General features: G+C 45.9%; 2 protein-coding genes across 2 annotated transcripts; one reads left to right on the forward strand and one right to left on the reverse strand.

Moving 5' to 3' along the window:
• Positions 1-2,418: 2,418 nt before the first annotated feature.
• On the reverse strand, positions 2,419-8,895 carry TIMM21 (translocase of inner mitochondrial membrane 21). Its single transcript, XM_059140581.1, has 6 exons — positions 7,879-8,895; positions 5,184-5,246; positions 4,988-5,085; positions 3,108-3,181; positions 2,919-3,024; positions 2,419-2,839 (listed from the first exon to the last, which is right to left on the reverse strand). The coding sequence occupies exons 1-6, from the start codon at positions 8,177-8,179 to the stop codon at positions 2,747-2,749; spliced, it is 735 nt and encodes a 244-aa protein (XP_058996564.1). The 5' UTR covers positions 8,180-8,895; the 3' UTR covers positions 2,419-2,746.
• Positions 8,896-8,932: 37 nt separating this feature from the next.
• FBXO15 (F-box protein 15) lies at positions 8,933-53,450 on the forward strand. The gene is made up of 13 exons (XM_059140562.1): positions 8,933-9,179; positions 9,264-9,334; positions 9,400-9,616; positions 10,023-10,121; positions 15,742-15,849; positions 18,378-18,482; positions 21,567-21,809; positions 22,370-22,579; positions 26,130-26,256; positions 27,731-27,813; positions 28,801-28,943; positions 47,497-47,621; positions 53,079-53,450. The coding sequence occupies exons 1-13, from the start codon at positions 9,052-9,054 to the stop codon at positions 53,343-53,345; spliced, it is 1,926 nt and encodes a 641-aa protein (XP_058996545.1). The 5' UTR covers positions 8,933-9,051; the 3' UTR covers positions 53,346-53,450.
• The last annotated feature ends 17,492 nt before the right edge of the window (positions 53,451-70,942 follow it).

Below are 70,942 nucleotides of genomic sequence, written 5' to 3' on the forward strand. Positions count from 1 at the left end.
ACTGTTGCTAAGGAAAATTAACAGCACTTACTGGCGACCCGTCAAAACAGCAGCCTGCCACTTCCAGGAAAAGCGGCTGATTTTCATCATCTGTGCCAAAGACCAGGGGTCCTGTTTGGTTCATCAAGAAATCAATATATTCCTTCAGAGTCTCCTCTACAGACAGAAAGCCATATGCTTCCTCAGCATTTAGTTGTTGCTAGTGTTTACTTATCTCCAAAACAATACTGACAATTGTGGTTAAATAAATGAACATTCCCACCGCTGCCTTCTCGTGTGGCGGGAACAGTAAGTGAACAGGAACAATGAGTTCACATAAATGAGACCCCTCTTGGGACTAGAGCGTCATTCCTGACAAAGCTCATTATGACACTTCTCTTCCCTCGTGCTGCCACCCCTCCCACGACCCGATGCCGCGGCTCCTGCCAAGTCACCGTCCATGTGCAGCCAGCGTGGGCTGGATATCCAGGGCAAGGAATGCAGTCTGGGTTCTCTATTTGATGAATCTGACCTTTTGAGATTTACTTCTTTTTTACTTTTGTTTTTTTTTTTTAAAGGATTTTATTTATTTATTCAAGCGAGAGAGCGTGCATATGTGGAAACCACCAGCAGTTGTACTGCTGTCTGCGTCGGAGGGATGAGGAAGCTGAATGGCAGCAGTAAGGCGAATCCCCGGTGTCAAGGTCACCCAAGCGGATGGCTCTGGCCGATGCTTTCATTTGCCTCAGAATGGTGGGTCCCAAAGAGATGTCCATGTTCTAATCCCCAGAACCTGGGAGTGTCGTATTAGACAAAGTCGTGATTAAGTTAGGGGTCTTGAGGCAGTGGGTTATTCGGTTCAGCCTTGAACAGGCGGCGCTGAGGACTCTCCCGTGCTGGGTCCCCGGGAGGGAGCACCGCCAGCCCTGGCCTCGTGTCTGCTCTGGAGGTTTCATCGTAATGTCTAGCACACGGGGGCCCCGTGCTGCCTGGCTACAAGGAGATCACATGGAGCAGGAAGGGAAGCTTATTTCCTTAAGCAGTTCTCCCTCAGCCTGTCACCAGGCCGTTTTTCAGGCATATTGTCTCTCTGTTGCGTGTGTACGGGGTGAGGGCTGGGAGGTGAACCACGATGGGAATTCCTGGAGGCTGGTTCCCAACCCCCGAGGGTAGCAACCACTCCGCCTTGCCCCACACACGTGGGCCCGGGAGGGTGGGAAGAGTGAGTGCCTGCGCGAGGGGTCCAGGCTCCGGCTCCTGGGACTAATGAGGCCCTGCGCTCCCCCGAGTTGCAGGGGAGCCCCGGTCAGCCCCTGTGACTGTAAGGCCCACATGAAGGAACACAGGCAGGAGGTGCTTTCCCTGAAACAAGCTTATGGCTGGAGGCTGTGGCGATGGGGGAGCCTTTTCTGCTCTGCTCAGAGCTCCAGACCCGACCCTTCTGTTGCTTCTGGACCAGCCGCCCGGCTGACGCAGCTTCTCCTTATGCGGACGCACAACTTACCATTTTTGCTCTCTTCCCGAATTCTTACTGTGGCCACTCCAGGCGGACAGAGAGCTATGCTACACCCACTTGGCTACAGAATCCTGTCCTCCTAGCCCCCAACCATGTCTCCACGGTAGCACCTTCTCCAGCTTCATCGTCTAACTGTCCTAATACCCTCGGTGCTGGCCTCCTTCCCGGCTCTCGCTCTTCACACAGCTACCAGCTCTTTCTAGAGACCAGGGGGCTTCCACTCCTGCTCGTTTCTGATGTTCTCCATCGCTACTGGAGAAAAGCCTCAACCCTGCTGTCACATGACGTGCCAGCCCTCTGCACCCCGTGCCCCACGGATAAGGGCATTTCTAGATCTCTCCTGGTGCAGGATGCTTTCCAGTCATGTGACTACACTCTTGTGAGGGACATTTTTCTCCGCTCGCCCGTAAATGCTTGCGGTAAAGCAGAGCTGCCATCTCCCAGAAAGACATTCTAACATCACTCACACTGGGCTCAGTGGGGTCCACGCCCCTCTGGCCGTTGGGAGGGGTGCCCATTCTAAAGGGTGTGGGGACACTCCATGATGCCACCTGTGGTCGGATGCTGGCATCTGTCCTCTCCCTGTCGTCCTAACTAGCCGGGACATCGAGGACTTATGCACACCTGAGGGCCCAGACCCCCCCACCCGCCCCAACCAGCAGGCGTGCGCTCCTCCCACTGCACACAAAGTCCCCACTCACTGAGGAGGAAGGACGAGATACCCGCCGTGACCGCAGCCTTGCCACAAGCCTTGTGGAGTTTGCTTATATGCCCTTGCCCGTGAACTTCCTGCAGTCCTCCAATGTTCTCACGTGTTCAAGTCAGATTCTGGTCTATGGAAGCAAGCTGCTTCTGACATCTGTTTGTTAGTTTTGACTCTATTTCACAGATTTTATACAGTTATGCCACATAAAAGCACAGAGTACTCACAACTCTTTTATTTACACGGTGTAAACTTTAATAACAAAGTTTTCTTATCTTGAAAGAGGATATTAACTAGAGCAGAAATACTGTCCATGACCGAGTCAGAGACAGCACAGACTACGTTCCATTTCGGGATTTTGCCCTCTACGAGAACCTCCAGGCAGCGTGTCTAAATGCGACGTGACCCACTTCCGGGCGCTTCTCTGTGCTACACACCGTCGTGTCTTACCCCGCAGACGCGGGGGGGAGTCGGGGAGAGCAGAGCTGGGGGTCCGCCCTCCGCCCCCTCCGCCCAGAAGCCGTGCTTGCCGGGGTCCTGCAACCGCCTCAGGATCGATTATCTTCGATGATGATAGTTCTGGGGAAGGGCTCGAGTTCGACAAATATGTACCGAAATTCATACTCGCCACTCTCTGGGTTCTGAAAAACAAACACATTTCCAGCTGTGACTTCTGTCGCCAGGGCTTCCGCCCCGCCCGCCGCGCCCGGGGCCGCGCACCTCCTTCACTTCCAGGTGCACGGTTCCTTGCTTCCCAGGCTCCGAGCCCTGGATGTGGAACTTCACGCGCATGTGCTTCCGCCCGTCCTTCACGTATTCCATGAAACTGTCGGGAGCCCAAGAACACGGCTGCAGGCCCCGTCGCTCAGAAACGACCCCAGCTCCCCGGATGCCCGCCACGCGCACTACCTGACGTGCTGCCTCCGCCCGCGGCGCGTCACCTCCCCGTAGCCCTTCACCGGCTCGCCCAAGGCGCTGATGACCTGTGGGACAGACGCGGCGCGGGCGCGGTAAGGCCTCCACCTGTCAGCCTTCCCAGGGAAATGTTTTCTGAGAAACCAAGTGATTTTTTAAGGAAACCGAGAACCTCGGACCCTCTCTAGAGGACAAGTCCAACGATGGAGAAACCGCCCCGACAACTATGTCTTTCCCGTAGACACTGAAGTCCGTGAGGCTGTGGTGTGACCCCCGGCTTTGCCGCAGGTTCCTACTTCCCACAGAAACCGAGCACAAGAGGCGGGCAAGGGTTTAAACACATATCGGAACATTTTTCATGAAATGATTCTCATGGCTCTAATGCTCAAAGCTACAAGAACAAGACAATTCTCTGAGTCACTAAAGACGGTCAAAGAAAACAAGTGCAGGCTTCCCCAGCTCTCCAAACAAGTTTGCTTTACCGCCTCTCTTCAAAGAAGAACCTACACGAGTACGTGTCTTTGCTAACTGAACAAAACCCAAAGGCTTCTCGCTTTCCAGAACTGGTGGCTGGGCCTCACTTCACGCCCCCGGCTCAGGAGCACTTCCACGGGAGCACATCACCTTCAGATGCCGGAGGAGCCTCCAATGACCCAACAACAAGCCAGATCTGAAGCATAAAACCATGATTCCTAATGGGAAAATGGACAATGATGTGGAAATGTAGCTCTTCTTGAATTTAAAGGGCACATACTTTGGAGTCTTTCCAAAAACCTAACTGGAGCCTTCCTTAGTCCCTGCTCAGTCCCCCTTACTCAGAGGTGTGTTTCCCTGACGGCCCAGAGTCTGATGATAAGAATCAACAGACTGAGAGAGCAAGAAGCCGGACCCCGACAGCCTGGGGTCTCCTCCCAGACAGGACTAGAAAATGGGGGGAGCGAGCGGGGGCAGGGCCCCAGGGACACCAGTCAGGCACCTGCGCATCATTCGTCTCCCGTCCCAGGGTGACGTGAGTTGTTTCTCACACACCTCGCTCTCTGAGAAGGTGCCAGAGTTTTTGGTGCTATCTGCGGTTTTCCTCCGAGGTATACAGACCGATATTTCAATGAGTCACATTTGTCCCTGCTGAAGCTTTCCAGCCAGAGAGCAGGAACTCTGGCGTACAACGGCTGTGCTGGCTGTCTGTGAGGGAAAGCAGCACGGAAAGTCCTCCTTCCGGCAAAACCCCTAAGAGCATGTGGGCGACTTTTCCCGACGCCAGCCTGCCCCTGGGTAGTGCTCTGGGCCCGCTGCGCTGAGGAGCGTAAGTTTTGGAGTCACACAGACGTGCGCTTGGGTCCTGGCTGTCCCGCTTACAGCGCAGCAATCTTGGTCAAGTTAGCTCATCTCTGGAGCATGAGCCTCCCCTTCTGCTGATGGGACAGTCGTAGTATGTGACACCAGCGGCTTCCGTGAGAGCCAAGAACCACGAGGCACTGAGTGTGGTGCCTGGTGCATAATGTGCCTTCAGTGAGTGTCAGTAATTACTGCTATGATCACATGGTCATGAATCAGGTTTTTTACAGGCCTAGGAACTTACCACAGGAGTTTAATACTCTGGCAAGGTCTACGGGTTTAGTATCTCTGACAAGTGACCGTCTGTAATCTTGGGATGAAAACACTGCTACACAGACTTCTGGGTGGTGCTAAAGCACTTCCAGTACAGACAGCTAATACTCTAATCACAATCCAACTGTGTGACTCGTATGACTTTATTACCATATAAATACCACTAGTCTCAGAACCAGTATGTGTGTTCTGCTCCCCGCCCCCACCTCGGCCCCGGGATTTTTCCTGATCTTCAGTATGTGCGGGACTCCACCTGGAAAACTAACCTCAGGGTGTGATCTGCACTTTTCTAAGGCTTTCCCGTAGACCTTATTAGGACTCCATGGAGAGAAAAGTTCTTTGAAAACTGCGTAAAACAAGCCACCTGCAAATCACAGAAAAAGAAGATCAAGCAAAGCAGGAACGAGACAAATGTGAAGTCACAAAGGCTTTAGGGTAGTTATTGTACTTGCTGTGATCAACCTGTGATACTGATTCCAAAGAGCACCACCATCAAGTAGGTGAAGTCTCTTCCGGCTTCTTTCACTGTGGAGAGAGAGCACGGCGGAGTCAGACGTGGGCCCGACGGGGGCAGCGCGCGGCTTCGGCGTTCTTAGCATGAATCGGGGCATGTGGATCGGGGACCCATGGCGGGTCTGCATGTGCTCTAGGGCGGCTGCTCCCAAGACTCCCTGTGAATCATGAACCACCTGAAGAAAGTTTTCAAAAGAACCTCAGCAGAGTTCTGGGCTGTGGAATCATACTTTATTTGGTATTATTATTTTAATATTCTTTACTTTCTAAGATGAAGAAACACCTGAACAAGTGATCCAGGCCCCCAGCAGGAAAACACGCTACAGTCTGGGCAGCGCTGGACACATTCTGCTGCTCCCAGATCAAGTGTTTGCTTTGTCAGCTGTGGCCCAAGGGCTGGAAACAGGCCTCGACTCTGCAGTCAAATGCTCTACCACTGAGCTATACCCCCCAGGCCTCGACTCTGAAAGTCACTTCACTTCTCACACCACCTCGCCCCCACTGGGCGCACACACAGCACTAACAGAACAAACTCAGAGCGCTGGGAATGAACGAACTTAGAACACGAGGAGCCTGCAGAGACATGGCGTCTCTATTGAGAAGGAGCAGCAGCAATGATGTGTAGGAACGGGGCACAGGCAACAGCGTATGTGTACGGTCTCACTTAGGATTTGTGAGCTCTCCTACTTGTTAGCACCTTGTTTTAAGGGACCCAGACCTTCTGGATTTGGGCTGTCTCATACAGTAACCATACACTATGCATGGCTATTTAAGTTTAATTTTACAATTAAGTTAACTTAAAATTAAATAAACACTCAGCTTCTCAATCACACCAGCAACACTTCAAGTGCCGAACAGCCGCATGTGGCTAATGGCTACCATAGAGACCACATAAAGGTAGAACATTTCTATCCCCGTGCTAAGTTTTATTTGGACAATGCTGCTGGACATTCTGCAAAACAGCACATCTGTCCTTTCTATTCATGCCATATTAGTCAGAGCCCAGAGTAACAAGGAGCATGTGTGTCAGGAAGCTTGATGGACACATGCACTCTAAGTGTGTATGTGTGGGGGGGGCGTGAGCCCAGAACACAAATCCAGGGCTCACTGACCACATAAATACAACTCTTAGGGGTACGCTGCATGGGGCATGCTAAGACACCCGACCCCAAATGAAAGAAACTACTGCATCCCATACCACGATGTGTGGTAGGTGCCCCTGGACTCTGTGGGCAACATATCCCACATTTGGGAACACTGCTCCCCCTCGTTCACGGAGTCATCAGGGAGGCTGTTGCCTTTGAGTGGCGGTACCGAGGAGGACAGGACCCTGCGCCAGGACCCATCTGTGGTGGAAGCAGTAGCCCAGCTGGAACCAGATGACTTGACACATGCTGTTTGACAGTTTGTGCCTCTGCCTCTGCATATAGGCTGCTCATTCGTGCTGCACTTTCAATCATCCCCCCAACCCTGTTCAGGCTATCACGGACGAAAGATTATGTACATGTTCTCCATGTTCAGCAGATTACAAAACCATTGATGGGATACAGTTTTGTTTTGTTTTGGTTAATGTTGTCAAAAACTATATGTATCGAAATGACATAGAGCAAAATATTCGTAAAAGTCATCTTTGCACGGTATAATCATGGATGTCTCAACCGTTTGCTTCCTTTGTACTTTTTTTTTTTTTTACAGATTATTTGTGAAATAAAATAATAAACATTAAATTCATTAGCTCATTTGTGAAAACTCTAACTTTTCCTGACAGAATTACATTTTGTCTTTCCTATTATCTATGTTCTTTCTATTGCTGCCCATGTCATCCAGGGTAAATGCTGTTTTGAACACATTTAATTCTGTAGCATGACGAGTCTATCCCAACATCTGGGCTCAGAAGTCATTCAAGGGCAGTGCTGAGTTGACCTGCCTGAGCTGATCCCTATGGATTATGCCTCATAATCCATATTCATTCCACCCAATTACTCCATATCTATCGTACGCTCCCTGGTGCTCTGTAGCACAGTTACTGTGTTTTCACTGTTTCGCACTCTGTATCTACCTTTCTCTTCACTAAGTGCTCATCCATTTGTGTACAGGAATTCCCTGGCACAACCATTAGCATCCGTTCAAGTGTCAAGCATTGAGAAAATGGAAACTCAAGAAATACTCGTGAGTGGTTCGTTGTTCTAAAGAGTACTGACGTGACTATTAGGAAATTAAGATTGGGAAAATGTGGTTTTAACTTTCATTTTATGAAACTGGGGAAGTGTGCCTCATATATAGAGTTTTAATGTCCCTCGATGAAGTGAACAGGAAACTCAACGGAGATGAGATGGCATCTGTGAAATCTACTAACTTATTATAAACTTCTAAATAATGGTTAAGTTTGACACAGCTCCACACTAAAACTAACCAAAGTTGAGAAAATGTTTCTAGACATAATTCAACAAAGTTATGTAAAAACCAACTTTGAAATCTAAGTCTGTGAAGAAAGCTGCAGGTCTACATTCTCAAATTCTGAACCGTGTGGCACGGTCCTACCTTCCCATTTGTGTGACTTGTTTTTCTATTTTTAGCACCGAACCTGTGTCAAAGGACACTGGCAGCTCCCGCCACGCTGCGACAGACTGATCACTCCCGTTACCTTTCTGTGACGTGGAGACGACGGTTTCCCCTCTCTCACTGTGCACAGACACCTGTTTGCTGCCGTCGTCCCCTACCCTCTGGGCACTCTGCCCCTGCGTCCAGAGGGTCTTCTGGGCGACTCCAAGGAGACACTTCGGTTGCCCCGTTCTCTTTCGCTCCTGCAGACCCCAGCTCAAGCTGGGCGCAGTCTTCAAGCAAGCTTTGTTAAGCACTACGGGCGGCGGGAACAGGCGCTTCCCCGACGACCTGCGCATCCTCTCCGCACACTGTGCAGCTCGTAACCAAGTACAAATCATCATCACAGGAAAGGGCTCCGCTTTGGGAAGATGCCAAGTACGTCCAGCGAAGCTTCACTACCCAATACACACAGAGCCACACATTCACGCCGGCGGTTCTGCACGGCGCGTTCGGCAAAAACGTTAGTTCACGAAAGAGGCTCGTCCACCTCCTCTTCCCTTCCGCGCTCTTTTTACTCGAATTAAAGTGTTTTAATTACCTTCCGTACGGACATTCACACACTACCCGCCATGCCTCTGCAAAGTAACCTGGGAAGCCGCGAGGAGTCCTGGGAATAGTAGTTCCAGGCCTTCACTCTTCACAGAGCTACCGCCGGGGGAAAGGCATCAGGACTACAACTCCCACAGTGCAAGGCGGCCAGAACGCGCTTGGCCCCTCCGCCACCTTCCGGGTTCCCTATGCTTGCGCCGCAGGTACTTGGCGCCGGCGGGTGGGCGGCGTGATCCCGCAACTGACGAAAATCAGATTAGCGATTACAGGCTGGGTGTTCTCGTGACCCTCTGAGACGGCTTTAAACTGGGAAATCCTCGGTCTGATTGCGGCTTTGCTGTTCCTCACGGGCAAATGATGTAGCGGAACACAAACTTCCCCAGAGCCAGCACGTGGGGAGGGGCGAGGCCGTCGCAGTGCCCAACGCCAGTGGCCAAAACTCAGAGGCCCGCTTGCCGGGCGGCGTCCTCAGCATCAGGCCGTGGGACGTGCGAAGAAGCACGGCTCTCGAAGTTTCTAGAACAGCTTCTGGGGCCGAAGGAGAGGTGGTGGTCCCCTTCGCCCCGCCCCTACGTGCACGGGGCGGAGTCGAGTGGGCGTGGCGCCGGGCAGCGCGCTCCTCCCCCCGACCGCCGCTCCGCCTCCGGCGCGCCGCTGGGTCTCCATGGCGACGGGACGCGGCCGGCTGCTGCAGCTGTACTGGCGCGGCCTCCAGGCGCTGCGTTTGCCGCCTGGAGGCGTCGGCGCGGCCACGGGGCCCGACGGGGAGGCTGCCGGGCCCGCCGGGTTCAGGTGACTGTCCCGGGGCCGCGGGTCGGGTCACTACCCCGCCGCCCTTCCCCCTACTTTCCTCCGTGGGCCCCGCGCGGCGTGTAGCTCGCGGCTGGTCGTGGTGAGGGAGCGGTCTGAAGCCGCGGGCGGAAGTTCCCTCGGGCCGGAGACGTGCGGTTTCCGCCAGTCCTGGTCCCAGCAGCCGACCTCCCCGACGGCCTCCCTCCTCCCCTCCGGTCAGTTCTCGGCCCTGTGGGGACCTGGGAGCCGCGGCGCAGCGCCTCGCGCCCCGCCGCGCGGATGCGCTGCGCCTGTGGGCCGGTGCGGTCCCGCGAGGGGCGGGGAGGGGCCCGGGCAGAGCGCGTCCTCCGAGCCGCGCGCTCCTTCTGGGGCCGGAAGGCCCTTTTCTCCGTCTCCCGAGTGTGTAAGGTGGGGAAGCGGACTCCCCTCAGGAGAAGGTACCAGTTTTCGCTCCCGCGCCGCCCGCAGCACGGAATGTCGGGGCGGGTCGGCGAGCGCGCGTTCCCGGGGCAGCCCCTGCGCTTCCACCCCCGGGAGGCCTGCCTGGCGCTTCCCTGCCTTCGCTCCTCCTCCGGAGAGAGCTGCGGCGGGCCGAGGCCGAGGGCGAGAGTCTTCGGCAGCCGCCCCGCCCGGGCCGGAGTCCCGCCGCGGAGCTCCAGCTCGGCCGAAACCCCGTCGCAGACCCCGCAGGCAGGCCCCTCGACAGCCCGTCGTGGGTGTCCAGCCCCCCGTGCCCTCTGCCCGTCTTTGGGACCGAGCGCCGGGCGGGTGCGCTTGTCCCGACGTCCAGAGCCCGTGTCCTTTCTCGTGGGCACCCTGGTTCTGAGGGGTCTTCTTCCGCAGGGAGAGAAGGTCCGGTTGCGGAGAAGGTCCCGAGGCGGAGGGGCGGGGAGCAGGAGGCTGCAGGCGCGCCCCCAGGGGATGTTCGGCTTTACTCCACGGGTAATGGTTCGTTTCTCGGCGGAAGGTCTCCGGCGAGGCGCCCGTGCGCGCGCGCTGCCTTCGTGCTGCCCGTGCGGGGGTGCGCGGTTCCGCGCGATACCGCGCGTCCCAGCGCCGGCCAGGCGGAGGGACCGCGCAACAGCAGCTTGCATTCGCGCCATTCCTTTGCGTGCAAGCCCTGATGATTTGTAAGATACAAAAACACATGCGTATTCTGCCTTGTAATAGACCCAGTCTCTCTGTTTACCTGTAAGAACGGTTCTGTTCTTGAACAGTTCAGTAACTTAAGTTGCTTCTGGTTTTCCCGAATCTTCAGGCTATGGCCCCATGGTCGTCCTCGAACCCATTACCCACTCACCCTGGTTTCGGGAGCGGCGCTCTGCCCCTCGGTATTATGGTGATGGTTGGTTCTGGAGAATCGTGCTGGGCATCCCACAAGCCTCGGGACGACTAAAACGGGGACAGGGCCTCCAGAACTTCCGTAGGACAGAAACGGTGGCATTTAACCCGGAACCTTGACCTTTAAATCAATTGGCGACGATTACTAAAATTAGTCCTTATAGAGAAAGCTCCATCAGTGGGGAGCAGGAGGATTTTTATGTGATGAATCTTCTGTTACTTTGTAAGTTGAGAGAACTACCTGGTAATGACTTAGAGTGCCTGGCATGGGAGCTCGCATGTCCGCCTGTAATTTGGTGAGGTCTCCATTATTATTATTATTATTTTTTAAAGATTTTGTTTATTTATTTGACAGAGATCACAAGTAGGCAGAGACACAGGCAGAGAGAGAGAGGGGGAAGCAGGCTCCCTGCTGAGCAGAGAGCCCGATGTGGGGCTTGATCCCCGGACCCTGAGATCATGACCTGAGCTGAAGGCAGAAGCTTAACCCAATGAGCCACCCAGGTGCACCTCAAGTAGGAGATTTCAAAGGACTTTTGAGCTTTCTGCAGCTGTGTGCCCAGATTTCAGGGCCACTGGTAATCCAGAATGGCGTGAATGCCTTTGGAATCACTGCTCCTGCCTAAAGGATTGTGCTATCACACTGTGAGTCCAAACTTTCTTGTGTATGGGATTCTTAGTTTTGAAATTAAAACTGCTAATGTCCCACAGTTTATTGCATAATCAACATATTAAGAAATATTAGAAAATATGTGGAATTCTGTCACTTCAATTCTCCAGCCCCCATTTAAAAACAACCACCACCCCAAAACCTTGTAACCTTGTAATTCTGTGAATCAGGCGTATCACTGGTTAATACCTTGTCTTTCCTTCCAGACCTTTTTCCTTTGTGCATGTTTAGTTTTTCTCTTAAGAGCCAAATTCAAAAATATGATTATGTAGTCTATCCTGATATAACCTGCTTTTTTCAACTGATCTGTTATTAATGTAGCAGGTTGTTTATTAACTGTCTCTGTGCACCAGGCATGTTGTGGGTGAAGAATGAGGAGTGAACAAAACTTACGCAAAAGACCTGCGGATGTGGAGCTTGCAGTTCCAGTGATGTGAACCAAGTAGATAAGATGTGTAGTGACAGATGGTGATAAGTGCTAAGCAAAACACGAAAGAGGGGGCCTAAAGTGTGTGCGCGTGTATGTGGCGTGTGCTTGTGTGTGTGTGTGTGTGTGTGTGTGTAGTATGGGTTGGAGTTTGAGAGGGAACAGCCAAAGGAGTTGTCAGTGGGATGGTGGCATTTGCACGCATACCTGAAGGAGGTGAGGGACCCGCCGTGCTGACATCTGGAAGACGCCGTGAGCTCGTGTCCAGTGCAGACACTTCCACTGTGCTGAAATGTCCATTTCCTGGCTGAGCACTGCACATGGTATGGAGCCAGGCCGCTTCATCAGTCCGCGTCCTGCTCTGGAAGTTCGTCAGTGTAGACAGATCTGAGATGGACTTTCTTGAGTCACATATTTGCGCTTATTTTCTCGCTTTGGGATATATCTTGTACAAGTGAAATTCCTGGCTTAAAAGAATACACGTGCCTTTTAAGGCTCTTGACAAACACTACCAGATTGGGCTTCTGTATTGTTGATACCAGTTTGTGCTCCCAGCAGTGAAGGGGTGTTCTTTATTTGGTTCTCGCCAGTTTGCTAGACTGAAACGGATCAATACAGCATGTTAATTTACTTTTCTTCGACTCCCTTGGAAAAGACTTAGGGTGTAATAGATTTTATTTATTTATTTATTTATTTATTTATTTATAAAATTTTATTTATTTATTTGACAGAGCGAAATCACAAGTAGGCAGACAGGCAAGCAGAGAGAGAGAGAGAGAGAGGAAGCAGGCTTCCTGCGGAGCAGAGAGCCAGATACAGGACTCGATCCCAGGACCCTGAGATCATGACCCGAGCTGAAGGCAGAGGCTTAGCCCACTGAGCCACCCAGGCGCCCCTAGATTTTATTTTTTTGACACTTTTTGATTGCATAAATATGTATGGGAAAAAGCTGTTATCAATTTACTAATGCTTTTTTTTTTTTTAAGATTTTATTTGTTAGAGACAGAGAGCACAAGCAGAGGGAGTAGCAGGCAGAGGGAGAAGCAGACTCCCTGCTGAGCAGGGAGGCTGAGGCAGGGCTCATTCCAGGACCCTGAGATCATGACTTAAGCCGAAGGTAGATGCTTAACCAACTGAGCCGCCCAGACATCCCAATTTACTAATGCTTTTAAACAAATTTATATTTGAGGACTCCAGCAGTATTCATGTAAGTTAAGGAAGATTTCCCCAGTCTCTGTGTACAGCTTATAGATACAGACCTCCAGGCTTCTTGGCATGACCGTTCATACTGCCAGGGCTCTAAGGGTCACTGGCTGGGAAGTCCCGACAGGTAGTATTATTTGATGAAGAAGTAATAGAAATGCCTTTTACTTAAAGCTTATATGTTAGAGTCCTTTGTCAAGTAAAGGTATTTATTTGATCTTGGAATATGTAATACAGATTGGCACAGAATTTACAAGAAGTTGACCACTTAAAATAAGGAGTGCTTTTAAATCACTTAAAATGCATATGTTTAAAGATTGTGTACTGTGTTGAATGGTGTCCCTCAAATTCATGCTCACCCAGAACCCTAGGATGTGATTTTATTTGGAAATGGGGTCTTTGCAGACATAATTAGTTAAGATGAGGTCACACGGGGTTAGGATGTGACTGGCGTCCTGATAAGAAGAGCCAGAGACACACAGGGAAGATGGTTGGGTGAAGACGGAGGTTAGAGCTGGTCATCCTAGTGGCCATGAGCTGAGGAACACCAAGGATTGTTACCAACCACCAGAAGCTGGAAGAGGCAGGGGAGGATTCTTCTCTGGAGGAGACTTTGTGGAAGGAGCATGGCCCTCCCAACACCTTGACTTTGGACTTTTGGCCTCTAGGACTGAGACAATAAATTTCCGTCGTTTTAAGCCAGCTAGTTTGAGTCAGTTTGTTAAGGCCGCCCTAGGACACTAACACAATTAGGAAATTGTATTTTACTTCTTATTATTGTGTTAGAGCCAGGTCCGTGGAGTTGAAGCTTTTCTTTTGTGGAAAGCTTTGCTTAAGTAGTACTTTCCACAGGAATACAAAGATCGAGTGCATAGGCGGAGATCTCTGAATAAAGAGGGAGGGCATGGCAGAGCTTTCCGAAGGAGGGCCTCTTCCGCCTGCTCTCCTTCCCTTCCTGTTCTGCTGGGCCCAGATTGGGTACCAGCGGTTCTGCCTAGCTTCTTTGTGTTCCCAGGAACTCACTGGCAGGTTGAGTGTCTTTCGTAGAAGCTGGCATGGAGAGGCCTGGGGAGCCAGTGTTTTTTACCTTGGTGAATTTGTTACCTTCGAGGATCTGGAGAGATTCCCCATGTCCCTCCTGTCCCAGGTGGAGGTGCCAGTGTGCAGATGCTAGCTCGTCTTCATCCAGGGCTGATCACGACCAGCACGATGGCTGGCGTGATACAGACAAACCTCTAAAGGGAGGACAGACTCATTCTCTGGCTGCTCAGAAGCCCGTGGGGAATCCTCAGATGTCTGAATGCTTGCGGGTGTGCACGTGGCGGCGTGCCCATTTCCACGTGGGTTTCAGGTTGTGCTGGGTTGTGGGCTGTATGATCCCTGTGCCTCTGAGGGGTGGGCCACACTTGGGATCTCGGACCGTCCTCTGTTCAGATCCATCCCTGGGGCATTTGTTCTTCCACTTCCAGAGATTACTGCCGTTCCTTCCAACATCTCATGGCCCTCATTGTGCCTCCAGTTATTGCCCATATCCTTCCTGATTGTTAGTCCAAATATACACAGGGAATCGGCTTGGTAGGATAAATGGGGGCGGGGGCTAAACTCTTGGTGAACAGAGTACGTACTCGGAGCACGTGCATGTTGGTGAACTGGGTAAGTGGAACCTATCCCCTAGGTTTTAGTCACATGCCGGGTGGGAGGCGGGCCAGTAATTGATGTATGTGTGTTTGTGTGTGTGGTCAAGAAGCATCTCCCAAAGCTTTCCAAGATAACTAGTGTCCGCACCAGTAGCTCTGTCTGGGGGCTGCTGCCTGGAAACTGAAGGCTGCGGGCCCCGTGCCTTCCTGGGTTTCTGGCCGGGTTTCAGATCTCTGCGGAGCCGCGGTGGAGCAGAGCTGGTTTGGAGAGCTGTGTTTGTTTTTTTTTTTTTTTTTTAAGAGTTTATTTATTTATTTGACAGAGAGAGATCACAGGTAGGTAGAGAGACTGGCAGAGAGAGAGAAAGAGAGAGCGGGAAACAGGCTCCCCGCTGAGCAGAGAGCCCGATGTGGGGCTCCATCCCAGGACCCTGGGATCATGACCTGAGCTGAAGGCAGCGGCTTAACCCACTGAGCCACCCAGGCGCCCTGGAGGGCTGTTTTTAATAAAAATGTATTTCAGGAACTTCTGAAAAGAACTAACTGCATAAAATAGTATACCTTATTTCATTGAATCTTAAAAGCTGTTGATTGTAAGATTTACTATTTTTTTTGTACCACTAAAATAAAAAAATAGATGGCCAGTTAAAGTATATTCCATTGAATGTGAGATACTTAAAATGTGAAAAAAAATTGGAGCAGAGTACTTAGTGTTTCCGCGGCAATGGTCGCCAGAGCTAGGGTTGGAGCGTTACCATCCCTCCAAGACCTGAAAAGCTGCAGATTATGTGGGCAGTTCTGGTTCACAAATCTGAGGTTTTTCTTACTTGACTGAGGCTGTTCTTTGTTAGGTTCCTGCTGTTGCACTGTTGAAGCTGACCACTGCTGAAGATTTCCTTTTGTTCCATTAAATGAGTTTTACAGCACCTCTCTGATATGTTGACAGACTATAAAAGCAAATATTTAATCTTCTTGTTTACTACACTTGATCTTAGCCAAAGGGCCAGAAGCGATTAATTTTTTGTTCAAAACACATCAGAGTGAGTCCAGGTTTCAGACTGACTTACTCAGGACACATGGAATGTTTTCTAGTCCCTCTCCTGTCCCACCCCACTCCCCACTTCCTTCTTTCTTTCTCTCCTTCCTTCCTCCTTTCCTTTCCCTTTCCCGAGATGAACTTTCACAGTGAGTCATTCTTGGAGTTTATGAACTCTTTACGGTTTTGTAGAGGGGACTGGACAGGTCATCTGTCATTCTAATTTGATTTTTCTATCTTACTTTCAGGAAGGGGCCAGGCGCCAGGAGTGCAAGCAGGGCTGTCCTGAACCAGTGTGCCCGGCGGGGAAAGCACTGTGAGCAGCGCCCCAAAGACCGGCTGGTGTCTCTGGAGCGGTGAGTCCTCGTAGATGGCGCTCTTCTGGGGGGCTCTGGGGTGGAGTTCTTAGACAAAGTTCCAATGCTGTGCATACCAAGCTGCTGTTCTGAGCTGAGAATAGAATTGCGTAGGAAGAAAGTACAACATGGAGAGTGTGCTGTGAGTCATCAGCCTGTCACCACTGTCATTATTAGACTAGGTTTATGAAGTGAACTTCTAAAACTGACAAGTAAATTTTCCTTTTTAAAAAATGTTCTTCAAAATTATTCACGTTCTAGTTGATCAAAATGCTTGAAACCGTGGAAAGGAGATTAAAGTGTGTTCTAAAAGCTCCAGGGGCCTTTGGGTCTGTTAGTTTCCTGAGCTTTGCAAGCCCATTTTGCCCTGGTAAGGTTCTGCAGGATTTTTTTTTTTTTGTTTTGTTTTGTTTGTTTTTTTAAAACTAATTGTTTGAACTTGATCCTGAGATGCCTGTGGATTTGTGCTGTACCGAGGATTCTGGAGCACCACCTCTCTGCTAAGCATTGTCTGGCACCCTGAACACGTGTGGACACTGCAGATGTTTCCAGTGGGGGGAGTAGGGCTCACATAGCCTGCGTATCGCAAAATCCAGATTCAAACGTAAGATGCCTGATCTCAGGTTTTGGGCTACCAGTGTTTTTAAAAAGAAATGAGAACTAAAAAAGAATTAAGGACAGCAATTTAACCTTTAAACACTATACTCTGAGAACACTATCTGTCATACAATAATATGATACAAGAAATAGAACGAATATTCATGTGGTTTATCTGTTTGTCAGATATCCGAGGACCTTCTCTGGACTAGATACTGTGCTCTGACACTTTGTGAGTTTCTAGGATTGTCCTGCTTCTCACTTTCCTGACTCCTTCCCCATCCTCCCCCACCTCCATCCTCTGCAGTATGAAACAATTAGAATCCCACACACAGTGACCCAGTATGGTGTAGATAGTGATTTTTCCAGCTTTGAGGATACCTCATGAACCGTAGTTAAGAATGTCTTTGATCTCTACCGTTCTAAGTGTAAAGTGGGGGTTTTCTGCTTTTGCTAGAAGTACAGGGAGAAGCTTCCTCCCTTCAGCATCTTAGTCTGCTGGGCAGGAAGGTGAACCTCTCTAATGGCCTTTGAATAGGGTTTTAGTCTAATTAAGTGATTCTTCCTCGGTAAGATTTGCCAGATACTATTCTGAAACGTTTTCTTTAAGCCCAGCTCTACATTTTTTTACGATTACATTTGCTTATAAAATAGTAACTATGAGTTTTTGTGAAACAGTTGAATCAAGATGTGAAAACTGTGCAACGGGTAATCCAAATGGTCACAAAGTGTATTTTCTTGCAACTTTGCCATCTCTGCGTTAGCAACATTTTGCCGCTTGAAGTGTCTAATTTATTGACTCTGAATGTAAGGAATTTCATTTGGCAGGAGGGATTTAATTAATCCCTAAGCAAAACTGCTTGTTTAACGAATCAGGGAGTCTCTGGTTGAATATCCTCAAAGCTGCTGAGTGGGCGGAGCTCAGCCTGGTGGCACAGACCAGGCACGTCTTGCATTCATCATCTTTCTCTGAGGGTCCATTTCATTCTTTCTCACTATTGTCGCAATCTTTGGACCGATTATTTCCCTATGAAACATTTGATAACCTGACTTTCATTATAATTTATAAAAGTAAAGTCGTTGAAATCATAAGTGGAGATAGGGGCAAGCCATTTTAAATTGGCCAAAGGGTTTTACTGCCCCAGTTCTCTGTCCCCAGGCCCCCTGCCCCTTGCCCCACAGTCTTCTGTGGCTTGCTTTCTTCCAGCCTCAGGTCCAGAGGTGCCCGTTCCTGACTTCCTAACGTTGGCAAGTCTTTCTGGACATGCTTAGGTTCTGATAGTTGTTTTGTAAAAGTGCAAGATCATAGAAATACATGGGGTATTGAGAATTCAGCTCAATGTCATTTATTTAGGTAATAAATGAGAAAGGAGAAGAGAGTTCAGAAAATCTTATGGGGCTTGGAGTTTCCTTAAAGTGCTGGAGGAAGGCTTCAAGTGTGAGGATGTGTTGGAAGGGGGCGCATGAGGGGTGGCATGGGTTAGGTGGAAGGTAAGTGGATATTTCCTATCCCAGCTTCCTCCTCCTCCTCCTCCTCATCTTCTCTTTTCTGAGGAGGAAGATTCTGTGTTATTTTTTAATGAATAGCTAAGAATCCATTCTTTTTCTCTTACTTCCTTTTATCTCATCAAAGAATTGATGGGTACTTTCATGAGGGAGATGGGAAATCCTGCCTGCGGACTCACAGTGTGTGAATATGGGTAACGTGCCAAGGGAGTTAGCTTGCCGTGACCTTGGGTCTCTGGATTCGTTTAGGTCATGAGGACTGTGGTAGCAGGACATTTCACTTGAGAAACCAGTGGAGGATAAGGATGCCTCTCATACAGGAGGGGTGCTGGTTGCTCTCTGTTTGGTGGTGAACAGCCAGTTGTTTTCTGGGTAACTTTTAGCTCAGATGCTTGCCTGCCTCTCTGATTTTTTCCCCCTCCCAGGATGCCCCCAGAAATCTTACTGAAGATCTTTTCCTACTTGGATGCTGTGACCCTGCTGTGTGCTGGATGTGTGAACAGGCGCTTTTATCACCTGGCCAATGACAAGTAAGGAGAAAACCAAATCTCTCTGTCCTCTTTTGATGGTGTTTTGATAGAAGTCATGAAAACTAGTAACACTGTTTTGACTAATTTTTTTAAATTTAAAAGAATTAATTTTGAAAGTGTTTCTAGACACAGATGTAGTATGTCTAATGCTTTAAGTGGTCAAATGGATATTCCCAATGATTTGCATTTATACACTCAAAAAAAAAAAAAAGGAGTATCTTTGCATGAACTGAAAAAGATCAAACTTGTTATTGTTGTGCTCTTGTCTCCTGTATGGAAGACTGTATCTTCAGTGTCAGTATGTGTCAGTGTGTGTCAGTATGCACACAAGTGGGTTCAGTGTGGGTTCAGGGGAAATAAGCCTGTTCTTGACAATAACTCTAGAATGGATGTGAAGCAATTTTTGTGTCTCTTTCTTAATGACTTCTAATAAGAGGTGAAGACATTCACTAAAGCAAAGTGCAGTAAGGCATTTTCATGAAAGAGATCAATTAAAAATCCCAAACTAGCTTTTTGGGGGGGTTCTTACATTGTTAAAGGATAGAGTTCCGATTGCTCAATAAGTTGATAAACTATAAATAGCTTTGTTTCTCTAAACATCACCTCTCCCCACTGACCTTCACGGGCTCAGATGGTGTAGGCACTGGGCCTTCCAGTGGATTTGGGGCCATACCTCTAGTGATGTTCCTTGCATATTTTCCTTATTAATTATATGCCTATCCCACTTTCTTGGGAGTTGTCCTTTAAAAATCTGAGCTTCTGATGCAATTATCTGTATGTTTGTTTTCTTATTATAAGAAATATCTTAATTGCATACATTGCATTTTATTTTTTTATTTTTTTTAAAGATTTTATTTGTTTACTTTAAAGAGCTAACGTGTGCACAAACATGAGCAGGGGAGTGGGGGAGAAGGAGAGAATCTCCAGCAGACTGTACCCTGAACGTGGAGCCTAAACAAGGGGCTCAATCCCACGGCTCCGAGACCATGACTGGAGTCGAAACAGCGAGTCAGGTGCTCTTGCCACTCCTGCTTGTGCTCTCTCTGTCTTTCAAGTAAATAAATAAAATCTTAAAAAAAAAAAATCAGGTGCTCAACCGACTGAGCCACCTAGGCACCCCCCGCACATATTGAATTTTATTTTTAAGAGTCACTGTCTGATATTATAGTCAGTCTTCAAAAAGGGCACGTTAACACTGTTCATTAGAACAATAAATGGGGCCCATTTTGTCAACAACTTGTTTGATTGAAGTTTGTGTGTGCCTGACTGGTAGTCAGAACAGCTAAATACGCTCTTGTCCTCAGATCCACCTCAGTCTTCCAACAGGATGGGGATCAACAAATGAATGTGTCTGGGTTTTAAGTACTTGTTGAAGCGTCTTATACTTGACATTTGTATTTTATAAATAATTACGTGGAACAATCCACACAGGATTTTAATTCTATAAAGAGCGGCACAGGCGGCACAGATGGCAGGTGTGGCGGTGCCCGAGGCTGCGCGGGCCCCGGGCGCGCGCTCACGGGTCGGGAGCCGGCGCGTGCCCGGGAGCAGAGTCGGCTCGGCTGCGGGCGGTGCGGGTGTTTGCCGTGCGGAGGACGAGGGACGCCGGTCCGCGGAGCCGGGGACCAGCTTCTCCGTCCAGGGAGTCGATGAAACTGCCCGCTCAAGGGCTTTTGGCGAAACCGCGTCAGCTTTACCTCGCCGGACCTCGGTCGTCGTCATTTTGCAGCCCTTAGCTCAGGTGGCAAAGGCCAGATGTTCCGGAACGAGACGACGGATCCCCGAGGGCAGAAGACTTGGTGTCGCGGTGGGGTCCGGTCGGGCGTGACTGCGGGGCGCCTCGCGGCTGCGGCGGGGCCGGGCTGCGCCGTTCCGGGGGGCACAGGCCTGCCCCCGGGGCGCGGGGGTCCCCAGCGCGGGGCCGCTTTCTCCTCGCTGCCCCTGGGCCGCGGCCACGTCGTCCCCCGGGCCACGACGCCGAGTGCGGAGACGGCGGTCAGCGTGTCGTTGCGTTTTTCCAGGTGAAGCGCACTTTTCACCGTAGGAAACTGAGTTTAGCCCCGGCTCCGTGCCCCGCAAGAGGCTGCCCCCCAGTTTCTGCCCTTCCCTGAAGGCGACCGTTGGCTGGGAGAGGCCTGCCTGGCGCTGGCGTCGCCCCCGCTGGCTGCCCCCGCTCCGAGCCCCCGGCGCGGGAGGCTCTGAGCTGAATTTGGACCCAGGCTTGTGGCCGACGGGCTCTTGGCAGTCGGGTACATTACTTGGTTCCCTCACGTCGGTTCGCTGCTGCTGAAGAGGCCGAGCGCCCCGCGGGCAGGTGTGTGAGCGCTGGCGGCGGCTGCGGGGCGACCCCGGGGCTTCCGCCTCCTCATACGCGGACGCGCCTCGGCCGCAGCTTCGCACGCGGGCTCCGGTACAGGGTCTGCTCCGTGGGGTCAGTAATAGTAGCTCCTCTCTGGGTTCGTTGATGATCAAACTGGTTAACCTTTACAAAGTCCTCAAAGTGAGGACTCAACACAGTGCTCAAAAAATACTGTGATTTTTTTTTTTTTTCGCGCAATATGCAGCGAATTTTTTCTTTCTTCTCTTTGTGCAAGCATAATGTGTTCCTTGTGGAAAAATTAAAACATAGAAATCAAAAATAACATCCAATTCCATTGCTGCTGACATTTGTCGGTGTGTGTATGTGTATATGGTTCTCTTCTGATCTTTTAAAAAGGTACATATTTAAAAGTACACAATAGGAATCACCAGGTGTATTTCTTGTTATCTCTCTGCAATCTGTTATTCCATTATTGCTGTAGAAAGGTGGTGGTTTGGAGATGCCAAGGACCATGAGATCACTCATTTCAACTTGACCCTGGGAAACAAGCTTTTCCTTTTAGGGTGTGTTTCTGGGGTTGGTGAATCTGAAACACTTGCCTCAAACTGCTGTTCACTGTAACACACAAACGACTGTAAATGTTCGGTTTGATTTATTCGTGGACTCGGACTGTTTAAAAACAATTGTGCATCTCTGAGGTAATCTGTTGCTACTGCAGGGCATGCCAGTGTCTCTTAGTTAATGTAGCTGCTCTTCTCCCCCAGTTTTATTTGGTTCAGAATCTATACAACTGCATTTTCACGTAAAAGATGTAACTGGAAAGTTAACTCAGCAGAGAAGACCGCTGTATCTATGAAGTCACTGTCGGTTGAGGATAAAGAAGCTGGATATTGGAAGAAAGAATTTATTACAAAGCAAAGAGCGTCTGTAAAAGCCGTGCTCGCTCAGGTTCTCCAGCCTGTCAACCCTGACACAGGCCTTCCCGTCAAAACCAAAGAGGCCCTCAGGTACAAGCGCCCTCTTGAGCCATGCGCGGCGGTTACTTGAGGGCCCCGTTTAACATTTATGTGCCCGTCTCTGTGGGAAGGATGACAGAACCCAGGGGACCCTGTGTGTGAGCACATAGGTGCAGCTTAGCCTGTAAGGGACTGTCTTTTGATAGATTCGTATGTTCCTGTGCACTTGTTAGCCGTATTGTATTTCCCAATTCTGTATACATGGCCCGAAGTTTTTATGCGAAGCAGAAATAACCTAGGAATCTGCTGTAGTCAAGCAGGAGCACCCAGAGCACCCTTCCTTCTGGGAAGAACTTGTGTATCGCCAGTTCCGAGAACATGGGAGGCGTTCAGTGACTGATGGGTGAGGAGAAAAGCTCTGTAGAGAGAACCATTGATGAACTGATCATTTATGTGGGGTGCTTTTGGAGAACTTCAGCTTCAGCTTTCAGGAATTAGATACTTTAGAGATGATATGTGTAGTCAACTTTAACGGTTTTTTTTTTGTTGTTGTTGTTTCATTTTTTTTCCTCCTGCAACAAGGCAATCATTTTTAGCTTTTCTTTCTCCAGAATATCTGGTTTATGTTGGGTAATTATATTGAAAGCAAAAAATGGACAAGAGTACGTCATGGAACACACTGACCTTTCCGTACATGATTCGTCAGTGACGATTCTGTGGTATGGCAAAAACTGGCCACAGCTGGCCATGCTGGCAGCCTTAGATTTGTGTGGTGTGACGCCAGTTTTTATGGACCGGTCTAAAGCCCCCTCCAAAAATGGGTAAGTACTAATTCAACAAAACCTTTGGGTGAGAACATCTTAGGTATAAATACTTGTACGTTAAAAATACCATTAGCAGGGGCGCCTGGGTGGCTCAGTGGGTTGAGCCTCTGCCTTCGGCTCAGGTCATGATCTCAGGGTCCTGGGATTGAGCCCCACATTGGGCTCTCTGCTCAGCAGGGGGCCTGCTTTCTTCTCTCTCTCTGTGATCTCTGTCAAATAAATAAATTAAAAAAATACCATCAGCATATTTTAATTTGATTTCATCTTAAAGACTTCTCGTGCATTGCAGATCACTATAGAATAGAAAAAGAATGGATTTTTAACATTTATGATTAGATCTAAATTTAGTGTCCTCATATGTTAGTTGTCTGTAACAGAGAGTAGTATTCTCGTTAACAGAGAATAGTATTCTCAGTAGCAAAATTCCTAGGTGACTGATGGCTAACCTTTTGAGTCCTTAGTTTTAACCATTTTAACACAAAGATATACAAAGCTATTATATCTATTTTTAGTAAATGATATGGTAATCATAGTTTAAACATTAGGTCCTAAGGTAATGATTCTTACTTTTATGTGCCTTTCTGTTGGATTGACTAGATGTGTGACCTTGGGCAAGTGGCTTAGCCTCTCTGTGCCTCAGCTTTCCCATGTGTGGAAGGGGTTAGTGATGATGGTGAGGAATGCTGAGCACCTGTGGCTGTTGTGAAGAGGACCAGAAGGTTTCACTGTCAAGTGCATTAGTCAGATCCGTGGGTGTCCCTTGCTGATGTGCACCGAGTCCTCACTTAGGGCTCTGTGCTGCGTCCACATGCATTCCAAGTCTCTCCCACTCACTCTGCTGGTCATTAGTCTCTTTTTCTTAAAAGCCAGATGCTGTCTTCTCTACCGTCCTGACCTCCGAGTGTGAGCACAGCTACATAGAAGGCACGGCGAAGGTAGAGGTACACAGGTCATAGCTGCCTTCTCCAGGGTTGGTTTCCTGCCCTCAACTGCCTCCTTCACTGCCCGGCATCCATTGACGTTGCCATGGCATTTACCAGGGGTTGTTCCTACCAGCCTGCGTGCTGGGGTTCCACCCCAGGTTTCTCTCATGTGTCCTTGGGATGGAAGGTATTATTGTGGTGCGAGAGCATTCTTTCATAGCTTCCCTGGACACAGACACATTTTTACAACTTTATAACCCGGGACCTTGTTTTAGCTTCAGCTCTCTGGTGCTGATACTTTGAGGATGTTTCAGGATTAGGTTTCTCCTTGTGCTGGGAATGTGAGCGTTGGGCTTCTCAGTGGTGATAAAGCTGGTCTCATTGTATTCTGAAAATAAACTTAATGCTACTAAAAATAACACACGAATGATTTTCCCTGATTACATTACTGAAGATATTTCGGAAGCATGTTCACTTTTATAATTGGTACCTGTATTTGGATAAATCTCTGAAATTTCGTATGGTGTCATGATAGACACCAGATTTTTCTAAGATAGTGTTTAGTTTCATGCACTAGGAAATGGTGTTTGGAGACTCAGTCCACTGTCTCTGTACTAATACAAACAATATGTTACTTGGCATATCACAAAATATTATTTAAAGTATTAGGACAACACTATTAACATCAATTAAGATGGTCATGGAAGACACAGTGGATAGGCTTGAACTGTAAAGCTGAGTTAAAGCTATTTTGCTCCTGAAAACTGCCATATGAGTCAGGAATCCTAGATACCGTGCAGTGGGGGAAGTGCTAGAATTCATTGGGAAAATTGATTTAGTGTAATTTATTTCCATTAAAACTCAGTGGACTTCAGAAAGTGTTTGATAAGCTGTGGGGAACAGACATTGAAAGTATTTTTTAGGAATCTGTTTTGAGGGGCTCTTTGTTGCAAGTGGGAGAGTGAATGCTTTTATCATGTAGAAATTCTCACATGCATCTGTGTGACAGCAAAGGAGAAACTTGGTGATTGTTATTTGAGTCTTTTTTGTTTCCTCTGTGAGAAGATTTTCAAGAATAGTGAAAGCCTTATTTATGTAATTTGCAATTTGAATTTTCCTGTATTTGAAACCTTTCTAGTCAGACTCATTAAATTTTCTTTTCTGCAAGTATTCTCCATGCTGTGATTTATGCTATATGTCTCCAAGGTATTAGCCTTCATTTCTCCTCTCTGTGTGGCCTGGGAGGCCGAGGCACATAGGGACTTCGCCTGTTCTCTCTGGAGTCTGTTTAAACTGCTGTGCAGCTGTGGTCTGACTAGTCTCCTTTTGGGCCCACTGAAGAGTGTGAGAGGAGGGTTTTCATGCCCTGCTCAGCCTCATTTGTCCACACTGATAACCACAGAGGCAGTGACTACCGTTTCTAAGCACCTTGGGGTTGGATCTAAGGTTTTCTTGACGTCGGACTTAGGTTCCTAACCCTGTGTTTGGCTTTCTCCCTGTGTATTCTGCCTAACTGGGGTATATTTTTAGGTCACACATCACACACACACTTGGCGACCACCACTCCCTAACTGGTTTTCAGCCCAAAAAGTCCTTTGAAGATTGAGGGAGAGACCAGGTTAGTCTGGAAGCTGCCGATTTGGTTCTGATGCTTAAAGCCTCCCCCTCTCACGCTTCCACTTGGAAACAGTGCCACCGCAGAACTCCTTAGTTTCTGATTCTTTTACTAAGTGAACATTTGAATACCTTTCTCCCGCCAGCTGGTGTCTTAGGTGCTGGAGAAGAATGCTGGAAGGCCACATGGCCCCAGTTCCATAGGGACTTGCCTCAAATGGTAGGCTATGTTAATTGGCCACTGAGAGCTCATCTGCCTTTAATTTCTACATCTATATGATTTCTATATATCTATATATTTTATATAGATATATCTATATTTATCATTGTAGCACTTTAGAAGTTTCATTCTGTTATTTTTACCTCTTATGATGAATAGCAGAGTTGTGTTTCCTTACACATCTGAGTTGTTACTTCCTCTTGGACATTAATTCAATGCGCAGTTCACGGTGGATCTCCTTCATGACAGCAGTCAGGAGATTTTGGTTTAAATTCATTTTCCAATATTAAAATGTTTACCCTCTCTGAATTATCCTTGATAAAACTTTAAAAGGTATATATATCTGCTTTCAGACAGCACCTTGAGACCACCTCCTTTTTGTCATTTAAAATATTTCATCTTTGCTTATGCATTATATCCCTTGATTAGGAGTACATATGGGAATCTACTTTTGATGATAGCATTGTGCTGGGCTCTGAGGGGAAGAGGAGAGAAGATGGTTCTTTTTCACCCTCATGACTCTTCGACTTCTGACTGAGCTGTTGAGTTGATAGTAAGAGCGAGGAGGAAGGGAAGGAAACCGGTTGGGTGGGAAACTTGGGTGTGTCCATTTTCCTGCTATTTATAGGAGTTGTTTATGTCCCGACCCTCCCCACACCGTTCATTAACGGGGTGCACATTATTAGCGTGCTCTTCTAAAGTCTTCTTGGGTACACTAGACAGAACTGATAATGCTCCAGATGTGAAAACTCATTTCTCTCTTTCCTTCCTTTGGCATGGATGTACAAAGACCTCGGTGGCATTCTTTAATTGCAAAGTACAATCTAAGTAACTTAACTGAATCCACCATGATTGGCTGGGACAGCCTGATTCGGATCTTCTGTCTACACCCAGGCCTCCTGGTGGGGCTGTGGAAGGTAAGGTTCCGTGCCTGCCTGCACTATGCCGTCTCCCTCCCGCTCCATGTTGACTCACCGTCATGCATGACCCCAAATGTGAGGTCCCTCCAACCTTCCAATAACCACAGTCTGTTTTATGCTCCAGCAACTTCATTTTCCTAGCTAAACGACCCCCGGTTCAGTGGAGGACCCTCTACTGTTCTGCTGTCACCAGTGATAGGTGACCTGCTCCTCTCGCATGGTTCTGTTCATGTTCTCCCTCCCATGTCATGGGAGCCTCCCCCTTCCTCCTTCCCAGCAGTCCCTGCTCCCTCCTCCTCTCACATCCCGTGTCTGCCAGAGGGTCTCTTACTGTGTATTTTCCCAGTCTCCACATGTGTTTCTGAGCCGGTACCTGTGGCCTTACATGTAATCTGCCTTTCAGGAGACAGTGTCTAAAGAGTTCTCCTCTCCCACTAGATGAGGTTTCTTTTTTCCTGGGGTGAGACTGTTGACTGGCTCCTTCCTTTGGGGTTACTTTCTGGGAAGTCACTTCGGCCACGAGCATAACAGTGTGATGTTCCCTGTGCACCACATGTGGATGGAGATCCGTGGCCTCAGTTTGTGGGGGCTCTAAGATGGAAGTTCACAAATGAGAATAGCAGTCCACAAGTCTGAGTGAGGCTCGACAGAACTAAGATCTATGGCATCGACCTCTTGTCATACTTTGTCTTTCTCAACCTGCTGGGGCCATCAGTTTTCCTAAACCTCCCTCGCTCTCTGTGTGAGGGTGACTTGTAGCCCACACAGCAGTTGGCTTGTTGGGCACCTCCTTGACTTGAATTCATCTGTGTGTTGGCGTACATAGTTATGAGGACCCTGGTTGGGCCGGTCGTCCTCTGGCTGGCTACTGGAGAGCGGTGCCTCAGATTGACCATTCTGGGTTATCTCCACCAGTCAGTGTCAGCTGTGAATTTGGGCAGGAATGGATGTCTGTTCCTCTACAGTCACATTTTCTACTACTCAACCTGGTGGCTGAATCTGTTCATTCCCACTGGCTTTGCCAAGTTAAGCAGGTACTCAAGAGAGGAACCTGTGCCACTAATGTTAAGTATTTGTGGAATTAATCTTGTATATGTGAAGGTCTTACCAGTATTGTCTTATCTTGGGAAAGATTTTGAAAGAACCTGGAACTAACCATGTGTATTTTCACGATGCACGTATAATAGAGTATTTTGATATTTCACAAGTGCTGGTGATGTGATTGACATCACAGGATGTTAATCCTTTTGGTACCACCTGCTCTGTGTATTTGGGTGAATCGTGGTCCTGCTGTCAATATACCATGGAAATCTTCCTGGATGGTAATAGTGTATTAGCAGGAATAATGCTTTAGGACTGTGGTGATCTTGCAGTGGTAAGAAATTGCATCTATCCATAAGATGAATGTGCTGCGACCTTGTGAAAGATTAAATTTCAGTTGAAAATGTATTCTTTCTAATTAACTTTTCAGAGGGAGGAAGAACTGGCTTTTGTAATGGCAAATCTTCATTTCCATCACCTTGTGGAGAAGAGCACGTTAGGCTCAGCCACTGTGTATGTATTTATATGTGGGTGTGTTAAATTTTTATATAGTCAATGTAAAGGATTAGAAGTTGATACCATCTTAATATCCTGAGAATAGCTACAAGATCTTCTGTTTTCAATCAGTAGACACAAGCCAACAGGTGTAATTACTTAGCTGTTGTTAGAATAATTGGATTATTCATGAGCACACATTTGCTTTATTTGTTCTGGGTTCAGGATTATGTCCCCAGTAGAACAGTATTATGGGGGCAGGATAGCGTGTCATGAGCTTGTTATACAGGACAGTGTGTCGTTACCACAAGATGCCGGTGCCTCAAGATGCTTCCCATTCTTTGCACTAACGTGCGTTTCCATATCTTGCAAGGCACGCAGACTTCTGGCCAAGTCAGGTCTGCAGATGCATTTTGCTTGGTCCACACAATGTGTGTCTTTCAATGAACTTGAAGGTCTTTAGTTGGAGAATATGCTTTTCATCTCATGACTGCTCTCATACTCAATTTTTAAAAAAAAATTATCTGAAAAGTTCCTGGATGCTTTTGAGTTTGCTGCCTTACCCAGTAAGGTTTTTCTTACTGAACAGAAGTGTTCATCACAGCTGTGGCTCTTCAGCCAGGGTTCCTGCTCTGTAGGTCTGTTGTTTGGTGCCTTCTCCTGCCGGGCAGCTCCATCGTCTGGCCCCTGAGACTCCGGATGAGCAGAGCTGTCTTTGCAGAGCTGCTGGCCTAGGCACATCCCAGAAACACGCTCCTCCATGGTCATCTGGGGAATACTTGTGGAACTCATTCCTTTGCCCATTTTTATAGAAGTTGGTGAAGGGAACACAAGGCGGTTCTTTCAAGTTCCTGGTGTGGAAGACTATTGGGAACCCTGTAGACGATTGATAGGAGCTGGTGTTTGGATGGATGCTAATTTTTTTTTTTTTAAGAGTATTTTCAGCTTAAACATTTTATCTGTGTTGTTGACAAACTTGTGTGTATGTTTTGTTTTGCTTTTTAGCCCCTACGAGCTACCTCCTCATACCCCTCTTTTGGATGACCACCCAGAGTACGGACTGCATGGCTACCAGCTCCATGTTGATATGCACAGCGGTGGAATTTTCTACCTGTGTGGCACATTTCGCAATCTCTTTACCAAGAAAGGTGAAACTAATTGATTTTTTGTTTCAGTATGAAATTAAAAGGTTGGAGACAACAGGGGACCAGTTTTTATATCTGAGTTAAGAATTGTCTCTTCACTGATCATCTGTTGGCACTCTGTATTCCCATACCCATACCTCATCCTAGGACTTATGAAATCCCGTGGCTAGATCTAGTCTCTTTAGTCTTGGGCTCTGTCTCCTTCATTACAATCTCTCTGCCTTCTGGAATATTCTCTACTCATCTTTTCTGCTGATACTTTCCTTACTGTTTAGCCCTGCTGTGCCTCCCCCGCCCACCCCAAATTTCTTCCCTTCTTTCTTGAAGGAATTCGAGAAAGTGTAGCATCTGTCCAGGATAAGAATAAAGAGAAACCACCCTTCTGTATATACTGCATCCATGTTTGTCATGCTCACCAAAGCCGAGACAAAGACTGGAGAAGGCTGAGAGGGACAGACCTCAGTTGAGTGAAACGAAAGAGGAATGTAGAAGGCCCCCTGTTCTGCTTTGTCTTGTTGTTTCCTCCTTTTTTTTTTCTTAAAGATTTTTTAAATTTTACTTGAGAGAGAGAGAGGGAGAGGGCACAAGCGCGGGCCAGCAAAAGTAGAGGGAGAACCAAGTTCCCCACTAAGCAGGGAACACGAAACCAAGCTCAATCCCAAGACCCTGGAATATGACCTGAGCTGAAGGCAGATGCTTAACTGACTGAGCCACCCAGGTGCCCCTCAAGTTAAACATTTTTGGAAACAATATTTTATAGGGGAAATTTTATACTTCATTTCTGAATATCCTGCTTCCCAGAATTCTTTCATTTAATAGATTTGATATCCATTACTAATCCTTGCCTGAATCAATTTAATTTAGAGTTTAGAAAATGGTAATTTTCTAATTTTTGGTGATTTTTCTTATGAATAGTGATTTTCTAATACTTATACATTTATTACCTGAGATTTTCTAAAGAAATTCCCCACATTAACTGGTGGGCTCCTGTAGTGGCAGGGTTAATGAGCTTTCTCTTTGACCACCAATGCTCAGATGAAGGACTTGATGTTATCATCACTCCATGTGGTGGGGATTATTTTGAGTGCACTCTCTCTCTTCTTTGCTGTTTAGTGTCATTGTGGACTCTTGTTTTTTTTATTTAGTCATTAATGTATAGACATCTATAGACATCATTCTTTTTGAAGCTAAAATTGTCCTTGGTTTGGTCAGTGGGTCTACTTCAAGCCAGCTCCTGTGCCCTTTTAATACACCCTCATTAGTCTTTAAGTCTTTGTTTTTTAACTCAGGATTTCTAGGTTTTTCTTTGCCTGTTGGCATTTTTATTAGAATTATGTCAAATGTGTATATTGACCTAAGGTGAATCAACATCTTTGTTGTTGAATTTTCCTCCCCAAGAATGTGGTTTATTTTTCATTGTGTCCAAGAATACGTACATGTCTTTTAGGGTGTTTCAGAATTTTCTTCATACTAGTCTTACACATTTCTTGTTAAGATCTTTAGTATTTTATCTTTGTTACTTCTTTTAAATTGTACCTTCCGTTTGTAATGTTTTTCATGGCTTGGTCTCAGGCCACTTCATACAGCAAGTTGGGAAGTATTCCTGCTTACTTCTGGGGTTTTGGGGGGGCTTTTACATGGAATTGGTAGTAGGTCTCCTTAAATGGTTGGTCACCTGGGAAGCAAGCCATCAGGGCCTGGAGCTTTCTTTGTGGGAAGGTTTTAACTACAGCTTCAATTTCTTCTATAGATAGAGGGCTACTTAAGTTATCTCTTTCTTCTTGCATGAGCCTTGGTATTGTGTGTTTTTTAAGACATTTGTCTAAATATTAATTATGTTAAGATCAGTGGGGTAAGGATTATTTTGGCTTGCTTCTTCTAGTACAAATTTCTCTGTGAATGTTCACCAAATGATGGGCCCCTATATCCATCGTTTTACTAGAGACTGAAAAAATGATGTTTCCTTAGTTCAGTTATTCCCTCTATGCCCATTATCTAGTATCCTTCTGTAAAGAAGAATTTTCTCTTATCATCTGTTTGGCTACCTGAAATGTGATTAGTTTGGGAAGGTCAGGGCACGTGCTTGAGTCCTTCTTTTTATTTACAGAATAGTGATAAATGCTCTACTAGTCTTCAGAGATGACTTAGAGGGTTTTTTTTTTGGGGGGGGGGGTATTATTTTGAACTCATAGATTAAAAAGTCTAGTTTATGTATTTTCAGTCATTATTCCTTTTATAGTTATTGTGATGCTCAACTTGTCATCTTTTGTGGTCTTTTGACATGACATGATTCATCTTTGGTAGCTTGCTTGTACTCTAACATGACCAGATACCTCAGGCTCATCTTATCTGTTTCTTGTGCACATTTGGAATTACCTGTTTTCCTGAGGAGCTCTGGTTCCCTTTAGTTCCACTACACGATGGCATTTAGAAACTATAACTTGGATCTTGGAGATGCACGTTGCTCTTGGGTTTTCATTCCCTTTAGCATTTTCAGTATGCAGTGCTAAGAAGTTTGTAATTTTTATAGTGGGAAGAAATAAATCATGCATTCATGTAAATGAAAGATTCTAAGGTTTTTAATTAACTTATCTTTGCCTCTATACTTGTATCTCTTTCTCAGGCTGAAAATCTTTGTCCCAAACAATATCAAAATATTTAATAATTTTAAAATGGCAAAATATTGATATTGTTACTAATAATGAACCCACTGACTGTTCTTTTAGTTACGATTTTCCTGCTGCTCTTTATGGGCTTAAGATGCACCACGACAGAGAGCGAAATCACCCAAAGTAATCCCGTGTGTGGTTATGCTGCCACTTACCATACAACCAGAGTGATTTGTTTCAGTTGATTTTTTTATTTTTCGGGATTGCTTTCCTTCTATATTTACATTAAAAATTTTTCATTCCACATTTACATGGTTTATGGTTGAAACTATAAACAAGGAAGCCCGGGGAGGTTTGCTCCCACCTTGTCCTTCGCCCCTGCTCTCTCCCTTCCCCCAGTGGTGACCCTGTGTATTGATATTGGCCTTTGGCTTATTCTGTAGATGCTCTTTTCTGAATATACAATGCTACAGGTCCACATGTTTCTATTTCTCCCAGCTTTTCTAAAGGGGCACACTGTACTCCTTTTTGAAAGTTCCTTGCTCTTTTCCAGTTGGTAATAGATTCTGGAGATTACTCTTTAGAATGACATGGAGATTTTTCTCGTTCTCTCTTTTGAAACCAGCTTTAGGTAGGCAGTTTGTTAATGGTTTCTGTCTGTGGTTTCCACGATTACAGAGAGTGGTATAGTAAATAAATGACCTTTTCCTTTTATATTTCCTTTTATATTTCGCCAGTTTGTCTTTGGAATACTTTCTGAGGATTTCTAGGTCAAAGGGCAAATGCACATATACTTTTGGAATAGACTGTCAAATTCCCTTTTATGTGGGGGGATTTCTAACTTAATAATGGTATGAAGTCAATAAAATGTTTTATTACTGGGGATGTTTGTTCTAGGTTTGTATTATGTGTTTATACAAGGCAGTTAAGGAACTTTCTATTCCTAAAGTACTTGGATTTAAAACAAAATATTGAGAATGGTGGGTAAATGTCAACTGTGTCTCTGGGCAGTACTGATGCCCACATGACTCCGTCTCTGTGAGGCTATTCATGTAGCCGGGTTCCTCAGTCTGTCTTCTAGTGGGAAACATCCTGGAGCTTCTGACCGAAGCTTCTCATGTCATGTGTCTGCTTATTTTTAAGCTACTGTTGGTATTTAGTGTTTTTCCATTTACACTCAGATTATTTATAGTTTCATTTTTTAAAATCTGCTTCTGATCTGGTTATAATCAGGTTTTTTTTTTTTTTTTTAAAGATTTTATTTATTTATTTGACAGAGAGAGATCACAAGTAGACAGAGAGGCAGGCAGAGAGAGAGAGAGAGGAGGAAGCAGGCTCCCTGCTGAGCAAAGAGCCCGATGTGGGGCTCGATCCCAGGACCCTGAGATCATGACCTGAGCCGAAGGCAGCGGCTTAACCCACTGAGCCACCCAGGCGCCCCTATAATCAGGTTTTTTACTTTTCATTGAATCAGTTTTTAGTATTTATATGATTTCCTAGAATGTTGTCTGCTTTGTGTAGGTTTATTTTGATCTCTTTCTAGCTTTTTGAGTTGACTGCTTTATTGTTTAATTCTCAGGGTTTCTTGTTTTTTGTTTTTTTGTTTTTTTTTCAGTTCTCTTTCTGCTGTGTGCAGGATCTTGGAGTCTCTGGTTCAGGAAGGAACTGAAGGTGATCTAGAGAATGAGCCCTCTTGGACCTGAGTGTGCTCTGCAGCCTCTCCTCAGGGCCTTGCCCTGGGAACAGCCCTCCCAGTTTTATGAAGGCATGAAAATTCTGCCTTTCTTCTCAGTACTTCATCCCTTTTAACTATATTCTGTTATTAAAATAGAGAAGAAAATCTCCTCCCTCTTTCCGTTATATACTGTTGAGGGGGCTATTAACTTGCAGTGGTCTGTCCGCAGGGTACAAACATGTTTGCCCTCTGGGTCCCATTAGTGGAGAACTTGTTCTCTTGGAGGACGTCCTCAAGTGCCCTCTCACTTCCAGACTTTCTTATCTAGCACCATCTACACTCTCCTTGAGAGCCTGTGCTGTGTCTTCCTGTCCTCTTACGTCAGATCTGTCTTAGGGCTGAGTGTGTAGAACTTCAGGAGAGTTCTAAACGAATGCAGCATTACCTCGATTAAGCCTTGTGTGCATTCCTTATACCTGAGCAGTGCCCTTAATGAGGAAGACCACAGTGCAGGGAAGACTGCACTGTTTTATATTAATTATTCAATGTAATCTTCATAGCAAGCCGGTGAGTTGGGTACTATTTTCTCTCCCGTGTTATTGGTGAGAGGCTGCAGCTGGTAGTGTAGGTCAGTTCTTTAATATTAGAGAGCTGTCTGCACCCGCACAGGCCGGTCGCCAGAGCGTGGGTCTTAAACACTGGGCTGCGCTGTCTTCCGTATATTTGTACTTTCAGTGATGTGCTTCTCAAATACGTGTTCTTGTGTGTGTGACTTGGTCAGTCTTTTCAAAGTGTTGGCGTCCTCGGGGTAGTCCTTCTGGGTCCTTCTCTGCGGCTTGTGGGGGCAGCCCGGAGCCACTGTTTTGTTGATGCTGGTGGCCCGCTGGGTAGGCCGGCTGATTGGACCCAGAGACCGAGGAAGTTGGAGGAGGACGGGAAGCTGAGATGAGGGCAACTCACTTTTCATCCCTTTTCACAGCTAGAAAATAGATTTCCACCTTGAGCAGCCTGCCCAAGCGAGAGGCCTTGGTTTCCTCCGCATGTGCTTCTGCGATCAGGAGTCAGCAGAGGGCGCTGCTGCCCTCGGCGTCTTCTCACAGTTGAGGAAAGTACAAGCTGGAATGTCCTCCGCAGGTTCTGAGAAACTCTCTGGGGGTACCATGTGGTATATTTAGTAATTCTGGCCCTGTCATTGCAGTGGGGGATGACAGCACTTTGCCCTGCGTTTTAAGAACACTTTCTCTCCCTATCAAGGATAAAAGGTTTTATCATCGTGTCCCTAGCGTTGATGTGGTTCTGTCCACTCTGTGTCATCAGTGAGACGTGAGAAACCCGGCCCGATTCTAACGAGGTCATCTGTAGGCAGCAGAGGAAGCAAAGGGGACAAGGTAGCATTTGTTTATCTGATTCATTCGTCAACAAGCAGTGAACGCACATGTGCCGGCCACAGGGCATAGCTGTGTCTGACACGGAGCCTGCTGAGCCAGGTGGCAGGCACATGCGGGGCACGTGGGATTGCTGGGGGGTCCTCTGGAAGGGCAGACCAGGTGACCAGCGCAGTGTTCAGATAGGGTCACGGTGGGGGTCCAGACTACTTAGCAGGAGACCCGGGGCATGGAAAGGGCACAGCTTTAATTAAATATGACGTAACTTCTAAAGGGAGCCTGAATTTGGTATTGTGTAGGGTCATTTCCAGCATTCCACCTTTAAATAAGAATTCTGAGGACATACCAATTTAGTCCACAAATTCCCTGTGGTTTTATTAAAAAATCCCTGTGGGAATTTATGATGCAACTTGCAAAATTGAGTCTACATCCATTTAGACATACCCATGTGCATATAGAATGGCTGACAAAATTTTTGTTTTAAAATTTGAAATGTGAGATAATATATTCTTTCCTACATATGATGTGTGTACAGACTACGGAAAAACAAACAAACAAATAAACAATAAAACCCATGTAACCACCACACAGTTTAGGAAATGAACCATTACCAGTAACTTGGAAGCCACCTGGGTGTCCCTTCCGGCTGGTTCTGTGTGTTGTGTTAACCACCGTTCAGTGTACTAATTGTTCCCTTGCTTTTCTCCTTCTTAAAATTAAACTTCTTTGTATTGTGCACCGACACAGAGAAATGCATCAAACAGGTTATCGTAAAGCAAACACTCATGTGATCACCATCCAGGTCTTGATTAAATTTTGAAAATGCGTGGAGGGGACTGGCCAGACCTCATGATAACCCACTGACCAGGAGTGTGTGGTGTCACAGAGATGGGAGCAAGCTGTACACATCTTTTGTGCCTCCAGAGTCTTTTATCAGATTATTCTCCCAAATGTGGGGCGCACCACACAGCAATTACTAGCTGTTTTAATGAGTCGTACCACGATATACCTGTGTGTGTGAGCATGCCTCCCTCTGCTAGAGGACGCATGTGTGTTCCTCTAGCGCTGTAGTGTAGAGCGCATCATATAGACTCGTTTGGCTAAAATGGGCTGAGAGGCTCTTCAGAATTGTCTCTGCAGGGAATACACATAATCCAAAGGCTCGTGCCATGTTTATGCTGAAGTGAAATATCAGAGTGAGTTCTGGCCAGTTGAGATGCTCGGCCTCTCTGTCACAGTATTTTCTCTGAACAAGTCAGCCCTTTGTTCTCTTTTCTTAACTCTGTCTCATGGACTTTGCTACAAGGTTCTTTAGATTTTTTTTTTTTCTTTTTTCCTTTTTACCACACATGGTACTGTTACAAACGAAGTGGAAGACCCTGGTTAGTTCTTGGTGCCTGGCGTGGGACTGCTGACACAGAGAAGTGGTCAGGGCCGAGTGGGTTCGGTGGGAGATACCCAGGATGAGCAGGCCCTCCGCGGCTCCCCACCACGGCCCCTGCGTGCGGCAGGCCTGTCCTCATCCACCTGAAGCCATCGCTAATGCCTCTAGGATCCCGGCGCTGGCCTGGTGCGCTGAGTTCCCAGGCTGGTGACCGTCCAGCCCTGCAGGATTCTTCAGCTGCCTTCACCCTTTCCGATCAGAGCGGGCTCCACTCTGGAGTGCTCAGGAGTAGCCTAGGACCTCATTTTATAAGATATTGCTCAAGCTTCCAGACATTATTTTCCCTCAGTCAGACATTGTACTGAGGGCAGGAGTTCCTCCCTCTCAGCACTACCTCCTTGTGAATGAAAGGATCTGTGTCCTTCCTTCTTTCCTGAAAGTTTTCACTCCCTCCCCTTGGAATTTTGTAGTATTCCTCCCCCAAGGAAACTGAGAAGTTTTCTCTTTGTATTTTTATGTGTTCTGTCACCTTGACAAGTCATGGATGGATTCAGAGGTTTCTTAAAAGGATCCATATTATCTCTCTTCAAAGAAAAATTGATGATCCCTCTACCTGCCCATACTTGCTACCTGCTTCTTTGTGTATGGTCCCTAAAATAAAGCTAAAAGGATGTTTAGGAGAAGAAATATTTTATCACCTAAAGTGGATTTATGAGAGGCAGTGGGTAGGAGAGATAAACAGTGAAGGAAATAATGAAAGGGGTTTGTGAGTGAAACCGTGATTTAAGCTTGTAGAAGTGTAGTTTCTTTGTCTTTGTTCTTTCAGAAATGTGGGTGGACTGCTGGCATTGGTACCCCAGGGCCAACCCCGGGTTCAGTGATTCACTTGGAGAACTCACAGGACTTAGGATGTAGTAGTATTGATGGCTAAGGTTTGTTATGGTGAACAGGTACAGAGCAAAATCGGTAGGGAGAAGGTATGTGTGGGGCCTGCCCTGTGTGGGACAGTCGCCTGGGAGGTGCTTATTTTCTCCCGGAATGAGTGTGAAAACATGCATGAAAAGTTGTCTGCCTGAGAAGCTTGTTTAAAGACTCAGAGCCCAGGGTTCTTTCTGGGGACTGGTCCCTGGCACTGTTGCAGGCCCCCAGAGGGCAGGATGCGCAGCATAAACCACGTGGCTATTCCGATGACGATGGGAGGAGCCGCTGCTGTGGGTTTGGAAGGACACGGTGGGGACACAGGTGGACTCCCAAGTGCTGGGATGGGCACAGGCCGGCCCCACCAGCAGACAGTCCCCGGGCTGCTGTGTTGACTCTGCTCCGCACGACTGTCCGGGAGCACGTCCCTGGGAGTGTGGCCCAGCCTCTGGAAGGAGCAGGCAGGAATACTGCAGCTGCGTTTTGAAGTGTAAATAGAGCTTGAAAAAAGGCATGATCATCAATGCAAAGTATGAAGGAAAGTGTATTTCTTGATCTTTGTATCAAGCTAATTATTACCAATTTTCAGAACCTGAAGGAAAAGGGTTTTGCCCAGGACAGCATGTTGTAGCCTTTTTATCAGGATTGGGAGGGAGCACGATAGAAAAGAAGCACAGGGAAAGGATTTTTAAAGTATGTTGCTTCTGTCATTTGACTTTTCCAGTTGTTAGAAAAACGCATTTAAAAACGAATGCTTTTTTATTATAGGATTTAAAATTTCTGAATATACAGAAGTTTATAAAGAAGCAAATAAAAATCACCCAGGACAACTATTGTTTATATTTTGGCCCATTTTCAAACACCCAGCTCTGTTTCTATCTGTGGACCACATTCCGTGAACAATGACACACTCTGCCTTTTCCCCCCTTTCTGCTGGGGGCATTTTCCCATGTCATCACTACATCGTTTTAGCACATTTGACCTTGAAAAGTTGTATGACCTCCCATTATTCGGTTTTATTGTGATGTATTAGCCCACTTTCCTAATGGGCCTTTTGGTCTTGGCTTTTTATGATTGTAGTGCTATTGTGATGAACGTTATTTTGAAAAATATTGGCTGATTTGAGAGGTGAAAGTGACATCTGGTTGTTTTACATCTGCACGTGTCTTTGAATGTTAGCCTGACTATTTTCAGAAGCTGTTGACTACAGTAGAGGTGGATGGTTGTAGCGGCCGCTGGGTAGGCCGGGGGCAGGCATCGTCACAGGAGCCCCCTCGCTGCTGCTGCTCACAGGCACGTGGCCATGGCCAGCACTGTGTCCTTGCTTGCAAAGTGTGGCCACAGCTGAGCCTGCATTCCAAGGACTCTCCGCGTCAGGTAGGTACTAGGGGCCCCGCCATGATGCTTGGCCTGGGCTGCTGCCCTGATGTCCGTTTTTACATTTCTCTTCTAACTGAATCTCCATGTGCTTATTTGATTGGTTCTGTTGTTTCTATAATTTATAGGAGTTGTGGTTTTTTGAAAATATTTTCTCTATTTTGTCTTTTGCTTTTTTAAAAAAAATCAATTTGTTTCATTGTGCCAGAATTCATTGTTTATGCACCACACCCAGTGCTCCGTGCAGTACGTGCCCTCCTTAGTACCCCCACCGGGCTCACCAAACCTCCCACCTCCCTCCTCTCCAAAACCCTCCGTTTGTTTCTCAGAGTCCACAGTCACTCATGGTTTGTCTCCCCCTCTGGCTTCCCCCAACTCACTTCTCCTCTGTCTTTTGTCTTTTAAAAATTTAGTGTATATCATTTTTGGATCTCATGTGTGTAAACCCACACTTCCTTTTGATTGACATAAAATGTACAAAGCCGATGGATTCCCAAGCCCTTCCCTCTTAGGACTTTTTCTGTTGAAAATAAGCATCCCTCCTTCTTATGTCCCTACCAAGCAAGAAGATATTTTGAGCTTTACTTGTGGGTTTTTTTTTCCCAGTTTATTTGCTTATTTATTTAAGTCATCCCTACGCTCAGTGGGGCTTGAACTCACAACCCTGAGATGAAGAGTCACGCTCATCCGACTGAGCCCACCTGTACCCTCTCATGTTTCTGTTATGAAATGATGTGACCCTCCTCCAATATGAAATTTCTTACTGATGAATCATCTATGTTTTCTCTATTTTCATCCAGATAGTCTTTTAGTGTGTTTAATAACCACTCAGCCAGATTTTAAAATATCTCGTTTGGATTTTGACCAGATTTGCATTAAATGTGTATGTCAGTTTGGTAGGCAGGCAGTGATCTCTTTCCTTTTAGGGTTTCAGACTTTCTCTTGCCTTTATTTAAGTCTCTGTCGCTGCCCTCCTGAGAAGCATTCTGTGTGTGGACCCTCCACTCACTGAGGCTTCCTTTTTGTGTTGCCATCATGGGTGAATTTTTGCAGCTCATGTTTCCGTGATCTCTTAGATTCAGGCTATGACCTACAGAGTTTCTGCAACATGCTCTTCATTAAAATGCTGATTAAATAATGCATGTTCAATACTTATGTCTGTAAGACACACTAGAATATGTTGGGAGAAAAAGAAGTATCAGTTTCAGAACTTCCTTTTTCTCCAGAAAAGTGGGATTTCGGTTGTTTAGCAGCAGAACCTGATAAGCCCAGATACCCTGTCTTTAAAGAAATTCTGCTTATAAAGTTTTAATAGTTTGTTTCGGATGTTTTTCATATGTAGTGTGTTATCTCATTTTTACTATTGTGATTCCAAAAATAAATGACTTGTTTTGTTCCTTCTGTGGATACTAATTACTTTCTATGTTTCCAGGTCAGATTATTCTCTCTAAACATTTATCATAACAGGAAGACATTAGAAATAGTACAGTCCTGTCTGGATGGTGATTATCTATGAAAATTAGAACAGATAATTCTTTACAGCATCTTCATTGGTGGGGGTTAGTACATTTTCCCTATTTTGTCCATCTGGTAAACCATAATGAAAAATCAGGATTACAGATTACTATTCACAGAACAGGAGAACACATCGCCATACCTTTTATGCCAGGGCTCTTCAGGGGCTGAAGTACTCGATCTGGAGGTGAGACAGGCCATGTGATTTGTGGGACCCAGTACAAAATGAAACTGCAGGGCTCCTTGTTAGAAATGGAAGGGTTTCCAAATGGCGGCAGAAGAGCCCAGGCCGTGTCCAAGTCAGGCCCAGTGAGGAGAGGTGTCTGTGTGGGTCCCTCTCGTCTCCTGCTGTTCTGCACTGACTTCTGTGTGACATTCACCCTCACATTTTGAGTTTTTTCTTTCTCTCTGGTGATTTGAATTTTAAAAACAATTCAAAAGGAAGGCTATGAGGTCTTTATTTTGTTTGTTTTCACTTTCTAGGATATTGTTTAAATAGTAAACATTGTGATTTTTCATGGATATTTATTAAGGCAATACTGAAAAATGGAATCTCTTAAAATAAGCAGTTTGAGGAAGTTACCCCTAATAAGAAACATAAGAAATGGGTTTTCTAATTTTTCTCTTGTGTGAATTTAATTGTTATTAGAACTGTAGACCGTCAGGATGTTGAAATTAGTAATGCCACTTCTTAGGTCACAAAGATGTTACCGTCCATGAATTCTGTGTCTTCAACAGACCTTTTTGGGTTGTTTCTTCTTCTTTCTTCTTTCCCTTTCTGCCGTGATTTTCAGGGCACACAGCTGGGGTTCCGTGTTTGGTGTCAGTCACCTGAGAGCCCCTTTCCTTATTGCCCTGTGGCATCCCTGCGTTGGATGACTAAAACTCTGCTCCCCGTGACTCTGTTTTCCTCACTTGAGTGCACCCTGGCCCCTTGGGGGAAATCACCAATGTGTGACCGTTGGTGCTATCAGACTCCGATTTACCCCTTGTTGCGACCCAGAAGTCTTAATCAACTCGCGTCAAGTCCCCTTTATGTGTCATGTAAGGGCTGTTTAGATATGATCAGAGCCCTCTTCCTGCTCTGTTCCTTATTCTTGAGCTTACTACCTGCTGTGCTAAGAAACATTGTCACCTCTGTGCTTCCTGATTTTCCTCTCTCATCTGCTGTCACAGTGTCACTATATTACAGTCTCTTTGTGTTCTTGGGTTCTTTTCTGTTTCAGAGAAAAAGATGTCCCACTTCTTTCCAGAAAGTATATCCCAGTTTCTGTTCCTAAATATATCTGCCCTGACCTCCTCTGGGACCTGCATGGAGCTGTTTGTGTCGCAGCATCATCTCAAATATGTTTTCCCATCACCACCTTCTTATTTTTTCACTTATATTCATTTTTCTGATTCAAAAATTATTTTTAAAAGGAAAACCCCACTTCTGTACAGATGAAAACAATTGGCTGAAAACTATGGAAAACCTAACCTAAAACTGGCTTAGCAAGAGAGTTTCATGTTGAAAAATCCAGGAGAAGGTTTTATTTCAGACAGTTTGATGCAAAGGCGTATTGCCTGTCAGTGGGACTGGATATGTCTAGACAGCCTGTCTGTCCCTGCTCCTCTCTCCCATTCTGATTCTTCCTGCTTCACCGTATTCTGAGCTATGCTTCCTCCTTTCCCAGCAGCTCTGGCTAGCTCTAGATCTCATGTCCTAGCGTGAGGTTCCTGTTACCAGCACTCCCTCCCCAAGAGTTTCATTGCACCTACTTGGCTGTAGTTGGCTTAGGAACTCATCCCTGACTCAGATTTGTGCCAGGTGAATGGGAAGCTCCGTATCTGAGCCTGGCATCTGAAATATGGAGACTGACCCGGGGGTGTGTCTTTGAGGAATATAAGAACAGGCTTGGTGAGAAAGGCAGAACAGATGCTGGAGAGCCCAAAACAAATATACATACACCTTGTCCCTAAACATCTTTGGAAAGAGTAGCCTAGAAAAAGTAACGTGTACTCAAATCAACTGGATTGAGGCAAAATTGGTCCAAAGGCATGGAAGAGAGGATTGGGTCTTGTGAAAAATACCTGAAAAAATCTAAATTTTTACATCAATGGAAAAAGTTATTTTGAAACATTATTCAGTTAAGGAGCAGTGAGTTTTTAAAGAGTCTCAGTACACACTTCATCCTGTTGAAAATCGAGTATTGTTACCAGCACCAGGCACAAGACCAGCAGCAAGTGTAGTCTGTTAAGGGTTCTTGCTAGTATGAGAGAAGTAGAGACTCAGAGACTTAGGAGATTTTACTGATGTTGTCAACTCCCCAGCTCTGGACTCGGGAGGGAAGTTGTCTACGGATTTGAGTGTTCTCTTCTGGGCTCGTTCCCTCGCGGCTCCAATTCATTTCACTCTTGCCGTCCACACAGCAGGTGAAACTGGGGGAGAAAGTTCTGATCCTCATCACACTCAGAGACCTCCTCTCTTTTCATAGTCCACGATCTGTGTCTGTATTGAACTACTGAAATTTCATGTGTATCAGGGGTTTGGAAAACAAGAGAGGTATCTGAAAAAAATTAGCTGAGAAAAAGAGAGAAGCTATATGTTGCCTTGAAGGGATTTATGATAGATACCCAGCAAGGAAAGGGGGAAATACTCAAGATTTTCTCACCTGAAGAGCAGGTGCCTATTCTGTCGATCATTTGAGTCTGATGACTTTTCTGTCTTGTTATTAACTATTCCTTTGTAATGTTGGTGTCTCTGCAGGTTTCAGCTGTTAATACTTGATGACATATTTTTGAGTTTGTAGGGTCTTCCTTCCTCTTTACCCAAGATTTACACACCCGCTTGGGAGTTGCTTCCTGACGTCCAGTCCGTGAATTCCCGTTGGTCTCTCAGATGGCATGCGAGGGCACCACTCAGTGCCCAGGCTTGTGTTCAGTGAGCCCGGGTTGCCTTTCCTGCCACAGCCAGTACTGTTCGTCTCTCACCCCTTCTCTTTTCTCCTTGCTTGCCTTAGCAGAATCATTCTGTCAGACCAACCAGTCCGTCTCTCCTCCCCGCATTCTTTACTTCCTGCCTTTCCTGGGCTCTGTTTATGGGGCAACAAATGAATTCTAATCATGGCTGAGAAATGAGAAATGTTATTAGTAGTGCCATTAATCATGCCATAGAAGACATGACCTTTATTCCCAAAGACAGTAGGTTATTTTAGGAAACATCTAACATGCAGAAACAATCCGGTACAATGAAATGTTCAGGTGGATGTGCAGCAGGGCTTAGAGAAGGAAGAGATTAGTGTAGGATGAAGGTGCTATGAGCTGCGCAGGTGAATGTTGAGCTTTTGAGGGACTAAACTCCCTAAGGGAAGAGGAAGAAGATGTGAGGACACAGATTTGGGCATTCCCAGAGTTACAGGTTGGATAGGCAAAGAGCACCTCCTTGTCAAAAGCAGAAGGGAGCCTTCAGGTTGATAGAGCTGCTAACAGCTCACCTTCATTGAGTGCTACTTTTTTGGCAACTTTTTATTTTGATGTAATTTTCAACCTAGAAAAAATTACAAGAATAGTACAAGAACTCCCACATACATTTTTCTGATTTTTTTCCCCCACCATAGATAGTTTTGCTTTTTCTAGGACTTTATATCAGTGCGATCCTACAAAATGTACTCTTCTGTGGCCAGATTCTTTCTTTCAGCAAAATGTTTCCTACTTGGGGCTATCCTGAATAAAGCTGTTACAGAATTTTTGTGAAAGTCTTTTTTGTGGAGATAAGTTTTTTATTTCTCTGGACAAAGTACCTAGAACTAGAATTGTTGGGTTTTGGGGGAGGTTAATGTATTAAAAATTGTCAGACATTTTATTATGTACAAGAACATTTTATGTATAAGAAATTGCCAAAATATTTTTTTTAGAGTGTTTGTGCCATTTTATATTGCCAGCAGTGTTGTATGAGTATTCTGGTTGCTCCGTATCCCAGCCAACATTTAATGTTATTAGTCTTTTAAATCTTAGTTGTTCCAGAGTGTGGGAGAGAGATTGATCATCGTGGCTTTCATTTGTGCCTCTCTAATGGCCAGTAGTGGTGAGCACTTTTCTTTGTACCTCTTGGCTATTTTCCTATCTTCTTTTTGAAGTGTCTACTAATCGTTTCACCTTTCTAAAGATAACGACTTGTCTATTCTTGAATTATAGGCGTTCTTTATGTATTCTGAATACCAATCCTTTGACAGATAAATGTTCTACAAATATCTTTTTCCAATCTGTGGCTGGCTTATTCGCTTTCTTAATGGTATCTCTAAAAACATTTTTTTTATTGAGACATAATTGGCATATTACAGTACTTTCTGGTTTATGGTATAATAATGATTGGATATTTATACATCATGAAATGATCATTGCAATAAGTCTTACCATCTGTCATCATACAGAAATTGTTGGCAACTTTCAAGTATGCTCTACAAATATTTGACTGTAGTCTTCATGCTGTACATTACATCCCTGTGGCTTACATATTATGTAACTGTAAGTTTGTACCTCTTGACGTGTTTCACCCATTTTATTCACTCCTCTCCTCTAGAAACCACCATTGTGTTCTCTGTATTTATGAGTTTTATGTTTTTGTTTTGTTTTTCAGATTCCATATATAAATGAAATCATAGGGTTTTGTCTTTCTGTGTCTGGCTTAGCTCATTTAGCATAATGTCCTTTAGGTCCATCCATGTTTTTGCAAATGAAGGATTTCCTTCTTTTTGGTGGCCAATAATATTCCAGTGTGTGTGTGTGTGTTACATATTTTTTGATATGATTTTTTATATGTATATTACATATTTTTTTCCATTCATCATTAATGGACACTTAGGTTGTTTCCATGCCTTGGCTGTTGTAAATAATGCTTCAGTGAACATGGTGAGGCAAAGGTTTTTTTTGACCTAGTGATTATATTTCCTTTGGACAGATACCCAGAAGTGGAGTTGCTGGATCATATAGTAGTTTCTTAAAAAACATTTTTGAGGAACACCTATACTGTTTTCCATAGTGGGAAGTGTAAATTAGTGCAGCTACTTACCACCAGCAGTGCACTTGGGTTCCCTTTTCTCCACATCCTCACCAATGCTTGTTATTTCTCGTTTTTGTTGTTATGTTGTTTTGTTTGTTTTTCATAACAGCCATTCTGACAGGTGGGAGGAGACATCTCTCGGTGATTTTGGTGTGCATTCTCTGATGAAGAGTGATGTAAGCATCTTTTCATGCATCTGTTGGTCATCTGGATGCCTTCTTTGCAAAAAGATCTATTTAGACTCTCTGTCCCTTTTTTAATTGGATTTTCTTCTGATACTGCGTTTTATGAGTTCTTTATATATTTGGCATAGCAGCCTTTGTTGGCCATATTATTTGCAAATATTTTCTCCCATTCAGTAGGTTATCTCTTCACTTTATTGATGGTTTCCTTTGTGGTGTCGAAGCCTTTTAGGTTGCTGCAGTTCCATTTATTTACTTTTGCTTTTGTAGACTTTGCTTTTGGAATCAGATCCAAAAATGTGTTGCCAAGACCTATAGCAAGGAGCTTGTTTTTTTTTCTAGAGTTTTATGGTTTCCACTGGTGAGTGTTAGCTCTAGTGAAGGAACCCATGCCACTTCTAACCTAATTATAGGAAGGCTGGGGAGGGCAGATGAGTAAGCCTGGGACTCACAGATGCAGGAAGTGCCACAGATTTGGGGAGCTGGAAGGGATTCCCCAGTGTATATTGTCTGCTAAGTCTGTATTATAGATTCTCAGTATTTAAGAAAATAGGAGATTATGTTTCCCCTTTTGTATATGTTTTAATCTGCTATAAGATCCGTCTTATAATAGACACATAATGTGTGAATCATGTCTTTGCCACTTAATGGTGCGACCTTGGATGATGTACTGTTCATCTCTGTGTTCATCTCTGTGAATTCAGAAAACTATAATACCTAATTAATAGTAGGATTTTAAGATATTTTAAAGCAGTTCTTTTAAGGTAGTATATATAAAGTGCTTGACCCAGTGGTTGGCATACAGTACTCAAAAGTCTTGCCTATCTTATATATATACATTTTCACACAGACATTCAATGCACAGATTGTTTAAATGCAGGGTGATCTTAACCTTTTTCTCTGATAGATACAAGCACTTACAGAGTGTGCAGAGAGAGCTCTGACCTTTCAAGATCCTGCAAATGTTAAAGTTGTTCTGAAGTGGGAGAATATTTGGTAATAAAATAACAACAGTCCTTGCTTCCACAGAGATTTCATGTTCATTAGCTGAGACAATTGCCAGTGAGATGTTATTGGCTGTTGTACCTTGGGGTCCATTTTCTGCAGTGTCCTGAGGACAAGCCACATGGAAGACGAACTCACGGTTTCCTGCCTGGCTGCTGGCGTGCACGCCAGCGGTCGGAGGTCTCTCTCGGTTTTGCACATGGTTGTGCAGTAAGACAGAGCAGAGCAGAGCCACATCTGGTCCGCTCAGAATGTCCTTACCGCGTCTCCTCAGAGGCTTGGCTTTTCACTCATCTCCTCCCTGCTTCGGTCCAGCCCTGCCGAGGGGACAGGGAGCTGTGGCTGGGAAGGGTCAGTGTCATTTGGCGTTTGCTCCCGCACTGGGGGAGAGGAGGAGAGAAGCTGCGCCGTTCTCGCTAATTACTCAGCAGGGAGGGGACGCCATGGTGAGCTGCCTCTGTCCTGGGGACAGACAGGCTCCCGGTGCCCTCCTGCAGGGCTGGAAAGCTCGGCTCCAATGGGCTGTCCTGCTCAGAGCCATTACTGTGTCGTGGGAGAGGCTGTTGGCAGAGCGGCACTGAGGCTCGGCTTCAGGGACGACACGGTGCCGAATTCCTGGGTAGGGCTTTGGCTCCCAAGGCAGCCTAGCTTTGGCTTTATTTTGTTCTAAGGTCAAAGAACATTTGTTCTTCCCCATCCTTCCACCTGCTTTGCCCCGTGACTCCCTTTGCCAGGTAGGAATGAAGGAGCTGTTAACGTCCCGCGTGCTGGTCACTTTTCAGGGCACGCTAGGAGAGTGTGCGGAGTGCCTCGTCCTGGAGGCTCTCCGAGCATCAGGCCTTGGAAAGTGGAACCTGCATGCCTGGGTCGTCATGGGCCCTTGCTGGAGGCCAGGTGACTCTTAGTCAACATTTATCTCATCAGAGGAGGGGCAGGGCCTCTGTCCTTAAGCTGTTGGCAGCAAGTGCAAGGATTTTTACTTACCAATAAGCACGTGAAAGATGTTGTCTCCCTTCGTGTGCATGGGGCTCCGCATCTCTTCCATACTGCCCTGCTCCCAAGGTCCTCCGTCCTGGGGACATCGCCCTCCTTGCTCCCCAACACTTCATGTCTGGGCCACTCTGGCATCAGCTTTCTGAGAAGCTCCAGTTCCTGTGTACTGTTGTCCTGCTGTGAGCTTAATCAACTCAGGAGAGCCTCGGCCTCCTTAGCAATCTAAGGAGACAGGTAAGATCCAGGTTCACCCCAGGCGGCTCTCCCCACCCCACTTTGAGGGGGGGCCTCACGTTTCCAGGGTCCACACTCGTGTCTCTGTCTCTGGAGCACGGGCATGCTGCCGGCTTCCAGCCAGATGCCTGCGTCCAGGACATGGCTAGATGAGGCATTCTTTATGAAGCAGCAAGGCTCGAGAGTCTTGACTTGTCCCACATGGGTATGTTGTAATTTACAAAATCTTACATTTTTTCAGGATCCATTGAAAATGGATATGTGAAGCTTGTTGTTATAAGGTTTAAAAATAACACAGAACACCTACCTCTTATTGGAAAATTTGGCCTCTCTTGGAGAACTGATGTTTTCGATGGCTGTATAAAGGTAATTTGTTTTATTTTCTTAATGTAACCTGGCTTCCGTGTAATAAAAAAAATGTCTGTCAATGTATATCTATGATACTGCTTTTTAAGTCCTGGTTTTACTATTGTAATGTCTGAAGATATGTGCACATTCTCTTCACTTTTGGCAGCCAGTTATCAGTTCAACCAATGCTTGAGTGCCACCTGTCTTTTGTGGAGTGTGGCGGAGCAGGAGTGGTGCGTAGTATGCCGTGACATTTTGGTATCCCTGCCATCCCTTGAAGCCCCTCTGTCTGTCTGTCTGTCTTGTGGAGAGAAAGTGGAGCTCTAGATTGGACCGCAGAAGTAGCATTTACTCACTGTCTTAACTGCTCTTACACCAAGTTATAAGTCAGGATACAGAGACTTCCTTGAATACCCTTCCTTGAACAGTTACATCAATTTGTGCCTCACCAAAAATTCGCCACAAGGATGGGAGAGTTTATGTAGTGGTTGGGAGTCGGCAGGGAAGGAGGGAAGAAAAGGGGCGGAGGAGGGTGAGAGCACTGGAGACAAAGTTTATTTCTTCTGTGATCTCGTGCCCATGGCTGCCCCTGCTTCTTGTTCTCCATCTTCGTTTTACGGGATGAATCGGACTTGTGTATCCCTGGTGAGCCAGTGGCCTCTGTCTTCAGTAACATGCCTCTGTACGAGTGTGGACGCCTTGTTAGAACAATTACTGATGGTCACGAGAGCATGTTCTCATTGAGTGTTAAAAACAGCTAATTATTATTAATAGCTCTTGGGCCACTTGCTGTTTGATACAATGAACTGCTTTATTCTCTTTATTTGTAAAGAAATATTTAAATTTTGGTACAGAGTATTTATCGTATACAAAAGAATATTGTTTCATGTCTTTAAGAACACAGACCTGGCTTTTTTAATGGGTCTTATAAAAATATGTACTGAAATATTAAAGTTGGAGTAGACCTTGAGATCCAAGAAAGGCAGAATGCAGATACAGAAGACTTAACATGTCTGTGTGGTCATAAAACTGATATAATTTGTTCTGTGTTTTCTGGTATTTGGAGCAGGATGAGAGCAGAGGGAGGGAGGTGGAGTAATTCTGCAGAGAAGCAACGCTCTATCCCAGCTCTCGTTGTCACACACAGCGTCTCTGGTGGGACTTTATGTAGGGCAGACTAAGCTGCGGAACAGACCATCCTAAATAGCATTTTAGCTGCAAATCGGGGACAGATTTTTTTACAACAACCAGAGGCCAAAGTTGTAGCTTCAAAATGAGCTCCAGGCCGTGATTCTGTAGGTCACTAGACTGACATGACTGAGGAGTGCATGTTTCCAGCAAAATGGCTGTATCTGAAAATGAGGTTTCGAGTCCTTGAGGTCAGGCCTGGACTGCATGTCCCCGCACACCGTCCCCCCCGCAGTTCCTTCTCCCAGCTGGGCTCCGGGGGGAGGTGGAGTGGGGGTCCGCGGCTGAGCCCTCTCCCACGGGCCAGCTCCGGCTGGGTGAGGACCATTTGTACTTTCCTGTTCCTAATTTGGGCTTCGGTATTAGGACTGAGGTGTCCTCAGAGTTCCTAAAGGAGAAAAGTTGAAGTAAGTGATTTCCTTCCTGTCCCTTGTGTTCGCCACGCAGATCGGGGATTTCCCTCAGGCATCTGAGCAGTGTTAACTAGTGAAACTATAAAACATGTTTTAAGAAATTGCTCTCAAGATGTCAAAAACATTTTATGAACAAGGGTAAACTATAAAAAGGTTTCTTAGATACATGTAACTATTAAACACCAGAAAACAAAGTGGCATGCTTGTGGTGAAAATTGTGGAAACAGCCTCCTGGCCTGTCGCCCAGCCCGCCATCGGGGCACAGGTCAGTGAGGAAGTGTCCCCCAGATCAGTGACTTTGTGCCCGGGACGGATATTAACGATCGTGGTAATGACAGAGGGAGGAGCTGCCTGTGGCGCCGTGTTGTCGAACTGCCGTGTGGTCACGCGTGGGCTCCCGGAGGGCCTCCTGCTTTATCGTGCCCAGAGGGGTCTTCTCCGTCACAGGAGCACGGGGGCGTGAGGGCCGCCAGCCCATCCTCGCTGCCCGGAGGCCATTCAGACCAAACATATCTGTCGCCTGAGTGACTACAGTCCAGTGTCAGCAACTCGTTATTTTATGTGGGCGATTACTCAACTGTCAACATTTAAAAACATCACATCTTTGCTGATGAGTTTTCTTTTTCTTTTTTTAAAGTTAGATTGTGACCTCAGAGGCGTAGTAGAGCTGCCTGCCGCGGCTGCTGTTAGTCCCGAGTCCACCCAGACCTGCTGCCCTCTGACTGGTCGCCGTGGGTTCACAGTCGCGGTGTGGACGGCCGGGGCGGTCGGCCTGCTGCAGGCTTCGGGAGAAGTCCATGTCGTCCGACCCAAACACTCTCATGCCTTCTCTCCATTCCTGGCGGAAGTGCTGAGGGATGGAGTTTCCTTCGGGAAGGCTTTTCTCATACCCGTCCCTTGTCCTTCCTCCTTCGTGCTTTGGCAGTTTTGGTGTTATTTTAATGTTACTTTCAGATCTGTACGGTGCTTGACATCCGTTGTGATTCAAGCTAGATATTTTAGTATAACTGCGGTTGTGCTTTGTGCAAGAATAGTGAAGCCCGCCGATGGGCGCGTCATGGGTTCTGGGTGTGACGGTGGCTGTGTCCCCACCCCGGCCCCTGGAAAGATGTCCTGGCGGGTTTGCTGGCAGTGCTGGGTGGTTGAAGGAGTCTGCACTTTGGGAGGAGCTCGACACCCCATGTGCATGAGGAGGTGGCCTCTGCGCTCTGTGAAGCAGGGCTTGGGTGTCCGTGGGGACTGGGGAGGGGTGAAAGAGCCCTGGGGCGGCTGCGTGTCCACCTTGCACTTCCCCAGTGTGACCCCAGTGTGACACACCCCCCCCCCCCCCCCCCACCGTGAGGAATGCCCCGAGGAGGGAGGGAGTAGCAGGAGGCAGGTGGAGAGGCGGGCGGGGGTGGGGGGGCTCACGAAGGGCCTCACATCCCAGGGTAGAGAATTTGGAGTTAAGTTTGTGTCCTGGGAGGCAGTTGGAGGGTTTTGGGCCGCCATGTGCTGGGTGTTCCGTGGGGTAAGAAGGGGTTGGAGAGCACGAGGCCTTTAGAACCGGGTGGGCGTCGGGAGCGCGCCCGGCGGGCGGCTGGGGGCCGGGAGCGGACAGAGGAAGCCGTTTCCTGGAGGGCACAGCGTTCTTCTGGAAGAGTTCTTACACCTGTTGACTGTTCCTCCGCGATGTCCTCCTTCACCTGCCTCTGAAGTGCTGGGGCAGCCCGGGGTGTCCCCTTCTCCTCCATGGTCCCCTCCTTGCTCCTGCTTCTAGCCGCTGGATTTCGACGAGGTTCTGAGGAACAGACCTGAGAGACTGCTAAGGCGCGCGGCTCACATGACGAAGGGCAGTGGGTCAGTGTGACTGATGGTGGCTGTTTATTCTAGAAGGGCTCAGCGACCTCAGCACAGACAGGCTTGGCTGTGGCTCCGCTGTTCTCCACTCCGGCGAGCCCTTCTCCGTGGTCTGTGAACGGCGGGCCCTCTCCTGCCAGAAGCAGATGGCGTGGTGGGTGGGCGTGCGCTGTTCCGGGACCCAGAAGGGCATCAGGAGCAAGGTCTGATGTTGGGCTCCTCCAGCTGTCTCGCCGGGCGACCCCCGCCTCATGTGCACGGGGGCTTTTGGCTCTGGGCCGCACTCTCTGCCGTCGGGGACTGGGGGTGGTTCCTGTGAGCTGGTTTTTCACTCAGGTCTCCTCCAGAGGGGGGAACCCTTTCTCATCACTCACTCAATAGACCAGCTCTCTCGCTCTCTCTCTCTCTCTTTTTTTTTAAACTTTTGGAATGTTTCTGTTCCTTTAGTTTCTTTCTGAGAAACACTTTTTTTGAGTTGGGACTCTTTGGCCTGATCATACTCAGGTCCATATGGTCAACGCTGTTGGCCACATCAAACCATGTGTAGATCTCTGAAAGCAGTGTTTATGCTGACATCTATAATATCTTTATGTCTCTCTCTATGTAGATATCTGTAATATCTGTGTGTCTATAGTTAGGTTGATATCAATGTTCATTTTATACAGATATCTAAGAGTAAGCATTTAAATTCCAATTAATAAAACACTAACACAGGGCACAAGTCATGGCAAATCATGAGCCATTCCCCATAAAACGGGAAGTGTTAGAGGATTTTAGCCTTGATACTGCTTCATCATTTCTTGGGAAGGATAATTAACTTTTGAGGCTATAATAAAATAGTATATGTAAACTGCCTGGATTAGCGGCTAGTAAAGAGAACATGTTAAAAAATAGAGCTAATATTACATACTCATGTTCATTTCATAGCAGCCTTAGTCACAAGAGCCAAAAGGTGGTAGAACCCGCTATCCGCCTGCAGCTGAACAGAGAAACACAGTGTGGTGTCCACTGCTGTGGACTGCTGTCCCGCCTTCCAAAGGAAGGAAATCCTGGCACATGCTACAACATGGACGAGCTTTGAGGGCACTATGTTACATGAAATAAGCTAGACGCAAAAGGTCTGATACTACAGGATTCCACTTACATGATGTCCCGAGAGTGCCCAGTTCACAGAAACATTGAGTAGAATGGTGGTTCCCGGGGGCTGCGGGGAGGGAGGGCTGGGGCGTTACCATTTCATGGGTCCAGAGTGTCAGGCTTGTAAGATGGAAAGAGCTCTGGAGGCAGACGGTGTGCCAAGGCTGCATAGCAGTGTCACATAATGCCAGGAAGCTGTACACTTAAAAATAGTTATGAAGGGGAAGATTTGTTGCATGTGTATTACCACAATTAAAAAATGTAAAACTGTAGCTCATTAATAATCATCATCAGCAGCATCTCCCCCTGACTCAAGTCCCCGTGGAGCAGTGACTCTTTGCGTGGCATGGTAGATGCGGCAGGTCTGTAAGGGACACGTTTCTTCTCCCCAGACCCTGCTTCTGCAGCGATGGGAGAGAGAGAGTGGGAGGTTAGCGCCCCTTCTACCTTGCTCAGTGTGGCTTGTGAATACTGCCTCCGGCAGCGGAGGGCTTGGCTTACCGTCTCTTTGCAGGCATGTAACGGTCACCTGGGCAGTTCTGAGCGGCCTCTGTCCCTGTCTCAGTGCTCTTTTGTTTACTGGAGACGCATTTATTGGCACTAGTGGCTGCTTGCGGTGGTGGAGGTGATGGGCAGCCTCCCGGCCGCCCTCATGACGCCACTGTCCCCTAGCGCCCCGGTTCCTAGTCCCTCCAGCGCTTCCTGATTTCCCCCGGTCCTGGTGCGGCCCCCCTGCTTCTGTAATGCTCTCCTGTTTTCTGTCCTCCCTGCACTTTCACTTCACCCTCCGTGGCAAGGCTTCATTTACACATTTGTGCGCGTGTCCGTTCGACCTGGAAATCAGGTCCAGCTGGTCATTTTGTCCTTATACTCATGAGTATTTGTGTTTATCTTATAGAGTTGTTCTATAATGGATGTAACCCTTTTGGATGAATATGGGAAGCCCTTTTGGTGTTTCAGTTCCCCTGTTTGCATGAGATCTTCTGGGCCCTCTGATGGGCCTAACTTCTTGGGACAAACTTACTGTGTTGACTACGTGGACTCGGAAGGAAAAGTACATGTGGAGCTGGTGTGGATCAAGGAGACGGAAGAATACTTCATCGTCAGCCTGGTCCTTTACCTGAGGACAGCAAAAATAAACCAGTGGTTTGGGACAGCGTACTAAGTACTGGCAGGAGGTGGCGAACTCCTGTTGCTGTTTGTTTGTTTTGGAGTGCTCACCCGTTGTGTTCTTGGTGTTGAAGTTGAAATAAAGCAGTCGTCTGTTTGATGCCTTCTTCTTTCACATTAGAAATTATGATTCCTGGGTCATTTTAAAAGTAATGCTTAGAGAATTAAGTTAAATTTTTAAAACAAGAAAATAGCATGTATTTGTATAAAATAAGGGAAAAGATATTCTCTTCTGCCCTTACAATTTAAAAGACAAGGAATTCTGCTTAAGCATGTGATCTTGTGATACTCTGTGTGTGATCAGTGTGTGTGTGTGTGTGTGCACGTGATGACTCTATACATGTGTGTATGTGCGCACATGTGTCTGTGCATGTGTGCGTGATTACTATGCACATGCGTATGTGTGTCATATGTTTGTGTATATGTTTTTGTGTGAGTGTGTGTGTGTGTACATGTTGTAGAGATAGAGGATTTTTTTCTTTATTGGCTAGAACCCCAAATGAAAAAGTGCACTTAAATATGAACTTCATGTGTCCATTAAAATGAGAAAGTGCTGTGTTCATGGCATTCAGCAGCCACATTAGTATTTAGTGAAACTAAAGTCAAGTCGACAAGTGCCTATCTCCTGAGGTAACATGTATCTGAAATCATCAGAAGAAACTGTTATTGCTTAAAAGAACAAAGTGCGATACAACTGCACTGAACACCCCCAGCCGGATATTGGTGGAGACCCGGGAAGGCTGAATTAGAGGGGAGCACATCCTCTGTGCAGGTGTTTTAGGACAACTGAGAGGTACTTGGCTTTCAAATATGGGGACCATGCATCTGAGCGTGCGTGCTTTTATTTTAGGGATTTGGTTCTAAATTTGTTTTAAATTGTACAGATTATTTTTTGATTACCTTTTTATCTCCTACTTAAGGTTACCCTCGTAAGTGATTTCTGAAATGCCGTGTTGCTTCAGGGCGCGATGGGGGACTTGTTGGTGTGTGTCGCCTCCTCTCTATTTCCCTTCTCATCCTAAGCTATCAGATCAGCTCCTCCCTTGAGAGGTGTGTGTGTATGAGCTGCTTGAAGACAACAAGAAAAGATCTGGGACAGATATCAGGGTCTTCTTCAAAATCTATCTATTGAAGAAATGGGACAGTTCAAAGGACCCCTGCCCTGATGCTGTCCCTGCCGTCCTGACCTCAGGGACCTGGGCTGGAGCCCTGGGAAGGGAGAAATCTGAAATCTGGGTCAGAGCGGAGAACAGGGGCCATATTATCTCGTGGTACCACCAGAGGGGTGCAGAGCTCCTGCCCCACCTGAGTGAGCGTGGGGGATGGAGAGGCAGTGGCTGGAGTCATAGATTGGACCAGGCATCAGGGGAGGCAGTGGTGAAAACCACGCGTCACCTTCAGGTCGGAATTGGAAAACGACCACGGAACAGTGGGTGGTGATGCCTGGAACACATTGAGTTAAACTGTGGAGGACATAGATGTCCTGGAAATGTAGGAAGCAAGGCAGAGCCAGGGACAGAGTACGGTTCTCTTTGCCCCCAGGGGAACGCTATCTGGATGGAATGGGCAGCCAGGCACTTCCGTGACGGTGGAGAGTCTTGGGCCGGGGTGTCTTGTTAGAACTCTTGTCTATATGGAATTGAGTACGTGCGTAAGGTCTGCCGACCAGACTGCTAGGCCCGTGAGCAGGACCCTGCTGCCTTGTTTACTTCTTTCTCTCCGGATTCTAACAGGATACCAGTCTCGTAATACTCACGATGGTTGAAACCACAGAAATTATAAGGACTATACCCACAGCTACGGGAGCATGAAGGAGACAGGCATAAATTCTGATTTGATGAGTCTGGGAGCCCTACATGTCTGAGTTACCTCTGTGCGGTGTCGGAGGAAGGGGGAGCGCGGCCAAAGAAGGACATTCATGGAGTCATGGCGTTTGTGTCTTATCAGAACACCGTGGGTGCACCCCACATCACCAAATGGTGCCAGAAGACCCGGTCCTGCCCTCACCTGCCCTTCAGTGGGTCTGAGATCACGCTCAGCCATTTAAAGCTGTTTCTTCTCAAATTTGCCCCTGTATTTCTCAATAGTATTCTTCTGTGGCTGTTTCTGGAATTGGCAGTTTTAGACATCTATCGACTGAAGGTAGATAAAAGATAGCTTTCCCATTCCAGCCGCCACCTCTCTTGCAGCATGTCAAATGGGGCAATTTTATAGAATTTGTTATGGTTTGTAATTACAGCTCTGATACCGTTCCCTGCCGAGTCATAGAGAGTAATAGGGCACTTCTTTCTTTTACAACTTTTTATTTTTCTTGGATGAATAATTGTCTCCCTTTTTTCTTGCATGGCTTTAGTGAGCCTTGAATTTTCCAAGAAGTTCAATCTTTCATATGGTGGTCAATTTTTTCAGTATTTTTTCCTGAATCAATCATATCAAATAATGTACAAATTCTATTTTTTCCCCAGGCTATTTCATTTCCAGAGTTCTGCCTCTGTTTGCTTTAAACTTCTTTTTAGCTGGACAGCTCTCATCCTGGGATGTTCCTGTGGGAATTTTATTTTATGGAGTCTTGTCTTCGTCTTTCTTGATTTATATCTTTTTTTTTTTTTTTTTTTTACATTCTAAGAAAAGTGATGTGGGAGACACATTTTGGATCCGTGAATTCCTGAAAACGTCTGATGGATAATTTAATTGGGTACACACTGTAGGATGGCAAAGGTTTTCTCTTTGAACGTGAAGACAGTTTTAACATGTGCACATATCCTAGCCTTGCTGTGGATGGAGATCCTGCCTTTTTGATTGTTCTGCCTTTGTATGTGACCACCTGTTCTCTTTCTCTGGAAGCTTCCAGAATTTACTCTTCTTGCTTGGTATTTTAAAATTTCAAGATAACATGTCTTGGAGTAAATCTTTTTCATTTATTATGGGTCATTTAAAGAATTTTCATACTTCAATTATGGATATTTTTAAAAAGTATTTTCGGGTGCTTTGGTGGCTCAGTTGGTTGAGTGACTGCCTTCAGCTCAGGCCATGATCCTGGAGTCCCAGGATCAAGTCTCACTTTGGGCTCCCTGCTTGGTGGGGAGTCTGCTTCTCCCTCTGAGCTCTCCCCAGTCATGCTCTTTCTTTCTCATTCTTTCTCTCAAATAAATAAATAAAAGCTTAAGAAAAAAGTATTTTCTCTTTTTCTGTAGCTTTTATTGACCAACTGCCATCCTCTAAGTTTATTTTTAGTTTTTAAAAAAGTTATCTTCACCATTTGGCAAAACCAAAGTAGATTATTTTAATTTTTTTAAAAGATTTTATTTATTCATTTCACAGAAAGAGAGAGAGCACAAGTAGGCAGAGCAGCAGGCAGAGGGAGAAGGAGAAGCAGGCTCCCCACTGAGCAGAGAGCCTTACGTGGGACTCCATCCCAGGACCCTGGGATCTTGACCTGAGCTGAAGGCAGCCGCTTAACTGACTGAGCCACCAGGTGCCCCCACTCAAAGTAGTTTCTTATAGGCAAGAATCACCAATGGATGCAAAAATTTGTGGGTGAAAATATGAGGAACAACATGGGGACATGGTCTACAAGTGTGTTGCTGGAAGGTGCTTGCTGTTACAGAGGACAGAATAATGTGTTCACAGTGGAGGGACCTGGGGAGACAGTCCATTTTCCCGCTACTCCCCTCTGGCCAGATGCCTCCTCCACACCTTGGCACACCGTGATTGCATGCTCTGCCACAAGGAGACCCTTCTCATCCTGCCCATCCTCACCCACATCTCATGCCTCGGTGCCCCCCCCACCCCCCACTCCTGCACCTGTGGCCTCCTCACCCCACGTGGGCACGGAAACCTCGTGGTGCCACCATGTTATGAGATTTCAAGAGTCTTTTGCTGCTGGGACGCAGCATAGCAAGGCTTGGAGAGATGAAAGGCAGCTCCTCGTGAAGCTGGGCCGTGGGGGACATTGTGCCTGGGGACAGGGTGATGGCACACTGGCACTCAGGGGGCGTCTTATGAATGGAAAGCCCAGCAGGGATAGCTCATGTTTGAAAGCTCCTGGTGGGTTTGCAGGTTTGGAGAATCCTCTGGATGGGGGTTGTCCTGGTTGTCTACTGCCTGCACTGGGGCCATTAGGGCAGGTGCAGAGAGGTGCCAGAGTGTGAGAGCCCCTCTGCTAAGGAGGTTGGTGGTCTGTGGACTTAGCCTCCCAGGAATGGGACTCACCTGCCTCTAGCCTCAAGACTGGCTCGGGACAAGGGTTAAGAAAAGCCCCAGCCCCAGCCAAAACCAACCATTTGACAGCCACGTCTTTGCATGGATGTCCTTACCACCCTCCCTCACCGGGCTGCTTCAAGTGAGGAGCCCTCCCCATCCTGTCCGGAGTGTGTGGACCCTCCACCCGCCCACTGCATGTGCCTGCCTTGTTGGACCCAACTTCACAGCTGTTGGAATCAACAGTAGGGGGAGGGCAGATGTTTTTCAAGGGTTACGATATATAGGTGTGTGTCATAAATGCTCACACATTATGCCCAAGCTAAATAATAAAAATTTAAGGGGGCTAGCTATCTTTGTGTTGCATGTAGTGATATTAAGTTGCCAACACGTAAGATAAAAGCCTTTACTCATAATACTCCTTTGTCTGAGTGGAGGTCTTTTGACTGTCAAGTAGAGGGAGTTATGCTGGATGTCTTTTTTTTTTTTTAAGATTTTGTTTTAGTTATTTGACAGATCACAGATCACAAGTAGGCAGAGAGGCAGGCAGAGAGAGAGGAGGAAGCAGGCTCCCCGCTGAGCAGAGAGCCCGATGTGGGGCTCGATCCCAGGACCCTGAGATCATGACCTGAGCCAAAGGCAGAGGCTCAACCCACTGAGCCACCCAGGCACCCCCATGCTGGATGTCTTAAATACAATGAGGACGGACTCTCACGGAGTTAATGCAACACAAGTAACAGGTGCAAACTCTTAATTATGTGGTTGGCAAAGGAAACACGTGTGAGCTAAACCAAGGAAAGCATACCTACCACTAGTGTAGAATAAAAGGGACCTATTTTTAATTTCAGCTGTACTCCAAATGCAAAATCTTGCCTGTTCAAAATCAGACCAAAGATGTGACCAGCCTTCTTGAAGGTGATTTTTATATGTGACCTGACTCTTGTCTCATTGTCATTAACCTCTGATAAGTCTGATGGTAACTTGTAGAAAGAAAATGCACCCATGAGAAAGTCATTCTGCAAAAGGCTTCCTAATGCCCATAGCGTGAAGAATGCACCTTTAAAGAACTGGAAGTGAAGGTGTGGGTCCTACACACCAGAGTACATTTCGTTTGTGGAATATCACATCAGCTTTGGCGTGGGATGTCTTCGTAGTCTCCTGCAGCTTCGCGGAATAACATCTGGATTTCCCTTGAACTTCCACTGGACAAGACATGGGCCACAGAAACCCCTGAGGCTGAAAGCCACCTGCACTGAGCGCTGATCAGTAGGCTTAAGGACAGGGAACGAAAGGTGGACAGCGGGAGTCGCCTCTCCCGTGTTCAAGGCAGTGAGGTTGGCTAGGCTGCGGGTGAGATCGGGGAGGCTGCAGGCGAGGTCGGGGAGGAGAGGGCTGGTGTGGGCACAGCTATAAACAGCAACGAGCCCTGCCTTCAGCAGAACAGGAGAAACAAGGGGAATCAGGCAGGAACTCAGGCTCGCACACCCATCATTTCAGGTGTACATAAAATTATGTTTTGTTTCTGAAATGCATGGGGATGAGTGTGTGGTCTGAGAAAAGCAGAACAGTTGGATTTACCTGGGAGTGTCAGATTTTAAAGTCTTACCAAACTGTTCAACCCCAGCCTAGACAGCTGGCCTTTTATTAACCCTCTCATTCAACTTTTGGCCTCTTGGGGGTTATACACTGAACTTTGGGAATTGCCCTGAAGACAAATGTTTGTTAACTGGTTGACATATAATCATATGATTGAGTTACAGTAAAATGGGTATAAAGAGGATATTCGTTTTTATGTGTCTAATTCAGAAAAGTACCCATATACTTGAGATGAAACACCTATGCTCTCTTCCTGACTTGCCGTTGGCTGGGGAGGAAGTGAGAAATTCACCATGAAATAATAACTTTCATTTTTAAAAATTAAGAGCTTATTGTGTGCCAGGCACTGTGTAACAAGCTTTACCTCTATCTTTAAAATCCTTAAATACCTGGGACCCTTGGTGGCTCATTGTTTAAGCATCTGACTCTTAATCTCAGCTCAGGTCTTGATTTCAGGATCATGAGTTCGAGCCCTACATTGGGCTCCACGCTGGGCATGGAGGCTACTTAAAAAAATATCTTTAATGGCTAAAATTAACAAGTCAGGAAATGACAGATGCTGGCGAGGATGCCGAGAAAGGGGAACCCTCCTACACTGTTGGTCGGAATGTAAGCTGGTGCAACTACTCTGGAAAACAGCATGGAGGTTCCTCAAAAAGTTGAAAATAGAGCTACCTTACGACCCAGCAATTGCACTACTGGGTATTTACCCTAAAGATACAAAGATAGTGATCCGAAGGGGTACGTGCACCCGAATGTTTATAGCAGCAGTGCCCACAATAGCCAAACTATGGAAAGAACCTAGATGTCCATCAACATATGAATGGATAAAGAAGATGTGGTCTATATATACAATGGAATACTATGCAGCCATCAAAAGAAATGAAATTTTGCCATTTGTGATGACGTGGATGGAACTAGAGGGTATTATGCTTAGCAAAATAAGTCAATTGGAGAAAGACAACTATCATATGATCTCCTTGATATGAGGAAGTGGAGATGCAATGTGGGGGGTTTGGGGAGTAGGAAAAGGATGAATGAAACAAGATGGGATTGGGAGGGAGACAAACCATAAGAGACACCTACTGTCACAAAACAAACTGAGGATGACGGGAGGTGGGGGTAGGGAGAGGGTGGTGGGGTTATGGACATTGGGGAGGATATGTGATATGGTGACTGCTGTGAAGTGTGTAAACCTGGCGATTCACAGACCTGTACCTCTGGGGCTAATAATACATTGTATGTTTGGGGAAAAAAAATGTTTAAAACCCCTATGGGGTAGGTGGTGTACTAACAACATTGTACGATGAGGAGCTGTGGTTCAGGGGGATTACATGCCTAGAGGTGCACATCTGGTAACAGATTCACCTAACTGTTGCTGCATACTGATGCATACTCTGGGGCACTTACTTTGGGAAAGGCAAAACAAGACTTCTGGGAGACAAGTAAGGTGTCCTACAAAACTCAATAGCAAAAATAACTTGATTTTTAAAATGGGCCGAAGACTTGATAGGCATATGGCCAACAGGTGATCAGTATCACCAGTCCCTAGGGAAATCTGCATCAAAACCCCAGTGAGGGATCTTCTCACCCCTGGAAGGACAGCTGAAATCTAAAACCAAAGATAGTGAGTGTTGGTGAAGCTGCAGAGAATCGGGAACCCTCGTGCCCTGTTGGCGGGGATATAATATGGTGCAGCCACTGGGGAAAACAGGCTGGAGGGTCCTCAAAGAAAAGTGAAAATAGAAGTACCATACGATTCAGAGCTACCATCATCCCGCTTCTGAGTGAATATGCAAAGGCACTGAAATCAAGATCTTGAAGAGGTTTCTGCACCCACATGCTCATTACAATGGCGAAGATAGGGATGCAGTCCATCCACAGACAGGTGAATGGATGGAGGAAATGTGGTGTGTCATAACGTGGAAGGTTTATAAGACTTAAAACAGAAAGAAATCCTGCTATCCGTGGATGAATGCTGGAGACATTGGGTTAAGTGAAGGAAGGCGGTCCTAAGAGGACAAATACTGATGCGTCCACTTACTTAAAGTGTCTGAAATAGTCCAGCTCAGAAGAGAAGGGAGAAGAGCAGCCACCAGGGACTGGGCGAGAGGGGCCTGGGGCAGGTGTTTGGTGGCATAAAATTCCAGTTATATGAGATGAGTAAACCCGAGAGATCTGTACAACACGGTGTCTGCACTTCACAGTACCAGATGCTTCAATGTTTGTTGGGATGATAGGTCTCATGTTAAGGGTTCTCACCACAATTTAAAAAAAGTCAACATGGATAGTATTTCCATGTGGCAGCATCTCTGATGGGCACTCAATTCGGCACCATTCTTTTTTTTTTTTAAGATTTATTTTTGTTTATTTTAGAGAGACTGTGTGTGAGTAGGGGGAGGGTTGGAGGGAGAGAGACAGAATCCTTAAGCAGACTCCCCGATGATCATGGAGCCTGATGCGGGGCGTGACCCCAGGACCCTGCGATCCTGACCTGAGCCGAAATCTGGAGTTGGCCGCTTAACCCACTGAGCTAGCCGGGCGCCCCAGACACCATTCTTGTGTTCTTTGAGAAACAGGACCTTCTCTTATTAGGAAGCACACGCCCTCTCTTGGTAGCTTTTTTTTTTTTTTCCTTAAGATTTCTTCATTTGAGAGAGAGAGAGCACGAGTGGGAGGGGCCGAGGGAGAGGAGGGAGTCTCAAGCAGACTCTCTGCTGACCCCTGAGCCAAAACCAAGAGTCTGACACTTAGCCGACTGGGCCACCCGGGGTCCCCCCCCCCCCCCCATTTTAATAAACTCTTGCTGAGTATTCCTCTCCGTGAGGTGCCAACACCTGTGACTAAGTAAACTGTCAAGAAAAATGTGGCTCCTGGGTGACTGGTGGTGTATAGTGTGCGTCTGATCCCACCCGGCTCCACCTCTGCCGTTTTTAAAGGGAAACTGAGGCAAGTCCTAAAACATCAGCTGAAGGGGAGTGCGCTCTGTTACATCTGCTCAGGGGATTTTAGTCAGTCGCGGTGGCTGTCCCTGTGAGGAGCAGAAGTCATATCATGCGGTGTGTGTCCGGATGGGGCAGGAGGTGTAGACTCTGCCATTTCAGCGGTGTGATGTTTTGGTTGTGGAGATTCTCAGAAAAAGTTAGCCTTGGTGCAAACGGTAAGCCCAAAAGAAGACTGATGGTTGCCAAAACCTCACATAAAAACAGATCTGGAAGAAGTAATGAGCACGTAAGAAAATGCTTAGTGGCAAAAATGTTAAACAAAACCAAACAAACCACAAAAACAACAAACCAGTGAGTCAGGTTAGTGTTGTGAACTGTACGTGGAGAGGGTTTGGCTCTATCAAGAGGAAACAGTGCACACAGTCCCCTTACGCGGTCTAGAGAGCCCAGCAAAGCGCTGTGTAGGTTTAATGGCCTTTATTGTTGCTGTAATTCTGAGGAAAATGTTTTTATTGATAAATAGGGACTAAACATCCTCCGGGTCAAAATGGTGGGGTTAAAAACATTCTGTATGGATTTAAAATGTCAAGTACTTCTTAGCCTCAGTGTGCTTTAAGCTCACCAAAAATTATATATATATATATATTTTATAACAGGGACTAGATGGGAAAATGGACAAATATATGCAATTTGATTTGTTGAAGTCATGGAATTATGAGTACATTTTATGTGTAATTCTATTAATGTTGCTGTAATATAATAAAATATTTAAAAATCTGAAATCTAGTTTGCGGCTGCATGAACTCGGTTAGATTCTGATGCAACTAGACTCTGGAGCCTGCAATAGAAGTTATTTGATCTTTTATTCACATCCGGCCGACACCTCAGTAGTCCTCCATTGCCCCTGGTTCTCATGCTTTTTCAATACGTACCGATTTCTCGCCTTTGATTAGGGCATAAGAAATTGCAGTTGTCATAGAATGAGATACTAAGTGGTGTCTCTTACAGATTTACAAACCCTGACCGCCCATTTTCCCAGAACATGATACTTTCTTTCTGTAATAAGATTCTGTTGGCCACTGTTCCGCAACAAAATTGCTGATTTGCCCTATTACTCGTTCTGCTTAAGTGGAGTGAGTGGTCCTGCAAGAGAGAGCTGTTTCGGAAGCGGCTCTCTGAAATGGCTAAGTGATGTGTCTATTTACTACGTGCTCTGTGTGCAGCGAAAGTAGGCCCGCGTGATGCCCGGCCATAAATTGTAGGCTCTTCTCTCTTTCACAAGGAGATAATTATGGTACATTTATAACTATTTTTTACAGGGATCCTCAAAGATCTCCATAGGAGAAAGTCCCCAGATGGCAGAACTTTGTTTCAGTGGGAGAGGGCAGGGGAACAAAACGGAAAACCTTCCACACGGTACGAGGAAAAGGTTAAGAGTTTCATTCCGGAGGCAGAGAGCATAATGTAATCTCATGGGTTTATGTTACCATTCACATTTATTCTTCAAGGGTATTATTAAATTAGGAAGTATAGCCATGCATTTTAGTCACTATGATTGATGCTAAAAACCTAATAGCAACAGAGAGCATTACTTCTGTGTATGGTGGCCTCCCCGCCCATCGGTAAAGCTGAGCTCTGTGAGGAAATTGTGAGGGAATTGTATGCTGTATGGGCTTGGAATTCGGGTGGAATACTGAGAATTGCCTTCGGTTCTTCAAACTGTGTTGGACTCCGAAAGCGGGGAGATCATTCTGTAGCCGATGAGCGTAAACTCTGTGTTTCAGACTCAGTGTGAGCCCTGGGGTGTTTAGATGTGTCAATTTTCCTTGATCTCCTGCAAATATGTCACATTTAAGTGGCAAGTTCTGGCTCATGCTTCACGGCACTCACTCTAAACCACAGATAGGAAACCTGTTTCCCCCAATGATGATCAGTTCTTCGAACAGGTATTGTGCACCTGTTCAGCGCGGGGCCGGAATCTGGGTGCTGTGGTTACCAAGATGACATGATACGCTCTCCACCTGGTAAAGCAGATCGCACAGCTCGCTCAGGCCTGGCTCCGGGCTAGGAAAGGATGGGAGATGAGGTCTGGCTGCTAGTGGAAAAGATGCCTAATTTTGTGTCTTTAGTAGCTGCTCCATACCTATTTGTTGACCTCAATTACAAGTGTGGGGAGCAAATTTGATCTTATCTGACATTACCCTCTAGCTGTGTGATCTCTGGGCTGAGAACTTATGCTAAAACGGCAGGTTTTCCACCTCTTCTGGGACTTTGGTCCCCTGGGAATTGCAATCTTAGATGGCACCATCTCATGTGACAGCAGTCCTTGGAAAATCGCCATACAAGGGAGGTGTATCTCCGGGGTCTGTGGTCAGTTGTGTTACCCGCCATCTGGAGCTAACTTAGGTGTTGCTGTGAAGGGATTTTATAGAGATGGTTTACACCTACAGTCATTTGACTCCGAGTAAAGGAGGTTGCCCTCCATTATCTCTGTGGGCCTCATCTGTCATTGAAGAGTAAAAACTGAGGGTTCCCAGAGGAGAAGGAATTTGGCCTCAAGACTGCACATCCACGGACCCTGTCCGACTTGCCCATCTGCGGGCCAGCCCTCACGAAGGAGGGAGCCATTTCTTAAAGTTAACTGTAGACAGGCCTACGTCCTGTTGGTTCTGCTTCTCTGGGGACCCTGACTGGCACACTGTCCCTCCCACCTGCTGGGTGGGTCTTCTCCTTTCTCTGTCATCCTTCCTCTGGCTGCTTGATGCCTACTTTGTGTTTCCTGTGCTTGTCAACCCCACCGCAGCCCCCCCGCTCAGACGTACATCCTCCCAAGGGCCCGTCCTGGGCTCTGAAGCTGCCGTTTTTGTTCAGAATCACATTGCCCACCCAGGAGGGCCTCAGGAGGGCATTGGGGGATTAGATGAAAGTGAGGGTTCACACAATGTAGCTCACGTCTGAATCGGGAGACTCGTTAAGACTCTGGGCCGCACCCCCAGAGTTTCTGGTTCACAACACCTGGAGTAGGGGGCATGAATCTGCATTTCTAATGGGCTCCCAGATGAGACCAAGGCTCTTCTCCCAAGACCCCACTTGGAGAACCTCTGGCTAGTCTGCTGGCAGCCCCACATAGCTGACCATGTCACTAGAGGATCAGGAACCCAAGCAGGGGACAGGAGACTCTTCTTTCAAGGATAGAGTGAGGGGGTAGAGAGGGTGAAGGGCAGGAAGATTGGGGCTGAGAGAGCAGGGGAGACCTGGCCTGGCGAAGGCAGTCTTGAGAAGGCCTAAGAAAAGAGAATAGAGGTTGGAATAGATGACTTGCATTATGGGACAAAGCCAGGGCATGTTTTTGTTCCTTATTCTAGCTCATCAGACTCTGTCAGTGCACATTGAATAGACATAAAAGGTCCTTCTTGAAAGTCACGACTAGATGTCAGACTCCTGAAGGCTTCTCCTATCTGCCCTGAAGCCATCAGGTGACATTTGTACATTTCCTCCCGAGAAACTGCTGCTAGCAGAAGGGACCTCAGAGGTATTCATTCATTCATATATTTATTCATCCACAAAACACTCACTCAGTAGGCTCCTAGCACATGGGATACATCGTTCGGTATATGCAGGGGATTGGCCTGTTCCCCCTTGTCTTCAAAACATGCACAACCCAGCCAGGGGGTCTCTTGAGATCTCTAGACTCAAAGGAGGAAGTCCGTGCCCTGGCTGAGCCAAGGAGTCTCCTGAGCCTTTCACAGTCTGATGGAGCAGCACTGGCTGCTCTAACGGGCCATCCCTGGTGGGGAATGTGCTGTCTCATTGGGTGAGGAGGCTGCAAGCAAATATCCCAGGTGCTTGATGTCAAGAGGTTAATGCTGCTCTCAGTCATCCCGTAATGAATATATACAGGGCTCTTTGAGTGGGCAGTTGAGAATCTGCATGCTCCAAAGGAGTGACTGAGTGATGGAAGTCAAAGCATCTTGTGTATTCAAGGCACAATGCAATGTGACGGACACCATCCCTGTGTGGATTTGACAGGAGGTAGGGGTAGGTGGGGATTCGGTGACTTGCAATGACAAACACACAATGCGGCTCGTACTGCACACTCCCTCTCCCCAGTCTTTCCCCCAGAAACATTAGCAGTATTCATTTTCTGGGAAAATATTCCCAAAGAGTTCTGCATCATAAATCAAGGCCACCAGGAATTCAGCCTCAGGTAGATAGCTGCATTCTCACTGTCCCACTGGTGCAGTGTGGAGTATGACAAATCACATGGAAATGAGAGGAAAAACTCCTTGTGGAGCTCATGGATGCCCTTAGAAAGTCCAGTAGACGACAAGGTCCAATTCTGAGAAACACAGGCGAAGCCATAGCTGTGACAGAGTGAAGAGAGCTGCTTTTCTTCAGGCCCCTTCTCAGGTTATTAAATCTAGCATGACAAATATTTACTGAATACATAGCAGGTACAAATTATTACCTGTCTCTACAACATTTACTCTACCACAGTCTGTAATAAAATTTGTCTGTGATTCAACAGTAATTGCCCTGTTTTCAACCTTCAATGTCTGTTTAACTTGAAGACATGCCTAAAATTTCAGAGCTCAAATGAAAGTTTCTGGACACCTGTCCATGCGGAAATTGAAACTCCCTGTGAATGAAAAATGGGTTCATAACTGTTTTCCACTTGCTGTACTGGAATATTGGAGCATTTTTCCGTATGAGAGGAAGTCATACGTTAGAGTGTTTACTGTAACCATCTGGGCATTGAAGGAGTGGATGCATCCTGGTTCTCGCTTCATGGTTCACTTTCACGGTGACTTCTAGGAGGTCATTTAGAAGGGAAGCTTGCTGACTGAGACAGCATGTTAAATAAAGCCCATAGAAGGGACATGTTGAATTGATGAAGCTTCCTTCTTCATTGAAGTTTGCCAAAGAGATTATAGGAACCAACTGATGTCATCCTTCTTGTGGTAGGCAGTCAACACATGTCCAACCCCAGTGAGTTAGTTCATCGAAGTGAGTGCGATTTTGTGTCTTCCTGACTTGACTCAAATAATTGAGCTGCAAATAATGAGATTAGGTAAGTTATTTTTAGAGACAAATGAATACTGGAAATTGTGCTCAAATTTCTGCTCACAGCACATTTTATGGTTGTGTGTCTGGAGAAGTGAATAGCTTGAGTTTTGGGGACGTAGCTTTGGTGAAATTCCTCAACCAGAGTCAGCCTCTGAAAAATACATGTGATTGGAATGGAAGTCACCTAAGAAACGTTGGGATAAGCCCTCTTTTAGCAACCTGTGAACCTTACAAATGATAATTCACTGCTTCTGTCATTTGCAGAACTATCTCTTAGCCAACCAACTCTGCAGACAGTGTGGCGTACAGAGGATGAGACTAGGAGTTGGGAGGGCCTGTCTGTCTCTGAGAAGTAAAAAAGAATTGGGTAGTTAAACACTGACCTATGACGATGACCTTTTCACTTACTATGCTCTATAGCTTAAGATACAAGGTCAAGATCAATTGAGATCATGTGGTACTACCATTTAAAACAAAAGCCAAGAAGCAGCTAAGGGGCATGACAAATAAGAAGTCAAGTAATTGATAAATGACTCCTGCTTGAAAAGCTAATGAGATAATTATCCTAATTGCATTCCTACAATCTCTCAGAACTTTAGGGTTTGGTGAAAATAGCCTGGTCTACTTTCTTCCCGTAGAGAGAAGTGACCTTTCTGTGGATGTTGGCAAAAATTTCATTCCAGTAGCCAGTGGTCAAGGAAACAATGAAACACCTGTTTTCAGGCGACCCCGAGAGCAAGGATTTGGCATAAATGTACTTGCCTTCCCAAACTGGGGACAACACAGGGTTGGGGCTTCCTTAGGGCAAGGTGCCCATACAAAGGCAAATCTATGTGCTCTAATAATCCTCCCTATACAAGCATTGTTTTTATTTTAAAAGGTGCTATATGATATCCATTTTCCTGTCCTGATATACATGTTAGCGAGCCTGACTTGTGACATGCTGGACAGGTAATTAGGACACGAGGGTGAGGCTGCTGCCCCATCCAGTGCCACTTCACCTTAGAAAAGAATGCCCAGAGGCCTTATTTTTCCCTCCCAAAATTGAAATAGGCTTCTTAGGTTGTCATGGACTACAAAAGCAATGCACGCTTCTTGTAAGAATCTTCCAAAGTACATAATGACATACAAAGGGGAAAATAAAAATCACCTTTAAAGGATGTAGATGTAAATGATATTAACAATGGGAAAAAAAGGACGAGAGGACTGATGTGACGGAGATTGAAAATATGAGAAGATCATGAACTGATTTATTCAATGGGAAACAAAGAAAACTAATGAGTTTTTAGGAAAAGCACAACAAAAATTGATTTAATGAGAAATGGAACATGTGAATAAAATAAAATCATTAAAGAAATCCAATAATCAAAAACCCGTATTAAAAACAAAACCCTCACTATGTTTAAAGAATTTAAAACTGATTTCTCACTTTATGTTGACTAAGGACCAGATAATACCAACATTTTACCAACTGTTCTGGAGCATATGAGAACAGAGTGTTTTCCTTCATTTTTAAAATAATTTAAAAATCTTTTTAAAATTTTAAGTTATAACACACATAGAAAAACTGCTTGAAGAAAAAGTGTACAGATTGATGGACTACTATGATTCAAAACCTTGCAATACCCTCCCCCCCAGTACTGGCCTCGCCCCACAGGTCCCCAGGTGACTTTCCAATGAAAACTCTCTCTCTTTTCTCTAAGGGCAACCACTATCCTGACGTGTAGGTTATCACATCCTTATTTTATTTCCATATTTTAACAATTTAAGTATGCATTCCTAAATGCCTTAATTTTCTCCATTAATGAACTTTGTATAACTGTTTTGGATAAAAGTCTGAGGTAGTGCAGGAAGGCTGGAAAAAGGGGAAAAATGATTAGAAAGGAATACTCAAACTGTTATTTGCAGATGATACGATTTTCTACATCAAAACTCCAAACTAACCCATTGGAAGAGTTTTAAAATTGGAGACCTCATCAAAGCTTCTGGATATAATACCTATGTGTAAAAATCAATTTCTTTTAAAGACCAATTATTAGAAACTTTAACTAAATAATGTATTATTTATAATTGCCAAAAAACAAACAAACAAAAAAATCCACCAAAACCAAAACAAACAACTCTATGGCCCTTGGGAACAAACTCAACAAAGAATTTGTAAGACCTTTATGGAGAAAACATACAACATTCTCAAAAGACATTAAAGAAAATATAGAGTTACCATTTTTGTAGATGGAAAGACTTACTCTAAAAATGCCAGTTCCCAATAAGTTACAAATGCAATCTAATTGCAACCTCATTGCTAAAATGTTTTACACTTAATAAGACAATTAAAAAGCCATATGAAAAAACTACAGGATTAAGAATTAAGAAGACGAAGAATTTTGACAAAGAAGCCAACAGACATAATTTGAAGACTTATTTTGTAATTAAAACAGTATAAATTAGCTCAAGGGTAGAATATTGATTTACAAACACACGAAGTTGGGAACCCAGAAAGAAAATCATACATAATGGAAACAATTTATGGCAAGGTAGAACTGTGATTCAAATGCGAAATGATGGACTTTTCAATAAATGGTGCTAGGATTATTGGCCATATGCAAAAGATAAAAATTAGACTCCTTATTTGGGAGAATGGACCCAAATAAATAAAATGAAAGAGGAAAGAGGAAAGAGGAAAGATCACAACCAACACAAAAGAAATACAAACAATTATGATAATATAATTTTATGCCAACAAATTAGGCAATCTGGAAGAAACAGGTAAATTCCTAGAAACATGTAAACTACCAAAACTGAAACAGGAGGAAACAGAAAACCTGAACAGACCCATAACTAGCAAATAAATGGAATCAATAGTCAAAAATCTCCCAACAAACAGGAGTCCAGGTCCAGATAGCTTTCCAGGGGAATTCTACCAAACATTTAAAGAGTTAGTGCCTATTCTTCTGAAACTGTTCCAAAAAATAGAACTGGAAGGAAAACTCCCAAACTCATTCTATGAGGCCAGCATTACCTTGATCCCAAAACTAAAAAACCCCACTCAAAAGGAGAATTACAGACCAATATCCCTGATGAACATGAATGCAAAAATTCTCACCAAGATACTAACTTAATATGATCCAACAGTACATCAAAAGGATTATTCACCATGACCAAATGGGAATCATTCCTGGACTGCAAGTGTGGTTCGACATCTGTAAATCAATGTGATACACTACATAAAGGACAAGAACCGTTTGATCCTCTCAATAGATGCAGAAAAAGCATTTGATAAAGTACAGCATCCTTTCTTGAGTAAAACTCTTCACAGTGTAGGGATAGAGGGAACCTACCTCAATATCATAAAAGCTGTATACAAAAAGCCTACAGCAAATATCATCCTCAATGGGGAAAAACTGAGTTTTTCCCCTTTAAGGTCAGGAAAATGACAGGGAAGTCCATTCTTAACACTGTTGTTCAACATAGTCCTGGAAGTCCTAGCTTCAGTAATGAGATGACAAAAAGAAATACAAGGCATCCAAATTAGCAATAAGATGTCAATCTTTCATTCTTTGCAGACAACATGATAATGTATATAGAAAAACTGGACGACTCCACCAAAAGGTTGCTAGAACTGGTACAGGAATTCAGCTAAGTTGTAGTAAATAAAATCAGTGCACAGAAGTCAGTTGCATTTCTATACACTAACAATGAGGCAGCAGAAAGAGAAATCAAGGGATTGATCCCATTCACAAATGCAGCAAAAACCATAGGATACCTAGGTATAAACCTAACCAAA

Source organism: Mustela lutreola, chromosome 11 (genome assembly GCF_030435805.1).
Source record: "Mustela lutreola isolate mMusLut2 chromosome 11, mMusLut2.pri, whole genome shotgun sequence".
NCBI lineage: Eukaryota > Metazoa > Chordata > Mammalia > Carnivora > Mustelidae > Mustela > Mustela lutreola.

What these genes read in the sequence shown, in the direction of transcription:
- TIMM21 (XM_059140581.1), bottom strand. Translation starts at nt 8,179, where the DNA reads ATGATGATTTGTACTTGGTTACGAGCTGCACAGTGTGCGGAGAGGATG. An exon ending in CTTTGGAATCAGTATCACAG is followed by an intron (nt 5,086 to 5,183) that starts GTTGATCACAGC and finishes TGTGATTTGCAG; the next exon opens with GTGGCTTGTTTTACGCAGTT. An exon ending in AGTGCAGATCACACCCTGAG is followed by an intron (nt 3,182 to 4,987) that starts GTTAGTTTTCCA and finishes TCTGTCCCACAG; the next exon opens with GTCATCAGCGCCTTGGGCGA.
- FBXO15 (XM_059140562.1), top strand. Translation starts at nt 9,052, where the DNA reads ATGGCGACGGGACGCGGCCGGCTGCTGCAGCTGTACTGGCGCGGCCTC. An exon ending in GCCGGGCCCGCCGGGTTCAG is followed by an intron (nt 9,180 to 9,263) that starts GTGACTGTCCCG and finishes CGCGGCGTGTAG; the next exon opens with CTCGCGGCTGGTCGTGGTGA. An exon ending in AAAGCCCCCTCCAAAAATGG is followed by an intron (nt 22,580 to 26,129) that starts GTAAGTACTAAT and finishes GGATGTACAAAG; the next exon opens with ACCTCGGTGGCATTCTTTAA.